Source organism: Musca autumnalis, unplaced genomic scaffold (genome assembly GCF_047663935.1).
Source record: "Musca autumnalis isolate F117 unplaced genomic scaffold, ASM4766393v1 scaffold_3, whole genome shotgun sequence".
Lineage (NCBI taxonomy): Eukaryota > Metazoa > Arthropoda > Insecta > Diptera > Muscidae > Musca > Musca autumnalis.
The window spans coordinates 92,554,653-92,626,741 of record NW_027411866.1 but is presented as its reverse complement, the minus strand read 5'-3'; the positions used below and the strand labels follow the sequence as shown (position 1 = coordinate 92,626,741).

The window sequence follows — 72,089 nt, the reverse complement described above, 5'->3', positions numbered from 1 at the left end:
TGAATGCCTAAGCACGGAAGATATAGACAGAAATGTCAACATTTAACGGAGATCTTAGTAAAGTCATTCGAAGAAAGTTGTCCCCTTCGAGAGAGGAAATCTGCCTACGAAAAACCATGGATGACAGGAGAAATTCGTAACAAAGGCAAAGAGGTCCGAAGGCTTTACAACAGATTTCGACGTAAAAAATTAGCTGTATTCTGGGAGAACTATCACCCAAAACTTAAAGAATACAACAAAATGACTAAAACAGCAATGAACAATTCCTGGAAACTCTTCTGTGAACAGGTAGACAGTGTAAATAATGTATCAAAAAAAAAATTTCTATCGAAAGCCCATACACAAACCGAGATTATGGTGAATGATATGGGAATGAGATGGAAACAATCGAGGACACGCTGGGGCTTTTGATGAATACACATTTCCCCCCGAGCACTGCGGTGCACGCTGGGATGCCTGTAGTTAGGGAATATGTTACAGATGAAGCACCAACAATTGATGAAGCGTTGGTAAAGGATGCCATCAAGAGTTTCAAGCCTTTCAAAGCAGCAGGACCAGATGAGATATTTCCGGCCTTACTCCAGAAAGAGATGGACTACATTGCGCCCAAACTATCTGGAATTTTTGTGGAACAATTATTATTAAAATTTGAATTACAACAAAATATGGACTCAAGCTGAAATAAACACAAAGAATTAAAATTTCCTAAAGCCTGGCAGGAGGCGAGGGTAGTATTTATCCCCAAACCTGGGAAGGCAAGTTACGCAATTCCTTAGTCTTATCGTCCGATAAGCCTAACGTCCTTCCTGCTTAAACCCATGGAACGAATAGTCGATACCATGATTAAGAGCAAGATTCCAAACGATATGCTTAAATACAAACAACAAGCATACGTTAAAGGTAGATCAGTGGAAACCGCATTACATGAGGTTGTACACCACATCGAGAGCACCTTCAACAGGAAGATGTATACACTAGCGGTATGTATTGATATCGAGGGTGCTTTCAATAACGTCAGCACCGAAACCCTTATCCAATCCATAGATAAATTTCAGGTGAACCGGGCGCTAAGGAATATGAAAAATAAAAAATATATGACAAAGTTGGTCAGGGTACGCCCACTTCTATGGGTCACTACCATAAACAGCCTATTAAGGATTTTAACCGATGAGGGATTTGACCCGGTCTGCTATCCAAACTTGCTATGCAGACTAGCGTACAACTGGGCTAGACCAAGAGGTCTTAACGTAAACCCGAAAAAAACGGAAATATGTCTGTTCACAAGGAAAACAAAACTGGGACACTTTGAAGAACCAGTTTTTCTTAACAAGGCAATCAATATTTCCAACAAAGTTCAATATCTGAGAGTAATTCTGGATTTTGGAATGGAAAGACCATATTCAAGAGAGAGCAAACAAAGCTTATAGATGTTGGTCAACCTGTAGAAGGGCTATAGTGTCCAAGTGGGGTCTTAATCATAAGATGACACACTGGCTATACAAAAGCATAGTTAGACCTATTCTAACATACGCTTCAGTAGTCTGGTGGACAGCTATGGATAAAAAGTGTAATATTAAAATACTACAGAAAGTCCAACGAATGTGCTGTTTCAGAGTAAGCGGCGCAATGAGGACAACACCAACGAGGGCATTAGAAACTATTCTATATATACACCCAATAGAAATCCAGATAAGACGAGTAGATCAGTAAGGACCACGTAACATACCATCAAAACATTCTACGGGTAACAACGGGAGAGTCAATGGATAACATTGTATCGAACCGTATACCTGAAACAATTATAGCTGCCTCATGCGAGGCATTAATTCCAGACAGAGATTCGTGGATCTACGGAACTCTAGCGCAAATGCCGACTGGAACCTGTTCTTATACAGACGGCTCCATGCTAGGTGGGAGAACGGGACTGGGTATTTTTATTGAAGAACCAGAGACCGAAATATCTCTTCGCTTGCCCGATCACAAAGCGGTCCATCAAGCGATTACAGAGTGTTTGAACTGGCTTAATGCCAACACGAGACCAACTACTGTAAACGTCCTTACGGCAATCAAAGCAATAACAAGACAGTTAAATCACAAACAGTGTTGGATTGTTAAAATTCGATCAACAGCTATTCTCAACAAGGCTCGGTGAGTATAATATGGGTACCGGGACATGCGGGGAATAGAGGTAATGAGATAACAAATTCTCTGGCAAAAATGGCAACAGTAAACTTAGAGAACGCAAAGCCACCAAACGCGTCTCGTCTAGAGTTTAAAAAAACCATATGGATTAGGGAGGAATTAGGGAAAAACCGCAAAAATCCTATGGGGAGACCCAATTGAGGAAAAAACTAAAAACCTATTACTGCTACGTAAGGCAGAGTTGAGTAGACTTACAGGTCAACTGGGTTTACAACCTCATATGCACAAGATTGATTGTGCAGACAACAGCATAAGCAGGGCATGCATAACCTAACCTAGTTTTTATATAGATCTCATAAGTCAACTTTTTTTATTTCACGGATTATCCATGTTTTTAAATGATTTGGCTACAATTTGATATTTTTAATATCACCAAGTGTAAAAACTCAATGTAATATTCTAATTAATATATATGTATACACACTGCACTATACTACATTAAATGATACAAAGTTGTACTTCATTAGTCTATGCATTCTGGATTTCACTTAAGTCTGGTATGTCATAGAACGGTGAACGGGTAATGTTGCTAAAATGATATTTTTCTTGCTTTCACGTTAATATATTTGCTTCCAATAATCCAAATTAAATTAAACCGTCATAAATTGAAATTATGCCAATTAATCCCAATTAAATGTCAGCCGCTTTTTAGTTTTACTCAATTAATTGTTCAACGGAAGTAAGTCAACAACGACCCGGCAATTTAAAAATATAAACGAAAACATTACTGAGGTGTGATTATATGCATAAAACAACAATTGGTAGACTAACAAAATTACATCAGATACATTTATTGATGTTCTGTAACTCATTTAGTTGACAACAGAAATCGGTAGAAATTAAAAGTTTTTATTTAAAGTTTAAATAGGCATAAGTAACAACAAACTTGCTTTTTCATGAGGTAGTGATATGTGTTCACATATTCCAGTAACGCAAGTCAGAAGATTCGAAATTAAGTCAAACAAAGGTATATATGATAAGGATGAAAAGGTATGAAAAATAAAAAAATAAATATCCGGGGCGTAGTATGCGACAGCTCAATCATCGGGACTGCTCGATCAAATGATTATATAATGGACATGGATTGAGAATTCCACAGACAGCAAATCATGAAACACTTCATAGGATAAGGCAAATAGCCCCTGTCATTACCGGCAATTTTTTAAAACAAAATGTTGTCCTTCAGATCACTTTAGTCTATCATCAGTTTCAGTTAATTTATTTTTTAATTTTTTATGAATTAAGAATAATTTGCAGTATTTACCATATACTTAGCAGAACGAATATATATTTCTTTATACATAAACAAATTGATCCAAATCACTAAATATTGTTCAATCATATCTCAAGACTAAAGACTTTAACGCTACCCCATTCACAAATACAAATACAAAACAATCCCACGGCGGCCAGTTCTATGCACCGGATTGACTCGGAGGAATTTTCGACCAAGGGCCTTCACCTCAACAATTATATGTTTGTGCTCGTGTATTATTTTCACCATGTGAGCGGCAATTTATCCAGAAATGCCTGCTCCGAGCTCTTTTGGTCAGTACCGGGATAGACATGACAGTATGGATCTGATCCGTTTGCCAGATCCGCATCCACCACCTGTCAATATCGGTGAGATGTAACGGATGTAGGGTAATGGGTGAATTTCCGAGGGTGATCTGGCCTTAGTCGCACCCGGGATCACAGCGAACATCGCCCAGTGTGTCTTCAACCTTGTCGTCCGGCCCGGAAATGCATCATTCCTTCAATTCAATTGCAACGGTCGCCGCAATAAGGCAGCGAAACTGTGGACTTTATGAGTCGCAAAAACATCATGGTCACCGCGATCCAGGAAACAAAGCTCACCGCCATCAGTAGCTTGCAACGTTGTGATGATTACAATGTTTTGCGGAATGATCGCACAAGAAGCGGAGGAGGAGGAGGACTTGCCTTCCTAGTCCAGTACAGACCTATCTAGCTTGAGCTTGACTCTAGTGACCCATACATGGAATGTATGGGGTAGGAGAAAAGTGTGGTTCTGCCGAGATATAGCTGCTTAATGTGTACATACCGCCGATGAATATGCTCAATATTAGCTCGTTTTTAGAGGGTACGAGGGGACTTCAATGCTCATCACGAGCTTTGGCATTCCGTCCTATGTAATGACCAGAGGGGTGAAGACGCTCCTACGAGGATTAGAGGAAATTGCCACAGCTCGCCAGATATCACCATTGTGGCACCAGTCTGTATAAATGACGTATCCTTGTAACGCGTCATTTCCCTTTGCTAGGACCACCTCTCTATCATTGTCTCCGTAAATAGACCACCCGATTTCATAACCTCTGAACGCCGTAATTTCCTGAACCATGGGAAAGCTGATTGGAAGGGTTCAGAGAGAGAGAACTTTCCGGGGCATCATCACTGAAGCAGCCGCTCGCTACATATATTCTGGTCGAATACCCGAAATAAAACCAAATTTCCCAGCAGAGGCGGTGGGATTAGCAAATGAGCGTGATGAGCTTCGTCGTACGAACCCTGAAGACCCGAGAGTGAGAGAGCTTACTCATGAAGTCAACATGTTAATAGGCGAACATAAGCGGAAAAAGTGGCAACATTGGTACAGGATGAAGTAAATTGTGGGCAGCGATGAAATCACTCTCGAATCCGGGAAAGAAGGACGACAGAACGGCTGTTACTTTCAACGACGTGACATAGCTGACCCAAAGAGGAGCGCGTGTTATTTTTCATAGAGCACCCCGAGAATAATAGGGCTATGCCGTATAGGAAGAGCCCAACCGAGGAGGTATCACCTCAATTTACGATGGACGATGTTGCAGATGCCCACACCAAATATCGATGGTAATGCTTAAGCAACTGGATGAACCCGAAGTTGAGTATTTAACAAGTGTCCTCAACCTATCGTTTGCCACCCATATTGTACCAAAAGCCTGGAAAGTTGACAGGATGGTCCCGCTACTGAAACCTGGCAAGGATGCCAGCAGAGGTGAATCGTACAGGCCAATTTTACTCTTGTCGCCAGTAGCAACGATTCTAGAGGCACTACTCCTTCCCACGATGAGCATCTGTTTTCCAGCTTCCCAACATCAACATTGATTTCGGAAAATCCATAGTAATACAACAGCATTAGACGCCATATCCACACATTTCAGTAGAGAACTCAACCAGAACAGGTCTTGCGAGCTAACAGTCATGCTGGCTCTTGACCTATCGAAGGCCTTCCATATTGTGAACCATTCCAATCTGTTCGGGGATATGGAGAAGACTACTGTCCAGTCGTGTTTGAAACGTTGGGTGATTGATCAACTACATATGCGGACAACAGTCGTTTGTGGAAATGAGAGACAAGAAGTTCAAACCAAGTATGGTGGAACATGGAATTCCCAAGGAGGGGTAATATCTACGGAACTGTTTAACCACTACCTTACTGAATTTCCACACCCTTCAGATGGCATAGATCGTAATGTATTCGACGGCTGAAATGAAGCTCCCACTGAACATATTGGTCGATGGTGTACTTATTCTGACCACTAACTATTCGATAATATTCGTTGTAACGTTCGATAGCATGCAGAAGAACGATAGCAAGCAGAAGAACGCCAGCTGCCAAGACAAAAAAGAGTGGTGTTAGCCCAGTTAGGATCCTGACGATGCAGACGCTTCAACTCGTATTGGTCACAAATTGATGTCACGATACACAACCCCACTCTCCTGTCTCCTGATTCTTTATGGACGCAAGCAGTCCAGATTGGAGAGTTCTTGAGTCTGGATACAGAGGAACCAGAGCCTGATAACTGAAATAATAAACGAACGAACATAGCTATGTTGCTACAACAACAACAAATACAAAATAAATTCATTTTAAAAAAATATAACGACTGTTTTGCAGTTTTTTCAGTTCTGTTTTAAAGTAAAAAATTACCATCCGTTCATGAACAACATTTAATTTTCTGCTACTAAAATTCATACACATTAGAATGACAGTCACTTTCTGCTGTATATTTTTAAACTTGTGCTCTCTCAGCGGAAAACGAATCTACGAATTTTCCGTTACTTATTGGTACGCGCACAATAGAATTGTTTACATGTATGTGCATATGTATGTATGGATGTGTTCTACTGTGCTCGTTCAAGACAATTGTTGCTTAGGTTTAAATATAGACATTTAAATGCATTGCCACCTCCGTTCGACATAAAACACTTAAATAAATGTCGTGCTATATTACGTGCTGCGTGTCTATTAGAATAAAGTTTTTATAGCGTTCATAGCACCGATACTTTTCACGAACAGTAGCAAATTTGTATATGAATAGGTATCAATGGCAGCTTCCAAAGACGAATAAATTATCCATTCTCATTCTTGTAGAGGTTTTAGTGTGTTCTCACATTTTTTTGTATTGGTGTGAAGTTTTAACAAGCTTTTCATGATTATGTGATATCTTTCAGAATATGAAAGATGATAATTGATATAAATATGTATTATTTGGTATTTCTACATATTAACTGTAGCTACACTTGATTCGAATGATTTTGAATTTGCTCCGGAGCAGAGTGTTAAGTTTTTTCTACAATATGTTAAAATAGGTCTTTTGAAATATATTTTATACTAGCAGACCCCGGTCCGCGTTGCTGGCCGTCGTAATGAGTTTTAATGACAACTTTTTATCGACTTTATGCTTGACAATTCAAAAATAGGTACTTTCTACCTCACTTCTTCGCTCCATTGTCAAACCGAGAAGGATTTTTTGTCTGTAGCCTTTCTTTTCTCTTACGGACTTTGTCGGATTTTTTCGCCAATTTATGCTTTTTAGGATTTATTATCGTCCATGTCCCTGTCTTTATCCTAAAGCGATCTAATTATAAAAGTTAAAAATATGGTTAAATCGAATTCTCCCTCTTATTGAGATTTATATGTTTTAGCTTTTCATGGCTGATGGACCATTGATCCTCACCATTTAAGTAAATTTGTAAATATAGAGTTTTTCTTGATCGGGGGCGCAACCACCGTTGTCTCGAAAACTAATTTGCAACCCGGTGCACTCATAAGTTTAGCAAATATAGCGATTATAAAATAATAGGCCCCGAAATTCGTCTACAAATATATAGCATTTTGGACCACGGAACATTCCTGAATATTTTCTGAATATTAGGTTCAGTAGTTTTGGAAAAATAATGTTTTTAAAAGAGTGGGCGTGGTCATCAGTTTTCAAGATATAACATATTAAAAAAAAGTAGGCCTGGTCCGGTATTTTGGCTCCAAATATGTACCTAGGGTGCACACAACTTCATTGCCTACCAAAATGTATACTGAAACCGATATAATCATACGTTTGGCTTATATATATAGCGTTTAACAGAAAAGCATGGGGAAGGTATCCCACTTCTTCCGAAATTCATAAAATATACATAACAACGGCAAACATTGAGCTTTTGTCGCAAATTTTATGGAAATCCTTGGAGTTATGACATATTAAAAAAAACAGGCGTGGTCGGGCCTATAGGCCCTAAAGAAGTACCTAGATTGTAGATTAATCCGTAAATTTTTAATCCGATACATGCATAATTTTTGCAAATATAACGTTTTTTAAAAATATCGCATAGGGGAGGTACCCCGCTCCCTCTGGAATTCAATAAAATATGTAACCTGTTTTCGGGGGGCGCACAGTGGAAAAAAATACCGGTCTAGCGCGCCAAAAGTCAAAAAAATCACATACGCCAATTTAAAAATTATTATTGCAGTATTAATCTAAGGTGTTCACAGAATGCAACGGCATTTCAAATAATTTATTTTGTGTCAGTCTAAGCGGAATAACGGTCCATTTTTGGTTGACGTTTTTTGAACTAGTTTTCATAATATAGTTAAGTAGTAAATTTATGATCGTCGCATGCACTCTTTCTACAAACCAATTTTAAAGCTGTACTGAATTTAACATTTCGTGAAGCAGGTGATTTAAAAAATGTTGAATATAGGATGTTATTTATTGCAACTCGGATTTTAGACTTAAAACATGTGACATCTGATTTTTTTCCAAGTTGTGCACTTTGTTAAAGCTATTACTAAGGAGTGTCGAGGGATGGCGCGTAGATTTTTTATTTTATTTTTAGTACACATAGTTCTTAACCAATTTGTAAAATTTTAGCTGCAACAAACTGCAACATTTTATTTTATTACTATTTTTATTAATAGTATATTTTATGTAAAAATGCTGAAATTAGGGCGGTACCTTTCTATGGGGGCCATATCAATGCGTGTACCTGTGCCGAAAATTCTCCGTCGGAATATTTTATACCACCAACGAAGACTAAATGTCAACTTTCAGCTATTTCGGTTGGATAATGTGGCTAAAACCTCAAAAATTACCGAAATCGATGGTACCGGTCTATGGGGGCTATATGAAAACGTGGACCTATACCGAAAATGTTTATAGGAGTGTATGCATAACCCCCACGGAGACTAAATACCAAATCCTAGCCGTTTCGGTTGGATAATGTGGTAGAAATCTTTAAAATATCGAAAATCGATAGGTACCATTCTACGGTAAAAATACATATGTACCAAATATATTAATAAATGAAGTAAAATTGTCAATTCATATCGAATTTATGGGCAAACATGCAATAAAACATATATTTGTATTTTTGGCGTGCTAAATCGGTACTTTTTTCCACTGTGGGGCGTGGTAAACTTTTCTTTCCAAAAAACCTAAGTTGGGTTAAGGCGTTTTTTTTAATATGCCCCCTTCAAAATTCAAGAAAATATGCCAGTACATTCCCTGACATTTTCAGGAAAATCGGTTCAGTAGTTTTGTAGATGTAACATATTTTAAAAAGTGGATGTGGTCAAGTCTTTGGATCCTAAAAAAGTAGGTAAGGTCTTTCGAAATAGATACATTCGTAATTATTGTAAACATAACATTTTTAAATAAGTAGGGTATAGGGGAAGTACCCCGCCCCTTCCGAAATTCAACTGAATTTGTAGCCTATTTTAAGCGGGGGCCATCCTTGTACATTCCCTGGCAACTTCAGGAAAATCGGTTCAGTAGTTTTTGTAGAAATTATAAAAATTGAAAAAAGTGGGCGTACATTTTCTTTGCATAAAAAAATATCGAAATCGGTCCAGCCGTTCTCAACTGATGCCATGACCAACGAACGACATTTGATTTTTATTTTTAAAGATTTATAAGTTTAGACAAATCGCGATTTCCTTGAAAATCCCTTCAGTAGTTTTGTAGATATAACCTAATTAGAAAGTGAGCGTGGTCGGATCTTGAGTCCCAAAATAAGTACGTAAGGTTGGAGACACAATCGCCATTGAATCGCAAATAAATTCCGAAACCGATACATTCGTATTTGTTGCAAATATTGCATTTTTACAAAAATAGGACATAGGGGAGGTACACGCCCGATCCGAAAGTCCAAAAATGTGTAGTCTATTTTTATCGGGGACCAACCCTGTACATTCGCTGAAAGTTTCAGGAAAATCGATTCAGTAGTTTCGTAGATATAACATATTTAAAAAAGTGGGCGTTGTCCAGTCTTAATGCCCCAAATAAGCACGTAAGGTCGGAGACGCAATCGCCATTGACTCGGAAATGAATTTTCAAAGCGATACATTTGTAATTGTTGCAAATATTGCATTTTTACAAAAATAGGGCATAGGGGAGGTACCCCGCCCGATCCGAAATTTAACCAAATATGTAGCCTATTTCAACCGGGGACCATCACTCTACGTTCCCTGAAAATTTCAGGAAAATCTGTTGAGTAGTTTCGTAGATATAACATATTAATAAAAGTGGGCGGAAAAGTGGGCGTGACCAATTTTTCTTTGCATAAAAACCTAAACTGGACTATGACTAACATTTCCACAAAAAATTATCCAAATCGCTCCAGCCGTTTTCAACTGATTCAATTACCAACAAACGACAATTGAGTTTTATGTATAAAGATTTTTGTTATGTATTGGTTTCATTCAATAGATCTTATTTCTAAAAAAGAATTTTTGCCACCAATAGTGTGTATTTTATTATACTATTATGAACTTTTAAACGTTTTGATGGCTGTCAGTTGTATTCATATAACACTGTTATCATTTTATCGTTGTCTGTTTTTTTCATAATTTATAGACTGTTATATGAATGTGGTTAATCTGTATTGGCAAAATGACCCATCTGCTGTTTGCGTGTTTTGTTGTTGTTGATTTTCCTATGTGCGTATTTCTATTGGACGAAATCTGCTTTTCATTTAAATTTTGGCGCTCTTTTATTTTGAATTTATGTTCGGACATTGAGTGTCCTTAATGAAGGTAATTTATTTAAAAAGCCGCAGACACAAGAGAAGATTCAAAAAATAAATCAACACACGACAATAATTCAAATAAAATAAATTTATCGCCAACACTCACATTCATTCACTCTGTCGGACATGACCTGGCCACTGCAACAGTTTAGTGACAACAACGGTAACAATGCGGATGACTTCAACTCTTCCACATACATCCTGAATATTCATACGAAGAGGCATGCAAAACAGAACTTTTTTCAAACATGGTTAGTGAGGTACTGCAGCTAGCCCGTCCAAACGACACTCAAACATAAATTTATTTAAATACCAACAAAAGCCATCAGCGAAGTAGAGGTACACAAATCGTGCTGTGTCAGCAACACCAATGCTCGGCTGCCTACATAATTCACCATTTAAAGTATACAAATCTCCATATATTCACAAACACACTGCTCTATAGGTAGAACTCACATAGAAATACACCTATGCGGTTTTACGCGTACAGTGATTCTGATTTGAAAAAAGAGAAATGAGTCGATGAGTTTTAAATGCTTATAAACTATGAAAGATGTTTGAATAAACATACTATTAGAAAACCTCAAATATTTATTAAATGCTGTCTACGGCAACTTATAAGAATAGTTCGATAAAACAAATGTACAAATGGAGAATATCAGGGGAAAGGAAACCCAAATGGTATAGAAATTCGTAAAAAAAACTAACCTCCACCATAATATGGAGGGTATAATTAAATTTGTAATTCCGTTTGTAACATATCGAAATTTTCGTCGGAGATACTATAAATTATATGTATGTATTCTTGATCAGCATACAATTCTAAGTCGATTTATAAATGTCCGTCTGTTGGAATCAAGATACAGCAATTTTTAAGATAGATCTCTATAATTTGGTGCAGAAGTTTCCATTACATCAAGTATGTTTGGCATTGAAAAAGGGCTATAACGCCCACGTATTGATATAACATCCATAGAACGTACCTCACGATTTTCGGTATTTTGAAGGTTGTGGCCTTAATATCCAACCCAAATGGGTTTCCACCTGAAATGTGTCGTATAGGTCCACGCCTTTATTTAGCCCTCATAAAACGGTACCTCATATTTTTCGGTATTTTCAAGGTTGTGGCTTCAATATCCCAACGAAATTGCTGAAATTTGGTATTTATTCTTCCTTGGGGGTATAAAACTTTCCACCTAGTCTTAGATGGGAGTATAAAACACTCCAATGAAATTGGTCGGTATATGTCACACCTTTATATAGCACCTATATAAAGGTACCCTCCCGGTACCTCCCGATTTTCGGTATTTTTGAAGTTGTGGCCTCATTATCCACCGAAAAGGCAAGAATGTGGTATTTAGTCCTTGTTGGATGTAAAAACCTTTCTGACTGAAATTCGACGGTATAGGTTGATATAGCCCCCATAGAAATGTACCTCCCGATTTTCGCAATTCTGAAGGTTGTGACGTCAATATCCCACCGAAAAACTGAAATTTGTTATTAAGTCTTCCCTGGGATTATAAATCTGCGGGTTCCTATGTCCCTCATAGAAGCGTACCTCTTGATTTTCGGTATTTTGAAGGGTTTACCGAAATATCGGTAATCTGGTATTTAGTCTTCTTTGAGTCTAAAAACTTTCCGTCAGAATTTTGTAAGTAAAGATCGACGTTTTGATATAGCCCCCATGGAACGGTACCTCCCGAATTTCGGAATTTTGAAGGTTAACCACATTGTTTTACAAAAATTGGCAAACTTAAAATGCTTATAATATCGGTAGTTAACGATTCATAAGTCGTAAAGTTCTGGCGATAGCAACAAGGTTGTCAAATTTTATTTGAACTTGTGATTTAATATTTTGCGTTTTAATGTTACCGATTTTTGTCGATAAAATTAGTTAGAGAATAGCACTACTGAACTGTTCTAGAAAATAATTAAAATCAGACAAGCAGTTTGAATAGAAGCATATGGTGGAAGCTTGTCGATAAGACTTTTTAACTTTGAAAATTGTATAATCGGTTTTACCCATGGTACAGTCATTACAAGGTAGGTCATAGTGGTTTGCTTATTCTTTCAAATCATTATACACAATTTGTATATGTATGTGTATTGTTACGAAAAATATGACAAAATATTTTAAACATATTAAAATTCAGTCGGAATGAAAAATTATTAATAGCCTGTTTCACTAAGACGATTCGAATACAAATTCGTTCGAACTACTACCAAACTTCTGTTTCTTTAAAAATATTTGAAGTGTTTTCATTTTCAATCAAACAAACATTTCCTAAAACAACTTGAGTTTGGTAGTAATTCGAACGAATTTGAATTCGAATCGTCTCACAGAGGGGAAATTTGTGTTAAAAGTTGATCAAAAGCCCTAGAAAGCTCATTTATAGTCGGATTGCTATAAAATTTTAGAAAATAATGAAAATCGGTCCAGATTTGGATGCAGCTTCCATATATATTCGCATCTGATATGAGATAAAAATGCACCAAAATCACTGAAATTTGACACATGCAACCTGAACTGGCCTAAAAAAACATTGAGCCAATTTTCAAACAAATCGTCCCATATACATATATTTCATTCCAAATTTTATTTTTTGAAACTTACTTAAATAAAATTTTTCTCATTTCACCTGAGAAAAGCCGTGAATGTTTCTGAATATTGCAAACATATTTGATAGGTGTTGGTTTAGTCTGATAAATAAGAGTCCCGGTTATAAGGCGGAACAAAATTTAGTGTGAGTAAACCTTGCAATTTCATATAAAAATATTTCATATTTTAGTTGAGAATAATTGGATTTTTTAGTAATGGCGCAAATATGCGCAATTTTTTATGATTGAATCCGATATTTGAGACTCAAGCGCATAAAACATTAGAAGAAACTATGGTCGGGAAACGATGGGGAAATAGACTTTTTCACTATTGAACTTGTAGTAATCTTAAAAATTAGCATAAACAAATTTTCAAAAAGAGGATATGTATCACAGCATGACAAAGACATTTTTGTAGCAGGAAAGAAAAATTTAGTTCACACAAACTAAAATGTAATGAAACCCACTTATGTAGTATACTACTTCCGTTGTTTAACCGCTACGTTATTGAAATTTTTACCAATTTTACACAAAAGTTTCAGTCCATTTAACCCGCTAAGTATTATCTGATCTTCACGTTGGTTTGTATGCTTCTTCTTCATCATAAACTCAAACTTTGTTTAAAATTTTGAGGGTTATTATTTTGACCTACAGAGCCGCTACAAAATTGGTTAAAACTTTGTTTTTGGTCCATTTCATCCCCTGAACATTTCACGATCATCACCAAAAACTAGTCATTTCTACTCTGGCCCGAACCCAACCTCCTTAAAAAATTCGTTACAATCGGTCCATAATTGTGGCCTTAAGCTTGTTTACAATTTTTAATGGACGGACACACATCACTAAATCGCTTTATCTCGTCGAGATATGAATTTTGGATACCAAATGAGGGGTCTAGGACGAATATTTCGTGGTGTTACATAAACTTTTGGAGAGACAATATGTTATGTCACCCATTCTGCCATGCGTCATACTATAAGCATCACCCATGCTTGAACAGCTGTTGTGCTTGATGACGTGTCGACGTCGTATTGGACGAAGACAAAATTCGGAGTGGCGATCCCTAATCGTCTCTTTTGACATTCCCGTCATTTGTAAAAGGAGCAGTCACAGCGATCGGATCGAGTAAGAAAAAAACAAAACAATTTGGCTGGCAAAATTGTTCTGCGTTAGTACTAGTATACACGTTTAAAGAAATAAGAAGTACATACAATTGGATGCACTTTAAATTAAAGTAAATGTGTTTTTTCATTCTTTTTAAACAATTGTGAATATCATGTGGTGCAGTAACAATAAAGGTGAGTTCGTGCAACAAAAATAATTACAAACAAAAGCAAGTGTTTGCAATTTTTAAGAATTTCGTAATTTCCTTTATAGAATCGCCACCGTGGTGCAATAACGGTACGGGCGCATCACCACGTTCTGGAGCACGCGGTTGTATAACAGTACAATATCACAAAACAATATCATCGCCATCTTGTAGCATATGACACCTGAGTCCGATTCAAATGTTCAATGAAGATTTTTGAGCCGATTTTTTTTGTTAAAGGAGACATCTTACAGCACCATCCCTAATCACTCATCATCATAGACCGGATTACCTTCTTGATCACCCCAATCATACAGCACATCAATCATCTATAGCCCAGACATTCATCTTGCTTCAACAGTCATAATTTTCATATCACCAGTACACCACCAAAATTATACCACCTACAACCACATCTATTGGAAGCTTATGTACTGTAAGTAAACCTGTATGAGACCTGAAGGACAACCAAATTTGTGACCATTTGCCTCAAGAATGGATCATATCAAGGCGTCCTAAAATTGCAAGCTGTACTGCTGGATCGTGAATTGTGATTATATATGCATTGTTGTTTTTGCTTTTGGTTATAAAATTATGTATGTGAGTTGGGTTATAATAGAATAATCGATTATAATCAAGCCCACATACATCAAACCAGATTATTGAAATTGATTATACATCTTAAATTTTTTTTATGCTGTACTAATCTAATTATATGTCCGACTATTATTATGGATTATTAATTATAGTTACATATGAATTTGATTATACATGCATGCCGTTAATTATAATTGAAAATCATTAATTATAATTACAACCAACTTTTACATTCTTTAATTATAATTGTATTAATTGTAATTAACTAAATTTATACCTTTTTTTTTATTGATTATAACCATATTTATACTTTTGTAATTTTCTCTGAGTACACATCCGATACGCATATTAATTTCAAGTTACAAAAGAATAATTGTTTTCATGTGTTTGATTATAATTAAAACAAATAATTGTAATCTTGTGCAAATTTAATTTCGGTAAAAAGCACTGGCAATACAGCCGTGTTCATATGCGGATATACACCCAAAGAAATACCAAATCCAAATATTGACCAGTTATTTCTATTATATTTCGTTATATGTATAGTTTAATAACGTAAAGCTTAGCGTTAAGTATCCTAATTAATTCTCATCGATCTTTCACACACTTATACATAATCAAACATAACTTTTTTTTTGATTTTTGTACTACACGCCTCCGCGATCTCCCCATTTCAAAATTTAAATATATTCAGGGTTTCTGAACAGTACCGTCGTAAGGACAAAATCCTACATCAAATCGAGCTCGATAGGTTTAGGAAATTTATCGCGTTTTAAACCATTTTTTTTATCTTTTCGGCCCAAGTTTATGGGGAAATCACTTGAGAGTGTACTCTAAATTCAGTCCATATTTTATTTTGATCTCTTAAAAATCATAATTGTCATTTATCATCCATCCTTAAAAGGATTATAACCTGATCTGAAGTATTTATTGTTGAATCTTTTTGTTAGTAGACATAAACAATTATAAGTCTAAGCTTATATTGTTTAAAGCTTAACTCGATAATAAAATGTTATTGAATTGTGAATTTTAAAGAAAGCTTTATGCTATGGATTAAATGAGAAATAAAGAAAGGTAATGTAGAGGTAATCGGGCAGCCATAATATACGTTTTGGGGGTCCTCTTAGTTCAGAGGCCCATTAGGGGGTTCATGTTAGGAACCCATAGGGAGGGCACAGGGTACCCAAATTCCACCTAGGGTACCAGCAACAACAACAACAACCAAATTCAATACAACAACAAGGCTTTTCCTGGTTTTCTTATAAATTGATATATTTTTTTTGTATGTGCCCAAGTGCACCTCCTCGCCGCTAGAGCTTAAGCCGGAGCCAAAATAGTCAAAATGCCATTGTCACCTTGGTAACCAATAGAGGTCATACTTGCCAGGCATATTACAAAATGGCGCCCAACGTACAAGCCGATGTCTTAGGTTCAACTCCCCTTAATGGGAATTGTTCTTAAGCATTAGGTGTATGAATTTTTGTTTGATTGGTTTTAGTATGTCTTGAGTTGTTGTTATATTACAACTTCTCAATTGCGACTTGAGGTCGATTAAATTTTAGTATAATTTCTTGAATTCCATCTTAAAGGAAAAGAATTTTAGTCGTCTTGCAAGCCTGAGTTTATGTCAAGCTGCAATTTTGTGACAAAACTTCCACGTTATTAAATTCATACTTCGACTTTATTTAAAGCTTTATAATATATTGTCATCTGCAGTTGATTATTTATGATCTTTTGTATGATTTGCTATATTATAGCTGCTTTAATATATTGATTTATTAGAATTGAAATTTTTGGGGAAAATTTTTGACTGCGCTTTTGAAAGATGTTAAAGATTGTTTGTTGTTGTTTTTTTTTTCTATTATTGGCTGATACCGTAACCTTTTACTAATTACCTTTAACTTTATGAAAATTCTGATCTACAATTATTTGAACTCTTTCTAAAAACTATTGACACTAAAATTATCGATATTGATTCGATTGTTGGCACGTTTAAGACATAGTGAGTTACCCAGTTTTTTTGGCACCTGCACTAACGAATTCTTTTGACACAACTTTTTTATTTCTGTCTCCGGTTTGAGAATTGTATATAGCACTTCGTCGTGGAACCTGGTGAAATTTTCGAGATTTTAGTCGAGTGTGAGATTTACTTTTGAATTTCTCGGAACCTTTTGATAGTAAAGGGCCTTCGCTATTTTACTATACACTTTGCTTGAAGTTTTCTACAGTGTGAATTACCATTCCAATTCAGATAGCTAGAAGCATAGGGTCGTCGCCCACAAGACTTTTGTTTTTTTTCTTTGTTTTTAAAAGACTGCAGGAGGGGTTTGATAGGCTCAAACTACCGATTGCTAGTTCTTACTTTAAAATATATAAGCTTTAAGTAGTAATATATTTTTGTTTGTTTTCACGTACACACAGGGTGTACACAGAACTGGACTAACTGTACCCGAAGACTGGTCTTCAGTTCGGCTCGAGGTCAGCTGAAGTACCTTAAGGTTGTAGGGGCGGGTAGTCTGGAGAGCCTTCGGACGGCAGCGCTCAACCTTGAGTTGGAGCATTTTCCGTAGGACGGATTGTTGTCTGGTTGTCGATTTCCCAGTGTATCTTTAGAAAGCCGTTCTATGCTTAACTAAGGATACACTGAAGAGACCTCGAGAAACTTTTTGAGGAAATTCTAACCGGCAACAATCACTACTACGTTTGAACAGTCTACTCCATAGAACAATAGGGGTAGGCGAAGAGAACTGAAGAGCCTATCGAAGTTCTATTTTTTTTTTCTTTTACCAGCCAAGACTTTATTCGAATATTATTCGAACTAATTTTACCCGGACTTACAAACATTTATACTGATCTACCACAGCCTAGAGAAAATAATTTATTACCTCGATTTATTCTGTTCTACAGAATTTCTGAGCATTTGTTCTGGTTTTGAGAAACTTCGCAAGACTTATTGATTTTTGATTCTATTCATTTCGAAATACCTGACCTGTTGGAACCATTCAATTTTCATATTGAGTTTTGTTGCGTATGAGATTTTCAATATTGGATTTTACTATCTCGGCTATATATATTTTTGGAATTTTGTTGAATTTATGGTATCATACCTACCTTTTGGATAACCTATTGATCATTGGAGAAGACATACTATTGAATTTTGATTTCTTGAACTTTTATTGAGATTAGTATTCGGACTGGTCAGTACAATAACATTTTTGGAAAGTTTATTGTTTTCTTTGGGAGTTTTCTTTTCGATTTGAACATCATGCAGCCTGCTACAGGGGCCAAGCCAAAAACTTACAGCATTATTACCAGGTCGACAAGTCAAGCAGTGGGAGAAGCTGCTGGAACAGAACCAGGTACCGGATCAGGTATCCCAGCTAGCGCTGATGGCAATGATCCGCCTGCACCAAACGAATTTGCAAGTCCACCTACTCTTTCGCAAGTAAATGAGCAACCAAGCACAAGTACTAGACCTTCTTTTAGCCCTTTGACTATTCGTGGCAATGATGAAGATCAGGTTGATAGGCTTAGTAGCACAGGAGTTCTTGAGGTAGTTCAGTCCGCCTTAGAGGCCACCCAAGCATCAATGGTTGAAACCATGAAAAAGGAAATGCAGAAAGCGGTTGCTGCTGCAGTTCAAGCTGCTTTTTCTCAATCTTCCGTTCCTCCAGCTAATCCTATTAACAGACAAGAACCACATTCTCAAAGCATTGATTGGCCTCATGATTTGCCACCACTACAAACCGATACCAGACATGCAGGATCGGGTAGTAGAAACCAGGAAGTTCCAAATCGAAATAGGGAAGATTTTAGCAGGCCCAGGTATCCATATCTCAGTAAGTGGGGCATTAAGTTTGATGCCACCCCAAAGACACCAAATGTCGAAGATTTCATCTTTCGAGTAGAAAGGCTTCGAAATAGTTATGGCTGCCCAGAACAAGAATTGGTTGATGAATTTCATCATTTACTGGAAGGCCGTCCTTGTCAGTGGTACTGGGGTCTGATCCGTCAATATCCAAATTTGAACTGGGAAATGTTAAAACTGTGTATAGTTAGGGAATTCCAGCGTTTTCAATCAAATCTTGATGTAATGAGGCAGATTATGGACAGGAAGCAGGGGAGAGATGAGTCTGCTACACAATATATAGACGCTATAAATAATCTGCGTACTCAATTAAGGGAACCTTTGAAAGATTTTGAAGTTATAGACATCCTCAAAGCTGGATTGAAACCCAAACTTGCCCATTTAACATTTAGTGGCACTTTTTATTCGGTGGAACAATTCCGAAATGAAGTTAGGAAAGCTGAGGAATTTCTGGAAAGGGAATCATCACTGAGATTTAGGACCAATCAACCCCCTCGAATGATAAATGAAATTAACGATTCTGATTTTGATGATTTAGTCCATGATGTTGAGGAGTTGCGTTTACGGCAGAAGCCAACTGGTGTTTCCAAAAATGAGCCTTCACGGTGTTGGAATTGCGGCAGCAATGGCCACATTTTTAAGAATTGCTCCAGTTCTCATCGTTCAGTATTTTGTTTCCGCTGCGGATCACCAGGGGTTACCACCCCACAATGCAATAACTGCAAACAAATTAGTCGTTCTAATGTTTCTAAGTCCGAATCCATAGCTACTCAGACAGTGGATTGACTAGCCTCTACTGATGTTTCCACGTCTACAGATCCAATTCTTTCTGATCCATGTAGAGTATTAACCAGACCTTCCAATAACTTAGCCAGAACCAAACCTGATTTGACCTTGCCATTTCATATTCGTATGGCCAATTATATGAAGACTCGCGATAGAATTTTCAATTCCGAAATAACTGCCGATACCACTGTTTTTGTTTCCAAACGTATTATGAAGACTCGTGAGCGATATAAACGTAGGCGACTTAAAAGGTTATCAATATCGTCTGCTCAATTTTCTGATTTTAAATCAAATGATCCTCGACCATTCCGCGAAGTCTTAGTTAACGGTACTCCAGTGTTAGCCCTTTTTGACAGTGGAGCAACTGTTACCTGTTTGGGTAAAAATTGTTTGTCGCTGATTGAGAAATTGAATTTGAAGGTTATTCCCATTTATAAGTGTAGCGTCGGTACAGCAAATGGACAGCGAGTTTCGTGTTCAGGCAAAGTTCAAGTTGAGCTCTCGTACGATGGCCAGACGGAGACCATGGATATCTATTTGATTCCTGGTCTAGAGAATCCAATGTACTGCGGTGTAGATTTTTGGAGAAAATTTAGTGTTGCGCCTAAACTTATACACAGTATAGAGATCAAGTCCGATATTCAAGATTCCGATATGCATGTTTTGTCGCCAGATCAGGCAGCTATGCTCGAGAAAGCCAAAGAAAGTTTGAAAGACTTTGAACAATTTGGTCTTGGGAAAACTGCTTTGGAAGAGCACATTATAGATACAGGGGACGCCGCCCCCATCAAACAGCGTCACTACCCAGTGTCTCCAGCTGTTGAGTCCTTGATATATTCGGAACTTGATCGCATGTTGAAGTTAGGCGTAATAGAACCCAGTACCAGTCCTTGGAATTCGCCAGTCACGCTCGTACGCAGAGGGGAAAAGAATAGGCTCTGCTTGGACGCGCGAAAGCTGAACGACGTCACAGTTAAAGATGCGTATCCTCTTCCTTTTATAGATGCGTTGTTAGGGCGGTTACAGGATACGTATTATATCTCAAGTATCGATTTGAAAGACGCGTTTTGGCAGGTTCCTCTGGCAGCTGACAGCCGTCCGAAGACAGCGTTCACAGTGCCGGGGAGACCACATTATCAGTTCACCGTCATGCCGTTCGGGTTGTGTAACGCAGCCCAACGGTTATGTCGGTTAATGGATAAAGTGATCTCACCGGAACTGAAGAACAAAGTCTTCGTGTACCTCGACGACCTTTTGGTTGTATCTCCAGATTTTGAGACTCATGTCGATCTGTTGAGGAGGGTAGGCGAGATGTTGTCTAGGGCGAATCTGACCATAAACATTAAAAAGTCAAAGTTCTGTCGACGTCAATTGAGGTACTTGGGATATATCGTCGGTGAGGGGAAATTGAAACCCGACCCTTCAAAGATCAATTCAATCACAGACATACCTGTACCGAAGAATACTCGCGAGGTCAGACGTTTTCTAGGAATGGCATCGTGGTTCAGGCGATTCATTCGGAATTACGCAGAAATTACAACGCCAATAACTCGTACCTTGAAGAAGGGTAAAGAATTTTCTTTTGATGAAGAAGCTGTTGATGCCTTCAACAAATTGAAGCTAGCTCTCACTACAAGTCCTGTATTAAGCCATCCCATCTTTGATAAGAGATTTTACGTGCAGTGTGACGCGTCAAACCTAGGTATCGGTGCGGTCTTGTACCAATTAGACGCTGAAGGTCTGGAACGCCCCATCGCATTCCACTCCGCTCAGTTATCCAAGGCTGAACGGAATTATAGCGTAACTGAGCGTGAGTGGTTAGCCGTTATTAGCGCCATCAAGAAGTTCAGACCCTTTATTGAACTTATGCCGTTCACAGTGGTAACGGATCATAGCGCGCTAAAGTGGTTGATGGGCCAGAAAGACCTCAGTGGTCGGTTGGCAAGATGGAGCCTCAAACTCCAGGGGTTTAATTTTGATATACAGCACAGGAAAGGTACTCAGAATGTTGTCGCCGACACATTATCACGGTTGCACATGGATGAGCTGAACATGTTTGTAGATGAGGGGCCCATAATCGATTTAAATTCTCCTGAATTCAAGAGCGACGAGTATTTGAAATTGGTGGCGATGGTTAAGGATAATCAAGACAGTCTTCCTGACTTGAAGATCTGTGATTCATTCGTCTATAAGAAAACTCTTCCGTCTGATGGCACTCCAATCCATGAAAATTTCATATGGAAATTATGGGTTCCCCCAGGTTTGACTAGGGAAATTATTGAAAATGCACACACTTCTTCTGTGAAAAGCCATTGTGGTATTGGTAGAACTATCGCTGCGATCCGGCAATATTTTTATTGGCCAAAAATGGCACAGCAAATTCATGACTTTATCAATGCTTGTGTTTTGTGTAAGGAGACCAAATCTCCAAACAAAGTTTTGAGGCCCAAAATGGGTGATGAAACCGTAACGTGTAGACCGTGGCAGAAGATCTTTATAGATTTCATAGGACCTTTCCCGAGATCGAAATCTGGTAACAGTTTTGTTTTCATTGTTTTAGATCACTTAACAAAATTCGTTTTGTTAAAGCCTTTACCGAAAGCCAATTCGAGAAGCGTAATAAAGTTCTTAGAATGTGAAGTTTTTCATAAGTTTGGGGTCCCTCAAACAGTCCATTCCGACAATGGAAAGCAATTCACTTCTACCGATTTCACAGATTTCTTAAACAAATACGGATGTAAACCGATGAGGAATGCCGTGTATTCGCCACAGGCGAATGCATCGGAACGCGTGAACAGAACTATTATCGCGGCAATAAGGGCTTATGTATCGGAAGATCAAAAGGATTGGGACCGATTTTTATCTGCCATAGAATGTTCACTTCGGTCCACAATACACACTTCCACCGGATATTCACCATATTTTTCATTATTTGGGTCGCATATGGTCACACACGCCAGCGCTTACGATCTCGCGGATAAACTTGGCGCTTTAGAAGACGGATCGATTGAAGTCGTACCGAAACACAACGTCTTGGAGTTAGTCCGAAGCGCGGTAAAGAAAAAACTACACGAATCTTACGAAAAATCAGCGGCACGATATAATAAAAGATCTCGAGATGTCACATTTAAACCGGGACAAGAAATTTTAAGAAGAAACTTCGTACAAAGTGATGCTTCCCGCCATTTCAATGCAAAACTTTGTCGAAAGTTCGTTAAGTGCAGGGTTGTTCAAAAACTAGGTAACTCACTTTACGAAATTGAGGATTTACAGGGTAGGAAAATAGGGATCTATCACGCGAAAGATCTCCAGCATATGGTGCCCAATAAGTAGATGTCCGGCGTTTAGTAGGTTTGAGACCAAGCTCAGGGTCGTGGTTCTTCCCCACGCCAAGGTCATTATAGGTTGACTTCCCGAATCAGTTGTCTTCGGCAGGCCTCCGACAACATGTTCGGGTTTGTTATGTCACCCATTCTGCCATGCGTCATACTATAAGCATCAACCATGCTTGAACAGCTGTTGTGCTTGATGACGTGTCGACGTCGTATTGGACGAAGACAAAATTCGGAGTGGCGATCCCTAATCGTCTCTTTTGACATTCCCGTCATTTGTAAAAGGAGCAGTCGCAGCGATCGGATCGAGGAAGAAAAAAACAAAACAATTTGGCTGGCAAAATTGTTCTGCGTTAGTACTAGTATACACGTTTAAAGAAATAAGAAGTACATACAATTGGATGCACTTTAAATTAAAGTAAATGTGTTTTTTTTTCATTCTTTTTAAACAATTGTGAATATCATGTGGTGCAGTAACAATAAAGGTGAGTTCGTGCAACAAAAATAATTACAAACAAAAGCAAGTGTTTGCAATTTTTAAGAATTTCGTAATTTCCTTTATAGAATCGCCACCGTGGTGCAATAACGGTACGGGCGCATCACCACGTTCTGGAGCACGCGGTTGTATAACAGTACTTTAGTACTTGACCACCTTATGGAATATCAGGCTGAGCATAAACATTCCACAACCCGTGTCACCAGGAACGCAAGAAACCACCACTTTATTTGTTGAACAAATTTCTGCATTTATGCAAGTACCACCCAGCAAACATTTACCAGCCATTTTTAAGAAAATTCCTACTATCGAATTGGATCAATTTTACCCGGCAGTTTCAGGTACAGTTACCATCTACAACTGAAACAGAACCTTTCAACGGGCCGTGCCTTGCAGACACCATCAGCATTTTATTCCAATTCGTGATTTTTTTTTGAAAAAAAAAAGCATTCAAAGTTGATTCCTTCTGCTGACTGTTAAGATTTTTGGGTGTCATGCCACCAACCCAACATCTTGAAACCCAAATACAACATATCTGTTTGCTGACCAGCAATGCAACCACAAAACAATATCATCGCCATCTTGTAGCATATGACACCTGAGTCCGATTCAAATGTTCAATGAAGATTTTTGAGCCGATTTTTTTTTGTTAAAGGAGACATCTTACAGCACCATCCCTAATCACTCATCATCATAGACCGGATTACCTTCTTGATCACCCCGATCATACAGCACATCAATCATCTATAGCCCAGACATTCATCTTGCTTCAACAGTCATAATTTTCATATCACCAGTACACCACCAAAATTATACCACCTACAACCACATCTATTGGAAGCTTATGTACTGTAAGTAAACCTGTATGAGACCTGAAGGACAACCAAATTTGTGACCATTTGCCTCAAGAATGGATCATATCAAGGCGTCCTAAAATTGCAAGCTGTACTGCTGGATCGTGAATTGTGATTATATATGCATTGTTGTTTTTGCTTTTGGTTATAAAATTATGTATGTGAGTTGGGTTATAATAGAATAATCGATTATAATCAAGCCCACATACATCAAACCAGATTATTGAAATTGATTATACATCTTAAATTTTTTTTTATGCTGTACTAATCTAATTATATGTCCGACTATTATTATGGATTATTAATTATAGTTACATATGAATTTGATTATACATGCATGCCGTTAATTATAATTGAAAATCATTAATTATAATTACAACCAACTTTTACATTCTTTAATTATAATTGTATTAATTGTAATTAACTAAATTTATACCTTTTCTTTTATTGATTATAACCATATTTATACTTTTGTAATTTTCTCTGAGTACACATCCGATACGCATATTAATTTCAAGTTACAAAAGAATAATTGTTTTCATGTGTTTGATTATAATTAAAACAAATAATTGTAATCTTGTGCAAATTTAATTTCGGTAAAAAGCACTGGCAATACAGCCGTGTTCATATGCGGATATACACTCAAAGAAATACCAAATCCAAATATTGACCAGTTATTTCTATTATATTTCGTTATATGTATAGTTTAATAACGTAAAGCTTAGCGTTAAGTATCCTAATTAATTCTCATCGATCTTTCACACACTTATACATAATCAAACATAACTTTTTTTTTCTGATTTTTGTACTACACGCCTCCGCGATCTCCCCATTTCAAAATTTAAATATATTCAGGGTTTCTGAACAGTACCGTCGTAAGGACAAAATCCTACATCAAATCGAGCTCGATAGGTTTAGGAAATTTATCGCGTTTTAAACCTTTTTTTTATCTTTTCGGCCCAAGTTTATGGGGAAATCACTTGAGAGTGTACTCTAAATTCAGTCCATATTTTATTTTGATCTCTTAAAAATCATAATTGTCATTTATCATCCATCCTTAAAAGGATTATAACCTGATCTGAAGTATTTATTATTGAATCTTTTTGTTAGTAGACATAAACAATTATAAGTCTAAGCTTCTATTGTTTAAAGCTTATCTCGATAATAAAATGTTATTGAATTGTGAATTTTAAAGAAAGCTTTATGCTATGGATTAAATGAGAAATAAAGAAAGGTAATGTAGAGGTAATCGGGCAGCCATAATATACGTTTTGGGGGTCCTCTTAGTTCAGAGGCCCATTAGGGGGTTCATGTTAGGAACCCATAGGGAGGGCACAGGGTACCCAAATTCCACCTAGGGTACCAGCAACAACAACAACAACCAAATTCAATACAACAACAAGGCTTTTCCTGGTTTTCTTATAAATTGATATATTTTTTTTGTATGTGCCCAAGTGCACCTCCTCGCCGCTAGAGCTTAAGCCGGAGCCAAAATAGTCAAATGCCATTGTCACCTTGGTAACCAATAGAGGTCATACTTGCCTGGTACATTACAAAATGGCGCCCAACGTGCAAGCCGATGTCTTAGGTTCAAATCCCCTTAATGGGAATTGTTCTTAAGCATTAGGTGTATGAATTTTTGTTTGATTGGTTTTAGTATGTCTTGAGTTGTTGTTATATTACAACTTCTCAATTGCGACTTGAGGTCGATTAAATTTTAGTATAATTTCTTGAATTCCATCTTAAAGGAAAAGAATTTTAGTCGTCTTGCAAGCCTGAGTTTATGTCAAGCTGCAATTTTGTGACAAAACTTCTACATTATTGAATTCATACTTCGACTTTCTTTAAAGCTTTATAATATGTTGTCATCTGCAGTTGATTATTTATGATCTTTTGTATGATTTGCTATATTATAGCTGCTTTAATATATTGATTTATTAGAATTGAAATTTTTGGGGAAAATTTTGACCGCGCTTTTGAAAGATGATAAAGATTGTTTGTTGTTGTTTTTTTTTTTCTATTATTGGCTGATACCGTAACCTTCTACTAATTACCTTTAACTTTATGAAAATTCTGATCTATAATTATTTGAACTCTTTCTAAAAACTATTGACACTAAAGTTATTGATATTGATTCGATTGTTGCCACGTTTAAGACATAGTGAGTTACCCAGTTTTTTGGCACCTGCACTAACGAATTCTTTTGACACAACTTTTTTATTTCTGTCTCCGGTTTGAGAATTGTATATCGTCGTGGAACCTGGTGAAATTTTCGAGATTTTAGTCGAGTGTGAGATTTACTTTTGAATTTCTCGGAACCTTTTGATAGTAAAGGGCCTTCGCTATTTTACTATACACTTTGCTTGAAGTTTTCTACAGTGTGAATTACCATTCCAATTCAGATAGCTAGAAGCATAGGGTCGTCGCCCACAAGACTTTTGTTTTTTTCTCTTTGTTTTTAAAAGACTGCAGGAGGGGTTTGATAGGCTCAAACTACCGATTGCTAGTTCTTACTTTAAAATATATAAGCTTTAAGTAGTAATATATTTTTGTTTGTTTTCACGTACACACAGGGTGTACACAGAACTGGACTAACTGTACCCGAAGACTGGTCTTCAGTTCGGCTCGAGGTCAGCTGAAGTACCTTAAGGTTGTAGGGGCGGGTAGTCTGGAGAGCCTTCGGACGGCAGCGCTCAACCTTGAGTTGGAGCATTTTCCGTAGGACGGATTGTTGTCTGGTTGTCGATTTCCCAGTGTATCTTTAGAAAGCCGTTCTATGCTTAACTAAGGATACACTGAAGAGACCTCGAGAAACTTTTTGAGGAAATTCTAACCGGCAACAATCACTACTACGTTTTGAACAGTCTACTCCATAGAACAATAGGGGTAGGCGAAGAGAACTGAAGAGCCTATCGAAGTTCTATATTTTTTTTATTTTTTTTTTTTTTTTTTTTTTTCTTTTACCAGCCAAGACTTTATTCGAATATTATTCGAACTAATTTTACCCGGACTTACAAACATTTATACTGATCTACCACAGCCTAGAGAAAATAATTTATTACCTTGATTTATTCTGTTCTACAGAGTTTCTGAGCATTTGTTCTGGTTTCGAGATACTTTGCAAGACTTATTGATTTTTGATTCTATTCATTTCGAAATACCTGACCTGTTGGAACCATTCAATTTTCATATTGAGTTTTGTTGCGTATGAGATTTTCAATATTGGATTTTACTATCTCGGCTATATATATATATTTTTGGAATTTTGTTGAATTTATGGTATCATACCTACCTTTTGGATAACCTATTGATCATTGGAGAAGACATACTATTGAATTTTGATTTCTTGAACTTTTATTGAGATTTTTATTCGGACTGGTCAGTACAATAACATTTTTGGAAAGTTTATTGTTTTCTTTGGGAGTTTTCTTTTCGATTTGAACATCATGCAGCCTGCTACAGGTGCTAAGCCAAAAACTTACAGCATTATTACCAGGTCGACAAGCCAAGCAGTAGGAGAAGCTGCTGGAACAGAACCAGGTACCGGATCAGGTATCCCAGCTAGCGCTGATGGCAATGATCCGCCTACACCAAACGAATTTGCAAGTCCACCTACTCTTTCGCAAGTAAATGAGCAACCAAGCACAATTACTAGACCTTCTTTTAGCCCTTTGACTATTCGTGGCAATGATGAAGATCAGGTTGATAGGCTTAGTAGCACAGGAGTTCTTGAGGTAGTTCAGTCCGCCTTAGAGGCCACCCAAGCATCAATGGTTGAAACCATGAAAAAGGAAATGCAGAAAGCGGTTGCTGCTGCAGTTCAAGCTGCTTTTTCTCAATCTTCCGTTCCTCCAGCTAATCCTATTAACAGACAAGAACCACATTCTCAAAGCATTGATTGGCCTCATGATTTGCCACCACTACAAACCGATACCAGACATGCAGGTTCGGGTAGTAGAAACCAGGAAGTTCCAAATCGAAATAGGGAAGATTTTAGCAGGCCCAGTTATCCATATATCAGTAAGTGGGGCATTAAGTTTGATGCCACCCCAAAGACACCAAATGTCGAAGATTTCATCTTTCGAGTAGAAAGGCTTCGAAATAGTTATGGCTGCCCAGAACAAGAATTGGTTGATGAATTTCATCATTTACTGGAAGGCCGTCCTTGTCAGTGGTACTGGGGTCTGATCCGTCAATATCCAAATTTGAACTGGGAAATGTTAAAACTGTGTATAGTTAGGGAATTCCAGCGTTTTCAATCAAATCTTGATGTAATGAGGCAGATTATGGACAGGAAGCAGGGGAGAGATGAGTCTGCTACACAATATATAGACGCTATAAATAATCTGCGTACTCAATTAAGGGAACCTTTGAAAGATTTTGAAGTTATAGACATCCTCAAAGCTGGATTGAAACCCAAACTTGCCCATTTAACATTTAGTGGCACTTTTTATTCGGTGGAACAATTCCGAAATGAAGTTAGGAAAGCTGAGGAATTTCTGGAAAGGGAATCATCACTGAGATTTAGGACCAATCAACCCCCTCGAATGATAAATGAAATTAACGATTCTGATTTTGATGATTTAGTCCATGATGTTGAGGAGTTGCGTTTACGGCAGAAGCCAACTGGTGTTTCCAAAAATGAGCCTTCACGGTGTTGGAATTGCGGCAGCAATGGCCACATTTTTAAGAATTGCTCCAGTTCTCATCGTTCAGTATTTTGTTTCCGCTGCGGATCACCAGGGGTTACCACCCCACAATGCAATAACTGCAAACAAATTAGTCGTTCTAATGTTTCTAAGTCCGAATCCATAGCTACTCAGACAGTGGATTGACTAGCCTCTACTGATGTTTCCACGTCTACAGATCCAATTCTTTCTGATCCATGTAGAGTATTAACCAGACCTTCCAATAACTTAGCCAGAACCAAACCTGATTTGACCTTGCCATTTCATATTCGTATGGCCAATTATATGAAGACTCGCGATAGAATTTTCAATTCCGAAATAACTGCCGATACCACTGTTTTTGTTTCCAAACGTATTATGAAGACTCGTGAGCGATATAAACGTAGGCGACTTAAAAGGTTATCAATATCGTCTGCTCAATTTTCTGATTTTAAATCAAATGATCCTCGACCATTCCGCGAAGTCTTAGTTAACGGTACTCCAGTGTTAGCCCTTTTTGACAGTGGAGCAACTGTTACCTGTTTGGGTAAAAATTGTTTGTCGCTGATTGAGAAATTGAATTTGAAGGTTATTCCCATTTATAAGTGTAGCGTCGGTACAGCAAATGGACAGCGAGTTTCGTGTTCAGGCAAAGTTCAAGTTGAGCTCTCGTACGATGGCCAGACGGAGACCATGGATATCTATTTGATTCCTGGTCTAGAGAATCCAATGTACTGCGGTGTAGATTTTTGGAGAAAATTTAGTGTTGCGCCTAAACTTATACACAGTATAGAGATCAAGTCCGATATTCAAGATTCCGATATGCATGTTTTGTCGCCAGATCAGGCAGCTATGCTCGAGAAAGCCAAAGAAAGTTTCAAAGACTTTGAACAATTTGGTCTTGGGAAAACTGATTTGGAAGAGCACATTATAGATACAGGGGACGCCGCCCCCATCAAACAGCGTCACTACCCAGTGTCTCCAGCTGTTGAGTCCTTGATATATTCGGAACTTGATCGCATGCTGAAGTTAGGCGTAATAGAACCCAGTACCAGTCCTTGGAATTCGCCAGTCACGCTCGTACGCAGAGGGGAAAAGAATAGGCTCTGCTTGGACGCGCGAAAGCTGAACGACGTCACAGTTAAAGATGCGTATCCTCTTCCTTTTATAGATGCGTTGTTAGGGCGGTTACAGGATACGTATTATATCTCAAGTATCGATTTGAAAGACGCGTTTTGGCAGGTTCCTCTGGCAGCTGACAGCCGTCCGAAGACAGCGTTCACAGTGCCGGGGAGACCACATTATCAGTTCACCGTCATGCCGTTCGGGTTGTGTAACGCAGCCCAACGGTTATGTCGGTTAATGGATAAAGTGATCTCACCGGAACTGAAGAACAAAGTCTTCGTGTACCTCGACGACCTTTTGGTTGTATCTCCAGATTTTGAGACTCATGTCGATCTGTTGAGGAGGGTAGGCGAGATGTTGTCTAGGGCGAATCTGACCATAAACATTAAAAAGTCAAAGTTCTGTCGACGTCAATTGAGGTACTTGGGATATATCGTCGGTGAGGGGAAATTGAAACCCGACCCTTCAAAGATCAATTCAATCACAGACATACCTGTACCGAAGAATACTCGCGAGGTCAGACGTTTTCTAGGAATGGCATCGTGGTTCAGGCGATTCATTCGGAATTACGCAGAAATTACAACGCCAATAACTCGTACCTTGAAGAAGGGTAAACAATTTTCTTTTGATGAAGAAGCTGTTGATGCCTTCAACAAATTGAAGCTAGCTCTCACTACAAGTCCTGTATTAAGCCATCCCATCTTTGATAAGAGATTTTACGTGCAGTGTGACGCGTCAAACCTAGGTATCGGTGCGGTCTTGTACCAATTAGACGCTGAAGGTCTGGAACGCCCCATCGCATTCCACTCCGCTCAGTTATCCAAGGCTGAACGGAATTATAGCGTAACTGAGCGTGAGTGCTTAGCCGTTATTAGCGCCATCAAGAAGTTCAGACCCTTTATTGAACTTATGCCGTTCACAGTGGTAACGGATCATAGCGCGCTAAAGTGGTTGATGGGCCAGAAAGACCTCAGTGGTCGGTTGGCAAGATGGAGCCTCAAACTCCAGGGGTTTAATTTTGATATACAGCACAGGAAAGGTACTCAGAATGTTGTCGCCGACACATTATCACGGTTGCACATGGATGAGCTGAACATGTTTGTAGATGAGGGGCCCATAATCGATTTAAATTCTCCTGAATTCAAGAGCGACGAGTATTTGAAATTGGTGGCGATGGTTAAGGATAATCAAGACAGTCTTCCTGACTTGAAGATCTGTGATTCATTCGTCTATAAGAAAACTCTTCCGTCTGATGGCACTCCAATCCATGAAAATTTCATATGGAAATTATGGGTTCCCCCAGGTTTGACTAGGGAAATTATTGAAAATGCACACACTTCTTCTGTGAAAAGCCATTGTGGTATTGGTAGAACTATCGCTGCGATCCGGCAATATTTTTATTGGCCAAAAATGGCACAGCAAATTCATGACTTTATCAATGCTTGTGTTTTGTGTAAGGAGACCAAATCTCCAAACAAAGTTTTGAGGCCCAAAATGGGTGATGAAACCGTAACGTGTAGACCGTGGCAGAAGATCTTTATAGATTTCATAGGACCTTTCCCGAGATCGAAATCTGGTAACAGTTTTGTTTTCATTGTTTTAGATCACTTAACAAAATTCGTTTTGTTAAAGCCTTTACCGAAAGCCAATTCGAGAAGCGTAATAAAGTTCTTAGAATGTGAAGTTTTTCATAAGTTTGGGGTCCCTCAAACAGTCCATTCCGACAATGGAAAGCAATTCACTTCTACCGATTTCACAGATTTCTTAAACAAATACGGATGTAAACCGATGAGGAATGCCGTGTATTCGCCACAGGCGAATGCATCGGAACGCGTGAACAGAACTATTATCGCGGCAATAAGGGCTTATGTATCGGAAGATCAAAAGGATTGGGACCGATTTTTATCTGCCATAGAATGTTCACTTCGGTCCACAATACACACTTCCACCGGATATTCACCATATTTTTCATTATTTGGGTCGCATATGGTCACACACGCCAGCGCTTACGATCTCGCGGATAAACTTGGCGCTTTAGAAGACGGATCGATTGAAGTCGTACCGAAACACAACGTCTTGGAGTTAGTCCGAAGCGCGGTAAAGAAAAAACTACACGAATCTTACGAAAAATCAGCGGCACGATATAATAAAAGATCTCGAGATGTCACATTTAAACCGGGACAAGAAATTTTAAGAAGAAACTTCGTACAAAGTGATGCTTCCCGCCATTTCAATGCAAAACTTTGTCGAAAGTTCGTTAAGTGCAGGGTTGTTCAAAAACTAGGTAACTCACTTTACGAAATTGAGGATTTACAGGGTAGGAAAATAGGGATCTATCACGCGAAAGATCTCCAGCATATGGTGCCCAATAAGTAGATGTCCGGCGTTTAGTAGGTTTGAGACCAAGCTCAGGGTCGTGGTTCTTCCCCACGCCAAGGTCATTATAGGTTGACTTCCCGAATCAGTTGTCTTCGGCAGACCTCCGACAACATGTTCGGGTTTGTTATGTCACCCATTCTGCCATTTCGTCATACTATAAGCATCACCCATGCTTGAACAGCTGTTGTGCTTGATGACGTGTCGACGTCGTATTGGACGAAGACAAAATTCGGAGTGGCGATCCCTAATCGTCTCTTTTGACATTCCCGTCATTTGTAAAAGGAGCAGTCGCAGCGATCGGATCGAGGAAGAAAAAAACAAAACAATTTGGCTGGCAAAATTGTTCTGCGTTAGTACTAGTATACACGTTTAAAGAAATAAGAAGTACATACAATTGGATGCACTTTAAATTAAAGTAAATGTGTTTTTTCATTCTTTTTAAACAATTGTGAATATCATGTGGTGCAGTAACAATAAAGGTGAGTTCGTGCAACAAAAATAATTACAAACAAAAGCAAGTGTTTGCAATTTTTAAGAATTTCGTAATTTCCTTTATAGAATCGCCACCGTGGTGCTATAACGGTACGGGCGCATCACCACGTTCTGGAGCACGCGGTTGTATAACAGTACTTTAGTACTTGACCACCTTATGGAATACCAGGCTGAGCATAAACATTCCACAACCCGTGTCACCAGGAACGCAAGAAACCACCACTTTATTTGTTGAACAAATTTCTGCATTTATGCAAGTACCACCCAGCAAACATTTACCAGCCATTTTTAAGAAAATTCCTACTATCGAATTGGATCAATTTTACCCGGCAGTTTCAGGTACAGTTACCATCTACAACTGAAACAGAACCTTTCAACGGGCCGTGCCTTGCAGACACCATCAGCATTTTATTCCGATTCGTGATTTTTTTTTGAAAAAAAAAGCATTCAAAGTTGATTCCTTCTGCTGACTGTTAAGATTTTTGGGTGTCATGCCACCAACCCAACATCTTGAAACCCAAATACAACATATCTGTTTGCTGACCAGCAATGCAACCACAAAACAATATCATCGCCATCTTGTAGCATATGACACCTGAGTCCGATTCAAATGTTCAATGAAGATTTTTGAGCCGATTTTTTTTGTTAAAGGAGACATCTTACAGCACCATCCCTAATCACTCATCATCATAGACCGGATTACCTTCTTGATCACCCCAATCATACAGCACATCAATCATCTATAGCCCAGACATTCATCTTGCTTCAACAGTCATAATTTTCATATCACCAGTACACCACCAAAATTATACCACCTACAACCACATCTATTGGAAGCTTATGTACTGTAAGTAAACCTGTATGAGACCTGAAGGACAACCAAATTTGTGACCATTTGCCTCAAGAATGGATCATATCAAGGCGTCCTAAAATTGCAAGCTGTACTGCTGGATCGTGAATTGTGATTATATATGCATTGTTGTTTTTGCTTTTGGTTATAAAATTATGTATGTGAGTTGGGTTATAATAGAATAATCGATTATAATCAAGCCCACATACATCAAACCAGATTATTGAAATTGATTATACATCTTAAATTTTTTTTTATGCTGTACTAATCTAATTATATGTCCGACTATTATTATGGATTATTAATTATAGTTACATATGAATTTGATTATACATGCATGCCGTTAATTATAATTGAAAATCATTAATTATAATTACAACCAACTTTTACATTCTTTAATTATAATTGTATTAATTGTAATTAACTAAATTTATACCTTTTTTTTTATTGATTATAACCATATTTATACTTTTGTAATTTTCTCTGAGTACACATCCGATACGCATATTAATTTCAAGTTACAAAAGAATAATTGTTTTCATGTGTTTGATTATAATTAAAACAAATAATTGTAATCTTGTGCAAATTTAATTTCGGTAAAAAGCACTGGCAATACAGCCGTGTTCATATGCGGATATACACCCAAAGAAATACCAAATCCAAATATTGACCAGTTATTTCTATTATATTTCGTTATATGTATAGTTTAATAACGTAAAGCTTAGCGTTAAGTATCCTAATTAATTCTCATCGATCTTTCACACACTTATACATAATCAAACATAACTTTTTTTTTGATTTTTGTACTACACGCCTCCGCGATCTCCCCATTTCAAAATTTAAATATATTCAGGGTTTCTGAACAGTACCGTCGTAAGGACAAAATCCTACATCAAATCGAGCTCGATAGGTTTAGGAAATTTATCGCGTTTTAAACCTTTTTTTTTATCTTTTCGGCCCAAGTTTATGGGGAAATCACTTGAGAGTGTACTCTAAATTCAGTCCATATTTTATTTTGATCTCTTAAAAATCATAATTGTCATTTATCATCCATCCTTAAAAGGATTATAACCTGATCTGAAGTATTTATTATTGAATCTTTTTGTTAGTAGACATAAACAATTATAAGTCTAAGCTTATATTGTTTAAAGCTTAACTCGATAATAAAATGTTATTGAATTGTGAATTTTAAAGAAAGCTTTATGCTATGGATTAAATGAGAAATAAAGAAAGGTAATGTAGAGGTAATCGGGCAGCCATAATATACGTTTTGGGGGTCCTCTTAGTTCAGAGGCCCATTAGGGGGTTCATGTTAGGAACCCATAGGGAGGGCACAGGGTACCCAAATTCCACCTAGGGTACCAGCAACAACAACAACAACCAAATTCAATACAACAACAAGGCTTTTCCTGGTTTTCTTATAAATTGATATATTTTTTTTGTATGTGCCCAAGTGCACCTCCTCGCCGCTAGAGCTTAAGCCGGAGCCAAAATAGTCAAAATGCCATTGTCACCTTGGTAACCAATAGAGGTCATACTTGCCAGGCATATTACAAAATGGCGCCCAACGTACAAGCCGATGTCTTAGGTTCAACTCCCCTTAATGGGAATTGTTCTTAAGCATTAGGTGTATGAATTTTTGTTTGATTGGTTTTAGTATGTCTTGAGTTGTTGTTATATTACAACTTCTCAATTGCGACTTGAGGTCGATTAAATTTTAGTATAATTTCTTGAATTCCATCTTAAAGGAAAAGAATTTTAGTCGTCTTGCAAGCCTGAGTTTATGTCAAGCTGCAATTTTGTGACAAAACTTCTACATTATTGAATTCATACTTCGACTTTCTTTAAAGCTTTATAATATGTTGTCATCTGCAGTTGATTATTTATGATCTTTTGTATGATTTGCTATATTATAGCTGCTTTAATATATTGATTTATTAGAATTGAAATTTTTGGGGAAAATTTTGACCGCGCTTTTGAAAGATGATAAAGATTGTTTGTTGTTGTTTTTTTTTTTCTATTATTGGCTGATACCGTAACCTTCTACTAATTACCTTTAACTTTATGAAAATTCTGATCTATAATTATTTGAACTCTTTCTAAAAACTATTGACACTAAAGTTATTGATATTGATTCGATTGTTGCCACGTTTAAGACATAGTGAGTTACCCAGTTTTTTGGCACCTGCACTAACGAATTCTTTTGACACAACTTTTTTATTTCTGTCTCCGGTTTGAGAATTGTATATCGTCGTGGAACCTGGTGAAATTTTCGAGATTTTAGTCGAGTGTGAGATTTACTTTTGAATTTCTCGGAACCTTTTGATAGTAAAGGGCCTTCGCTATTTTACTATACACTTTGCTTGAAGTTTTCTACAGTGTGAATTACCATTCCAATTCAGATAGCTAGAAGCATAGGGTCGTCGCCCACAAGACTTTTGTTTTTTTCTCTTTGTTTTTAAAAGACTGCAGGAGGGGTTTGATAGGCTCAAACTACCGATTGCTAGTTCTTACTTTAAAATATATAAGCTTTAAGTAGTAATATATTTTTGTTTGTTTTCACGTACACACAGGGTGTACACAGAACTGGACTAACTGTACCCGAAGACTGGTCTTCAGTTCGGCTCGAGGTCAGCTGAAGTACCTTAAGGTTGTAGGGGCGGGTAGTCTGGAGAGCCTTCGGACGGCAGCGCTCAACCTTGAGTTGGAGCATTTTCCGTAGGACGGATTGTTGTCTGGTTGTCGATTTCCCAGTGTATCTTTAGAAAGCCGTTCTATGCTTAACTAAGGATACACTGAAGAGACCTCGAGAAACTTTTTGAGGAAATTCTAACCGGCAACAATCACTACTACGTTTTGAACAGTCTACTCCATAGAACAATAGGGGTAGGCGAAGAGAACTGAAGAGCCTATCGAAGTTCTATATTTTTTTTATTTTTTTTTTTTTTTTTTTTTTTTCTTTTACCAGCCAAGACTTTATTCGAATATTATTCGAACTAATTTTACCCGGACTTACAAACATTTATACTGATCTACCACAGCCTAGAGAAAATAATTTATTACCTTGATTTATTCTGTTCTACAGAGTTTCTGAGCATTTGTTCTGGTTTCGAGATACTTTGCAAGACTTATTGATTTTTGATTCTATTCATTTCGAAATACCTGACCTGTTGGAACCATTCAATTTTCATATTGAGTTTTGTTGCGTATGAGATTTTCAATATTGGATTTTACTATCTCGGCTATATATATATATTTTTGGAATTTTGTTGAATTTATGGTATCATACCTACCTTTTGGATAACCTATTGATCATTGGAGAAGACATACTATTGAATTTTGATTTCTTGAACTTTTATTGAGATTTTTATTCGGACTGGTCAGTACAATAACATTTTTGGAAAGTTTATTGTTTTCTTTGGGAGTTTTCTTTTCGATTTGAACATCATGCAGCCTGCTACAGGTGCTAAGCCAAAAACTTACAGCATTATTACCAGGTCGACAAGCCAAGCAGTAGGAGAAGCTGCTGGAACAGAACCAGGTACCGGATCAGGTATCCCAGCTAGCGCTGATGGCAATGATCCGCCTACACCAAACGAATTTGCAAGTCCACCTACTCTTTCGCAAGTAAATGAGCAACCAAGCACAATTACTAGACCTTCTTTTAGCCCTTTGACTATTCGTGGCAATGATGAAGATCAGGTTGATAGGCTTAGTAGCACAGGAGTTCTTGAGGTAGTTCAGTCCGCCTTAGAGGCCACCCAAGCATCAATGGTTGAAACCATGAAAAAGGAAATGCAGAAAGCGGTTGCTGCTGCAGTTCAAGCTGCTTTTTCTCAATCTTCCGTTCCTCCAGCTAATCCTATTAACAGACAAGAACCACATTCTCAAAGCATTGATTGGCCTCATGATTTGCCACCACTACAAACCGATACCAGACATGCAGGTTCGGGTAGTAGAAACCAGGAAGTTCCAAATCGAAATAGGGAAGATTTTAGCAGGCCCAGTTATCCATATATCAGTAAGTGGGGCATTAAGTTTGATGCCACCCCAAAGACACCAAATGTCGAAGATTTCATCTTTCGAGTAGAAAGGCTTCGAAATAGTTATGGCTGCCCAGAACAAGAATTGGTTGATGAATTTCATCATTTACTGGAAGGCCGTCCTTGTCAGTGGTACTGGGGTCTGATCCGTCAATATCCAAATTTGAACTGGGAAATGTTAAAACTGTGTATAGTTAGGGAATTCCAGCGTTTTCAATCAAATCTTGATGTAATGAGGCAGATTATGGACAGGAAGCAGGGGAGAGATGAGTCTGCTACACAATATATAGACGCTATAAATAATCTGCGTACTCAATTAAGGGAACCTTTGAAAGATTTTGAAGTTATAGACATCCTCAAAGCTGGATTGAAACCCAAACTTGCCCATTTAACATTTAGTGGCACTTTTTATTCGGTGGAACAATTCCGAAATGAAGTTAGGAAAGCTGAGGAATTTCTGGAAAGGGAATCATCACTGAGATTTAGGACCAATCAACCCCCTCGAATGATAAATGAAATTAACGATTCTGATTTTGATGATTTAGTCCATGATGTTGAGGAGTTGCGTTTACGGCAGAAGCCAACTGGTGTTTCCAAAAATGAGCCTTCACGGTGTTGGAATTGCGGCAGCAATGGCCACATTTTTAAGAATTGCTCCAGTTCTCATCGTTCAGTATTTTGTTTCCGCTGCGGATCACCAGGGGTTACCACCCCACAATGCAATAACTGCAAACAAATTAGTCGTTCTAATGTTTCTAAGTCCGAATCCATAGCTACTCAGACAGTGGATTGACTAGCCTCTACTGATGTTTCCACGTCTACAGATCCAATTCTTTCTGATCCATGTAGAGTATTAACCAGACCTTCCAATAACTTAGCCAGAACCAAACCTGATTTGACCTTGCCATTTCATATTCGTATGGCCAATTATATGAAGACTCGCGATAGAATTTTCAATTCCGAAATAACTGCCGATACCACTGTTTTTGTTTCCAAACGTATTATGAAGACTCGTGAGCGATATAAACGTAGGCGACTTAAAAGGTTATCAATATCGTCTGCTCAATTTTCTGATTTTAAATCAAATGATCCTCGACCATTCCGCGAAGTCTTAGTTAACGGTACTCCAGTGTTAGCCCTTTTTGACAGTGGAGCAACTGTTACCTGTTTGGGTAAAAATTGTTTGTCGCTGATTGAGAAATTGAATTTGAAGGTTATTCCCATTTATAAGTGTAGCGTCGGTACAGCAAATGGACAGCGAGTTTCGTGTTCAGGCAAAGTTCAAGTTGAGCTCTCGTACGATGGCCAGACGGAGACCATGGATATCTATTTGATTCCTGGTCTAGAGAATCCAATGTACTGCGGTGTAGATTTTTGGAGAAAATTTAGTGTTGCGCCTAAACTTATACACAGTATAGAGATCAAGTCCGATATTCAAGATTCCGATATGCATGTTTTGTCGCCAGATCAGGCAGCTATGCTCGAGAAAGCCAAAGAAAGTTTCAAAGACTTTGAACAATTTGGTCTTGGGAAAACTGATTTGGAAGAGCACATTATAGATACAGGGGACGCCGCCCCCATCAAACAGCGTCACTACCCAGTGTCTCCAGCTGTTGAGTCCTTGATATATTCGGAACTTGATCGCATGCTGAAGTTAGGCGTAATAGAACCCAGTACCAGTCCTTGGAATTCGCCAGTCACGCTCGTACGCAGAGGGGAAAAGAATAGGCTCTGCTTGGACGCGCGAAAGCTGAACGACGTCACAGTTAAAGATGCGTATCCTCTTCCTTTTATAGATGCGTTGTTAGGGCGGTTACAGGATACGTATTATATCTCAAGTATCGATTTGAAAGACGCGTTTTGGCAGGTTCCTCTGGCAGCTGACAGCCGTCCGAAGACAGCGTTCACAGTGCCGGGGAGACCACATTATCAGTTCACCGTCATGCCGTTCGGGTTGTGTAACGCAGCCCAACGGTTATGTCGGTTAATGGATAAAGTGATCTCACCGGAACTGAAGAACAAAGTCTTCGTGTACCTCGACGACCTTTTGGTTGTATCTCCAGATTTTGAGACTCATGTCGATCTGTTGAGGAGGGTAGGCGAGATGTTGTCTAGGGCGAATCTGACCATAAACATTAAAAAGTCAAAGTTCTGTCGACGTCAATTGAGGTACTTGGGATATATCGTCGGTGAGGGGAAATTGAAACCCGACCCTTCAAAGATCAATTCAATCACAGACATACCTGTACCGAAGAATACTCGCGAGGTCAGACGTTTTCTAGGAATGGCATCGTGGTTCAGGCGATTCATTCGGAATTACGCAGAAATTACAACGCCAATAACTCGTACCTTGAAGAAGGGTAAACAATTTTCTTTTGATGAAGAAGCTGTTGATGCCTTCAACAAATTGAAGCTAGCTCTCACTACAAGTCCTGTATTAAGCCATCCCATCTTTGATAAGAGATTTTACGTGCAGTGTGACGCGTCAAACCTAGGTATCGGTGCGGTCTTGTACCAATTAGACGCTGAAGGTCTGGAACGCCCCATCGCATTCCACTCCGCTCAGTTATCCAAGGCTGAACGGAATTATAGCGTAACTGAGCGTGAGTGCTTAGCCGTTATTAGCGCCATCAAGAAGTTCAGACCCTTTATTGAACTTATGCCGTTCACAGTGGTAACGGATCATAGCGCGCTAAAGTGGTTGATGGGCCAGAAAGACCTCAGTGGTCGGTTGGCAAGATGGAGCCTCAAACTCCAGGGGTTTAATTTTGATATACAGCACAGGAAAGGTACTCAGAATGTTGTCGCCGACACATTATCACGGTTGCACATGGATGAGCTGAACATGTTTGTAGATGAGGGGCCCATAATCGATTTAAATTCTCCTGAATTCAAGAGCGACGAGTATTTGAAATTGGTGGCGATGGTTAAGGATAATCAAGACAGTCTTCCTGACTTGAAGATCTGTGATTCATTCGTCTATAAGAAAACTCTTCCGTCTGATGGCACTCCAATCCATGAAAATTTCATATGGAAATTATGGGTTCCCCCAGGTTTGACTAGGGAAATTATTGAAAATGCACACACTTCTTCTGTGAAAAGCCATTGTGGTATTGGTAGAACTATCGCTGCGATCCGGCAATATTTTTATTGGCCAAAAATGGCACAGCAAATTCATGACTTTATCAATGCTTGTGTTTTGTGTAAGGAGACCAAATCTCCAAACAAAGTTTTGAGGCCCAAAATGGGTGATGAAACCGTAACGTGTAGACCGTGGCAGAAGATCTTTATAGATTTCATAGGACCTTTCCCGAGATCGAAATCTGGTAACAGTTTTGTTTCCATTGTTTTAGATCACTTAACAAAATTCGTTTTGTTAAAGCCTTTACCGAAAGCCAATTCGAGAAGCGTAATAAAGTTCTTAGAATGTGAAGTTTTTCATAAGTTTGGGGTCCCTCAAACAGTCCATTCCGACAATGGAAAGCAATTCACTTCTACCGATTTCACAGATTTCTTAAACAAATACGGATGTAAACCGATGAGGAATGCCGTGTATTCGCCACAGGCGAATGCATCGGAACGCGTGAACAGAACTATTATCGCGGCAATAAGGGCTTATGTATCGGAAGATCAAAAGGATTGGGACCGATTTTTATCTGCCATAGAATGTTCACTTCGGTCCACAATACACACTTCCACCGGATATTCACCATATTTTTCATTATTTGGGTCGCATATGGTCACACACGCCAGCGCTTACGATCTCGCGGATAAACTTGGCGCTTTAGAAGACGGATCGATTGAAGTCGTACCGAAACACAACGTCTTGGAGTTAGTCCGAAGCGCGGTAAAGAAAAAACTACACGAATCTTACGAAAAATCAGCGGCACGATATAATAAAAGATCTCGAGATGTCACATTTAAACCGGGACAAGAAATTTTAAGAAGAAACTTCGTACAAAGTGATGCTTCCCGCCATTTCAATGCAAAACTTTGTCGAAAGTTCGTTAAGTGCAGGGTTGTTCAAAAACTAGGTAACTCACTTTACGAAATTGAGGATTTACAGGGTAGGAAAATAGGGATCTATCACGCGAAAGATCTCCAGCATATGGTGCCCAATAAGTAGATGTCCGGCGTTTAGTAGGTTTGAGACCAAGCTCAGGGTCGTGGTTCTTCCCCACGCCAAGGTCATTATAGGTTGACTTCCCGAATCAGTTGTCTTCGGCAGACCTCCGACAACATGTTCGGGTTTGTTATGTCACCCATTCTGCCATTTCGTCATACTATAAGCATCACCCATGCTTGAACAGCTGTTGTGCTTGATGACGTGTCGACGTCGTATTGGACGAAGACAAAATTCGGAGTGGCGATCCCTAATCGTCTCTTTTGACATTCCCGTCATTTGTAAAAGGAGCAGTCGCAGCGATCGGATCGAGGAAGAAAAAAACAAAACAATTTGGCTGGCAAAATTGTTCTGCGTTAGTACTAGTATACACGTTTAAAGAAATAAGAAGTACATACAATTGGATGCACTTTAAATTAAAGTAAATGTGTTTTTTCATTCTTTTTAAACAATTGTGAATATCATGTGGTGCAGTAACAATAAAGGTGAGTTCGTGCAACAAAAATAATTACAAACAAAAGCAAGTGTTTGCAATTTTTAAGAATTTCGTAATTTCCTTTATAGAATCGCCACCGTGGTGCAATAACGGTACGGGCGCATCACCACGTTCTGGAGCACGCGGTTGTATAACAGTACTTTAGTACTTGACCACCTTATGGAATATCAGGCTGAGCATAAACATTCCACAACCCGTGTCACCAGGAACGCAAGAAACCACCACTTTATTTGTTGAACAAATTTCTGCATTTATGCAAGTACCACCCAGCAAACATTTACCAGCCATTTTTAAGAAAATTCCTACTATCGAATTGGATCAATTTTACCCGGCAGTTTCAGGTACAGTTACCATCTACAACTGAAACAGAACCTTTCAACGGGCCGTGCCTTGCAGACACCATCAGCATTTTATTCCAATTCGTGATTTTTTTTTGAAAAAAAAAAGCATTCAAAGTTGATTCCTTCTGCTGACTGTTAAGATTTTTGGGTGTCATGCCACCAACCCAACATCTTGAAACCCAAATACAACATATCTGTTTGCTGACCAGCAATGCAACCACAAAACAATATCATCGCCATCTTGTAGCATATGACACCTGAGTCCGATTCAAATGTTCAATGAAGATTTTTGAGCCGATTTTTTTTTGTTAAAGGAGACATCTTACAGCACCATCCCTAATCACTCATCATCATAGACCGGATTACCTTCTTGATCACCCCGATCATACAGCACATCAATCATCTATAGCCCAGACATTCATCTTGCTTCAACAGTCATAATTTTCATATCACCAGTACACCACCAAAATTATACCACCTACAACCACATCTATTGGAAGCTTATGTACTGTAAGTAAACCTGTATGAGACCTGAAGGACAACCAAATTTGTGACCATTTGCCTCAAGAATGGATCATATCAAGGCGTCCTAAAATTGCAAGCTGTACTGCTGGATCGTGAATTGTGATTATATATGCATTGTTGTTTTTGCTTTTGGTTATAAAATTATGTATGTGAGTTGGGTTATAATAGAATAATCGATTATAATCAAGCCCACATACATCAAACCAGATTATTGAAATTGATTATACATCTTAAATTTTTTTTTATGCTGTACTAATCTAATTATATGTCCGACTATTATTATGGATTATTAATTATAGTTACATATGAATTTGATTATACATGCATGCCGTTAATTATAATTGAAAATCATTAATTATAATTACAACCAACTTTTACATTCTTTAATTATAATTGTATTAATTGTAATTAACTAAATTTATACCTTTTCTTTTATTGATTATAACCATATTTATACTTTTGTAATTTTCTCTGAGTACACATCCGATACGCATATTAATTTCAAGTTACAAAAGAATAATTGTTTTCATGTGTTTGATTATAATTAAAACAAATAATTGTAATCTTGTGCAAATTTAATTTCGGTAAAAAGCACTGGCAATACAGCCGTGTTCATATGCGGATATACACTCAAAGAAATACCAAATCCAAATATTGACCAGTTATTTCTATTATATTTCGTTATATGTATAGTTTAATAACGTAAAGCTTAGCGTTAAGTATCCTAATTAATTCTCATCGATCTTTCACACACTTATACATAATCAAACATAACTTTTTTTTTCTGATTTTTGTACTACACGCCTCCGCGATCTCCCCATTTCAAAATTTAAATATATTCAGGGTTTCTGAACAGTACCGTCGTAAGGACAAAATCCTACATCAAATCGAGCTCGATAGGTTTAGGAAATTTATCGCGTTTTAAACCTTTTTTTTATCTTTTCGGCCCAAGTTTATGGGGAAATCACTTGAGAGTGTACTCTAAATTCAGTCCATATTTTATTTTGATCTCTTAAAAATCATAATTGTCATTTATCATCCATCCTTAAAAGGATTATAACCTGATCTGAAGTATTTATTATTGAATCTTTTTGTTAGTAGACATAAACAATTATAAGTCTAAGCTTCTATTGTTTAAAGCTTATCTCGATAATAAAATGTTATTGAATTGTGAATTTTAAAGAAAGCTTTATGCTATGGATTAAATGAGAAATAAAGAAAGGTAATGTAGAGGTAATCGGGCAGCCATAATATACGTTTTGGGGGTCCTCTTAGTTCAGAGGCCCATTAGGGGGTTCATGTTAGGAACCCATAGGGAGGGCACAGGGTACCCAAATTCCACCTAGGGTACCAGCAACAACAACAACAACCAAATTCAATACAACAACAAGGCTTTTCCTGGTTTTCTTATAAATTGATATATTTTTTTTGTATGTGCCCAAGTGCACCTCCTCGCCGCTAGAGCTTAAGCCGGAGCCAAAATAGTCAAATGCCATTGTCACCTTGGTAACCAATAGAGGTCATACTTGCCTGGTACATTACAAAATGGCGCCCAACGTGCAAGCCGATGTCTTAGGTTCAAATCCCCTTAATGGGAATTGTTCTTAAGCATTAGGTGTATGAATTTTTGTTTGATTGGTTTTAGTATGTCTTGAGTTGTTGTTATATTACAACTTCTCAATTGCGACTTGAGGTCGATTAAATTTTAGTATAATTTCTTGAATTCCATCTTAAAGGAAAAGAATTTTAGTCGTCTTGCAAGCCTGAGTTTATGTCAAGCTGCAATTTTGTGACAAAACTTCTACATTATTGAATTCATACTTCGACTTTCTTTAAAGCTTTATAATATGTTGTCATCTGCAGTTGATTATTTATGATCTTTTGTATGATTTGCTATATTATAGCTGCTTTAATATATTGATTTATTAGAATTGAAATTTTTGGGGAAAATTTTGACCGCGCTTTTGAAAGATGATAAAGATTGTTTGTTGTTGTTTTTTTTTTTCTATTATTGGCTGATACCGTAACCTTCTACTAATTACCTTTAACTTTATGAAAATTCTGATCTATAATTATTTGAACTCTTTCTAAAAACTATTGACACTAAAGTTATTGATATTGATTCGATTGTTGCCACGTTTAAGACATAGTGAGTTACCCAGTTTTTTGGCACCTGCACTAACGAATTCTTTTGACACAACTTTTTTATTTCTGTCTCCGGTTTGAGAATTGTATATCGTCGTGGAACCTGGTGAAATTTTCGAGATTTTAGTCGAGTGTGAGATTTACTTTTGAATTTCTCGGAACCTTTTGATAGTAAAGGGCCTTCGCTATTTTACTATACACTTTGCTTGAAGTTTTCTACAGTGTGAATTACCATTCCAATTCAGATAGCTAGAAGCATAGGGTCGTCGCCCACAAGACTTTTGTTTTTTTCTCTTTGTTTTTAAAAGACTGCAGGAGGGGTTTGATAGGCTCAAACTACCGATTGCTAGTTCTTACTTTAAAATATATAAGCTTTAAGTAGTAATATATTTTTGTTTGTTTTCACGTACACACAGGGTGTACACAGAACTGGACTAACTGTACCCGAAGACTGGTCTTCAGTTCGGCTCGAGGTCAGCTGAAGTACCTTAAGGTTGTAGGGGCGGGTAGTCTGGAGAGCCTTCGGACGGCAGCGCTCAACCTTGAGTTGGAGCATTTTCCGTAGGACGGATTGTTGTCTGGTTGTCGATTTCCCAGTGTATCTTTAGAAAGCCGTTCTATGCTTAACTAAGGATACACTGAAGAGACCTCGAGAAACTTTTTGAGGAAATTCTAACCGGCAACAATCACTACTACGTTTTGAACAGTCTACTCCATAGAACAATAGGGGTAGGCGAAGAGAACTGAAGAGCCTATCGAAGTTCTATATTTTTTTTATTTTTTTTTTTTTTTTTTTTTTTTCTTTTACCAGCCAAGACTTTATTCGAATATTATTCGAACTAATTTTACCCGGACTTACAAACATTTATACTGATCTACCACAGCCTAGAGAAAATAATTTATTACCTTGATTTATTCTGTTCTACAGAGTTTCTGAGCATTTGTTCTGGTTTCGAGATACTTTGCAAGACTTATTGATTTTTGATTCTATTCATTTCGAAATACCTGACCTGTTGGAACCATTCAATTTTCATATTGAGTTTTGTTGCGTATGAGATTTTCAATATTGGATTTTACTATCTCGGCTATATATATATATTTTTGGAATTTTGTTGAATTTATGGTATCATACCTACCTTTTGGATAACCTATTGATCATTGGAGAAGACATACTATTGAATTTTGATTTCTTGAACTTTTATTGAGATTTTTATTCGGACTGGTCAGTACAATAACATTTTTGGAAAGTTTATTGTTTTCTTTGGGAGTTTTCTTTTCGATTTGAACATCATGCAGCCTGCTACAGGTGCTAAGCCAAAAACTTACAGCATTATTACCAGGTCGACAAGCCAAGCAGTAGGAGAAGCTGCTGGAACAGAACCAGGTACCGGATCAGGTATCCCAGCTAGCGCTGATGGCAATGATCCGCCTACACCAAACGAATTTGCAAGTCCACCTACTCTTTCGCAAGTAAATGAGCAACCAAGCACAATTACTAGACCTTCTTTTAGCCCTTTGACTATTCGTGGCAATGATGAAGATCAGGTTGATAGGCTTAGTAGCACAGGAGTTCTTGAGGTAGTTCAGTCCGCCTTAGAGGCCACCCAAGCATCAATGGTTGAAACCATGAAAAAGGAAATGCAGAAAGCGGTTGCTGCTGCAGTTCAAGCTGCTTTTTCTCAATCTTCCGTTCCTCCAGCTAATCCTATTAACAGACAAGAACCACATTCTCAAAGCATTGATTGGCCTCATGATTTGCCACCACTACAAACCGATACCAGACATGCAGGTTCGGGTAGTAGAAACCAGGAAGTTCCAAATCGAAATAGGGAAGATTTTAGCAGGCCCAGTTATCCATATATCAGTAAGTGGGGCATTAAGTTTGATGCCACCCCAAAGACACCAAATGTCGAAGATTTCATCTTTCGAGTAGAAAGGCTTCGAAATAGTTATGGCTGCCCAGAACAAGAATTGGTTGATGAATTTCATCATTTACTGGAAGGCCGTCCTTGTCAGTGGTACTGGGGTCTGATCCGTCAATATCCAAATTTGAACTGGGAAATGTTAAAACTGTGTATAGTTAGGGAATTCCAGCGTTTTCAATCAAATCTTGATGTAATGAGGCAGATTATGGACAGGAAGCAGGGGAGAGATGAGTCTGCTACACAATATATAGACGCTATAAATAATCTGCGTACTCAATTAAGGGAACCTTTGAAAGATTTTGAAGTTATAGACATCCTCAAAGCTGGATTGAAACCCAAACTTGCCCATTTAACATTTAGTGGCACTTTTTATTCGGTGGAACAATTCCGAAATGAAGTTAGGAAAGCTGAGGAATTTCTGGAAAGGGAATCATCACTGAGATTTAGGACCAATCAACCCCCTCGAATGATAAATGAAATTAACGATTCTGATTTTGATGATTTAGTCCATGATGTTGAGGAGTTGCGTTTACGGCAGAAGCCAACTGGTGTTTCCAAAAATGAGCCTTCACGGTGTTGGAATTGCGGCAGCAATGGCCACATTTTTAAGAATTGCTCCAGTTCTCATCGTTCAGTATTTTGTTTCCGCTGCGGATCACCAGGGGTTACCACCCCACAATGCAATAACTGCAAACAAATTAGTCGTTCTAATGTTTCTAAGTCCGAATCCATAGCTACTCAGACAGTGGATTGACTAGCCTCTACTGATGTTTCCACGTCTACAGATCCAATTCTTTCTGATCCATGTAGAGTATTAACCAGACCTTCCAATAACTTAGCCAGAACCAAACCTGATTTGACCTTGCCATTTCATATTCGTATGGCCAATTATATGAAGACTCGCGATAGAATTTTCAATTCCGAAATAACTGCCGATACCACTGTTTTTGTTTCCAAACGTATTATGAAGACTCGTGAGCGATATAAACGTAGGCGACTTAAAAGGTTATCAATATCGTCTGCTCAATTTTCTGATTTTAAATCAAATGATCCTCGACCATTCCGCGAAGTCTTAGTTAACGGTACTCCAGTGTTAGCCCTTTTTGACAGTGGAGCAACTGTTACCTGTTTGGGTAAAAATTGTTTGTCGCTGATTGAGAAATTGAATTTGAAGGTTATTCCCATTTATAAGTGTAGCGTCGGTACAGCAAATGGACAGCGAGTTTCGTGTTCAGGCAAAGTTCAAGTTGAGCTCTCGTACGATGGCCAGACGGAGACCATGGATATCTATTTGATTCCTGGTCTAGAGAATCCAATGTACTGCGGTGTAGATTTTTGGAGAAAATTTAGTGTTGCGCCTAAACTTATACACAGTATAGAGATCAAGTCCGATATTCAAGATTCCGATATGCATGTTTTGTCGCCAGATCAGGCAGCTATGCTCGAGAAAGCCAAAGAAAGTTTCAAAGACTTTGAACAATTTGGTCTTGGGAAAACTGCTTTGGAAGAGCACATTATAGATACAGGGGACGCCGCCCCCATCAAACAGCGTCACTACCCAGTGTCTCCAGCTGTTGAGTCCTTGATATATTCGGAACTTGATCGCATGTTGAAGTTAGGCGTAATAGAACCCAGTACCAGTCCTTGGAATTCGCCAGTCACGCTCGTACGCAGAGGGGAAAAGAATAGGCTCTGCTTGGACGCGCGAAAGCTGAACGACGTCACAGTTAAAGATGCGTATCCTCTTCCTTTTATAGATGCGTTGTTAGGGCGGTTACAGGATACGTATTATATCTCAAGTATCGATTTGAAAGACGCGTTTTGGCAGGTTCCTCTGGCAGCTGACAGCCGTCCGAAGACAGCGTTCACAGTGCCGGGGAGACCACATTATCAGTTCACCGTCATGCCGTTCGGGTTGTGTAACGCAGCCCAACGGTTATGTCGGTTAATGGATAAAGTGATCTCACCGGAACTGAAGAACAAAGTCTTCGTGTACCTCGACGACCTTTTGGTTGTATCTCCAGATTTTGAGACTCATGTCGATCTGTTGAGGAGGGTAGGCGAGATGTTGTCTAGGGCGAATCTGACCATAAACATTAAAAAGTCAAAGTTCTGTCGACGTCAATTGAGGTACTTGGGATATATCGTCGGTGAGGGGAAATTGAAACCCGACCCTTCAAAGATCAATTCAATCACAGACATACCTGTACCGAAGAATACTCGCGAGGTCAGACGTTTTCTAGGAATGGCATCGTGGTTCAGGCGATTCATTCGGAATTACGCAGAAATTACAACGCCAATAACTCGTACCTTGAAGAAGGGTAAAGAATTTTCTTTTGATGAAGAAGCTGTTGATGCCTTCAACAAATTGAAGCTAGCTCTCACTACAAGTCCTGTATTAAGCCATCCCATCTTTGATAAGAGATTTTACGTGCAGTGTGACGCGTCAAACCTAGGTATCGGTGCGGTCTTGTACCAATTAGACGCTGAAGGTCTGGAACGCCCCATCGCATTCCACTCCGCTCAGTTATCCAAGGCTGAACGGAATTATAGCGTAACTGAGCGTGAGTGGTTAGCCGTTATTAGCGCCATCAAGAAGTTCAGACCCTTTATTGAACTTATGCCGTTCACAGTGGTAACGGATCATAGCGCGCTAAAGTGGTTGATGGGCCAGAAAGACCTCAGTGGTCGGTTGGCAAGATGGAGCCTCAAACTCCAGGGGTTTAATTTTGATATACAGCACAGGAAAGGTACTCAGAATGTTGTCGCCGACACATTATCACGGTTGCACATGGATGAGCTGAACATGTTTGTAGATGAGGGGCCCATAATCGATTTAAATTCTCCTGAATTCAAGAGCGACGAGTATTTGAAATTGGTGGCGATGGTTAAGGATAATCAAGACAGTCTTCCTGACTTGAAGATCTGTGATTCATTCGTCTATAAGAAAACTCTTCCGTCTGATGGCACTCCAATCCATGAAAATTTCATATGGAAATTATGGGTTCCCCCAGGTTTGACTAGGGAAATTATTGAAAATGCACACACTTCTTCTGTGAAAAGCCATTGTGGTATTGGTAGAACTATCGCTGCGATCCGGCAATATTTTTATTGGCCAAAAATGGCACAGCAAATTCATGACTTTATCAATGCTTGTGTTTTGTGTAAGGAGACCAAATCTCCAAACAAAGTTTTGAGGCCCAAAATGGGTGATGAAACCGTAACGTGTAGACCGTGGCAGAAGATCTTTATAGATTTCATAGGACCTTTCCCGAGATCGAAATCTGGTAACAGTTTTGTTTTCATTGTTTTAGATCACTTAACAAAATTCGTTTTGTTAAAGCCTTTACCGAAAGCCAATTCGAGAAGCGTAATAAAGTTCTTAGAATGTGAAGTTTTTCATAAGTTTGGGGTCCCTCAAACAGTCCATTCCGACAATGGAAAGCAATTCACTTCTACCGATTTCACAGATTTCTTAAACAAATACGGATGTAAACCGATGAGGAATGCCGTGTATTCGCCACAGGCGAATGCATCGGAACGCGTGAACAGAACTATTATCGCGGCAATAAGGGCTTATGTATCGGAAGATCAAAAGGATTGGGACCGATTTTTATCTGCCATAGAATGTTCACTTCGGTCCACAATACACACTTCCACCGGATATTCACCATATTTTTCATTATTTGGGTCGCATATGGTCACACACGCCAGCGCTTACGATCTCGCGGATAAACTTGGCGCTTTAGAAGACGGATCGATTGAAGTCGTACCGAAACACAACGTCTTGGAGTTAGTCCGAAGCGCGGTAAAGAAAAAACTACACGAATCTTACGAAAAATCAGCGGCACGATATAATAAAAGATCTCGAGATGTCACATTTAAACCGGGACAAGAAATTTTAAGAAGAAACTTCGTACAAAGTGATGCTTCCCGCCATTTCAATGCAAAACTTTGTCGAAAGTTCGTTAAGTGCAGGGTTGTTCAAAAACTAGGTAACTCACTTTACGAAATTGAGGATTTACAGGGTAGGAAAATAGGGATCTATCACGCGAAAGATCTCCAGCATATGGTGCCCAATAAGTAGATGTCCGGCGTTTAGTAGGTTTGAGACCAAGCTCAGGGTCGTGGTTCTTCCCCACGCCAAGGTCATTATAGGTTGACTTCCCGAATCAGTTGTCTTCGGCAGGCCTCCGACAACATGTTCGGGTTTGTTATGTCACCCATTCTGCCATGCGTCATACTATAAGCATCAACCATGCTTGAACAGCTGTTGTGCTTGATGACGTGTCGACGTCGTATTGGACGAAGACAAAATTCGGAGTGGCGATCCCTAATCGTCTCTTTTGACATTCCCGTCATTTGTAAAAGGAGCAGTCGCAGCGATCGGATCGAGGAAGAAAAAAACAAAACAATTTGGCTGGCAAAATTGTTCTGCGTTAGTACTAGTATACACGTTTAAAGAAATAAGAAGTACATACAATTGGATGCACTTTAAATTAAAGTAAATGTGTTTTTTTTCATTCTTTTTAAACAATTGTGAATATCATGTGGTGCAGTAACAATAAAGGTGAGTTCGTGCAACAAAAATAATTACAAACAAAAGCAAGTGTTTGCAATTTTTAAGAATTTCGTAATTTCCTTTATAGAATCGCCACCGTGGTGCAATAACGGTACGGGCGCATCACCACGTTCTGGAGCACGCGGTTGTATAACAGTACTTTAGTACTTGACCACCTTATGGAATATCAGGCTGAGCATAAACATTCCACAACCCGTGTCACCAGGAACGCAAGAAACCACCACTTTATTTGTTGAACAAATTTCTGCATTTATGCAAGTACCACCCAGCAAACATTTACCAGCCATTTTTAAGAAAATTCCTACTATCGAATTGGATCAATTTTACCCGGCAGTTTCAGGTACAGTTACCATCTACAACTGAAACAGAACCTTTCAACGGGCCGTGCCTTGCAGACACCATCAGCATTTTATTCCAATTCGTGATTTTTTTTTGAAAAAAAAAAGCATTCAAAGTTGATTCCTTCTGCTGACTGTTAAGATTTTTGGGTGTCATGCCACCAACCCAACATCTTGAAACCCAAATACAACATATCTGTTTGCTGACCAGCAATGCAACCACAAAACAATATCATCGCCATCTTGTAGCATATGACACCTGAGTCCGATTCAAATGTTCAATGAAGATTTTTGAGCCGATTTTTTTTTGTTAAAGGAGACATCTTACAGCACCATCCCTAATCACTCATCATCATAGACCGGATTACCTTCTTGATCACCCCGATCATACAGCACATCAATCATCTATAGCCCAGACATTCATCTTGCTTCAACAGTCATAATTTTCATATCACCAGTACACCACCAAAATTATACCACCTACAACCACATCTATTGGAAGCTTATGTACTGTAAGTAAACCTGTATGAGACCTGAAGGACAACCAAATTTGTGACCATTTGCCTCAAGAATGGATCATATCAAGGCGTCCTAAAATTGCAAGCTGTACTGCTGGATCGTGAATTGTGATTATATATGCATTGTTGTTTTTGCTTTTGGTTATAAAATTATGTATGTGAGTTGGGTTATAATAGAATAATCGATTATAATCAAGCCCACATACATCAAACCAGATTATTGAAATTGATTATACATCTTAAATTTTTTTTTATGCTGTACTAATCTAATTATATGTCCGACTATTATTATGGATTATTAATTATAGTTACATATGAATTTGATTATACATGCATGCCGTTAATTATAATTGAAAATCATTAATTATAATTACAACCAACTTTTACATTCTTTAATTATAATTGTATTAATTGTAATTAACTAAATTTATACCTTTTCTTTTATTGATTATAACCATATTTATACTTTTGTAATTTTCTCTGAGTACACATCCGATACGCATATTAATTTCAAGTTACAAAAGAATAATTGTTTTCATGTGTTTGATTATAATTAAAACAAATAATTGTAATCTTGTGCAAATTTAATTTCGGTAAAAAGCACTGGCAATACAGCCGTGTTCATATGCGGATATACACTCAAAGAAATACCAAATCCAAATATTGACCAGTTATTTCTATTATATTTCGTTATATGTATAGTTTAATAACGTAAAGCTTAGCGTTAAGTATCCTAATTAATTCTCATCGATCTTTCACACACTTATACATAATCAAACATAACTTTTTTTTTCTGATTTTTGTACTACACGCCTCCGCGATCTCCCCATTTCAAAATTTAAATATATTCAGGGTTTCTGAACAGTACCGTCGTAAGGACAAAATCCTACATCAAATCGAGCTCGATAGGTTTAGGAAATTTATCGCGTTTTAAACCTTTTTTTTATCTTTTCGGCCCAAGTTTATGGGGAAATCACTTGAGAGTGTACTCTAAATTCAGTCCATATTTTATTTTGATCTCTTAAAAATCATAATTGTCATTTATCATCCATCCTTAAAAGGATTATAACCTGATCTGAAGTATTTATTATTGAATCTTTTTGTTAGTAGACATAAACAATTATAAGTCTAAGCTTCTATTGTTTAAAGCTTATCTCGATAATAAAATGTTATTGAATTGTGAATTTTAAAGAAAGCTTTATGCTATGGATTAAATGAGAAATAAAGAAAGGTAATGTAGAGGTAATCGGGCAGCCATAATATACGTTTTGGGGGTCCTCTTAGTTCAGAGGCCCATTAGGGGGTTCATGTTAGGAACCCATAGGGAGGGCACAGGGTACCCAAATTCCACCTAGGGTACCAGCAACAACAACAACAACCAAATTCAATACAACAACAAGGCTTTTCCTGGTTTTCTTATAAATTGATATATTTTTTTTGTATGTGCCCAAGTGCACCTCCTCGCCGCTAGAGCTTAAGCCGGAGCCAAAATAGTCAAATGCCATTGTCACCTTGGTAACCAATAGAGGTCATACTTGCCTGGTACATTACAAAATGGCGCCCAACGTGCAAGCCGATGTCTTAGGTTCAAATCCCCTTAATGGGAATTGTTCTTAAGCATTAGGTGTATGAATTTTTGTTTGATTGGTTTTAGTATGTCTTGAGTTGTTGTTATATTACAACTTCTCAATTGCGACTTGAGGTCGATTAAATTTTAGTATAATTTCTTGAATTCCATCTTAAAGGAAAAGAATTTTAGTCGTCTTGCAAGCCTGAGTTTATGTCAAGCTGCAATTTTGTGACAAAACTTCTACATTATTGAATTCATACTTCGACTTTCTTTAAAGCTTTATAATATATTGTCATCTGCAGTTGATTATTTATGATCTTTTGTATGATTTGCTATATTATAGCTGCTTTAATATATTGATTTATTATTGTTTTGTAAAATTAAAAAAACTAATAAAGCTTATAAGTTTGCAGTCATTAACATTGTTAAAATCTTCTTGGGAACAACACCACCAAATGACAAAATTTGCATCATTGGTCGTATAAGAATATTATGTGTATGTATAAGAATATTATGTGTATGTATAAGAATATTATGTGTATTTTTTCTATTTTTATTAAATGTTGATTTACAAAATGTTCAATAGTTTTTGCACAGATTGTGGTATGTCAAAAAACCTTTTATGCCTTTTATGATTGTTGAGAAAATATCCTTCGAAAAAACATATTAGCAAAAAAAAATATTTGAAAATCGATTTTCATTGCCTTATATGATTGTTGAAAAAATATTCTTCGAAAAAAAACATACTTTCAAAGAAAAAATATTTAAAATCTATTATATACTAGCAGACCCCGGTCCGCGTTGCTGGCCGTCGTAATGAGTTTTAATGACAACTTTTTATCGACTTTATGCTTGACAATTTAAAAATAGGTACTTTCTACCTCACTTCTTCGCTCCATTGTCAAACCGAGAAGGATTTTTTGTCTGTAGCCTTTCTTTTCTCTTACGGACTTTGTCGGATTTTTTCGCCAATTTATGCTTTTTAGGATTTATTATCGTCCATGTCCCTGTCTTTATCCTAAAGCGATCTAATTATAAAAGTTAAAAATATGGTTAAATCGAATTCTCCCTCTTATTGAGATTTATATGTTTTAGCTTTTCATGGCTGATGGACCATTGATCCTCACCATTTAAGTAAATTTGTAAATATAGAGTTTTTCTTGATCGGGGGCGCAACCACCGTTGTCTCGAAAACTAATTTGCAACCCGGTGCACTCATAAGTTTAGCAAATATAGCGATTATAAAATAATAGGCCCCGAAATTCGTCTACAAATATATAGCATTTTGGACCACGGAACATTCCTGAATATTTTCTGAATATTAGGTTCAGTAGTTTTGGAAAAATAATGTTTTTAAAAGAGTGGGCGTGGTCATCAGTTTTCAAGATATAACATATTAAAAAAAAGTAGGCCTGGTCCGGTATTTTGGCTCCAAATATGTACCTAGGTGCACACAACTTCATTGCCTACCAAAATGTATACTGAAACCGATATAATCATACGTTTGGCTTATATATATAGCGTTTAACAGAAAAGCATGGGGAAGGTATCCCACCTCTTCCGAAATTCATAAAATATACATAATAACGGCAAACATTGAGCTTTTGTCGCAAATTTTATGGAAATCCTTGGAGTTATGACATATTAAAAAAAAAACAGGCGTGGTCGGGCCTATAGGCCCTAAAGAAGTACCTAGATTGTAGATTAATCCGTAAATTTTTAATCCGATACATGCATAATTTTTGCAAATATAACGTTTTTTAAAAATATCGCATAGGGGAGGTACCCCGCTCCCTCTGGAATTCAATAAAATATGTAACCTGTTTTCGGGGGGCGTGGTAAACTTTTCTTTCCAAAAAACCTAAGTTGGGTTAAGGCGTTTTTTTTAATATGCCCCCTTCAAAATTCAAGAAAATATGCCAGTACATTCCCTGACATTTTCAGGAAAATCGGTTCAGTAGTTTTGTAGATGTAACATATTTTAAAAAGTGGATGTGGTCAAGTCTTTGGATCCTAAAAAAGTAGGTAAGGTCTTTCGAAATAGATACATTCGTAATTATTGTAAACATAACATTTTTAAATAAGTAGGGTATAGGGGAAGTACCCCGCCCCTTCCGAAATTCAACTGAATTTGTAGCCTATTTTAAGCGGGGGCCATCCTTGTACATTCCCTGGCAATTTCAGGAAAATCGGTTCAGTAGTTTTTGTAGAAATTATAAAAATTGAAAAAAGTGGGCGTACATTTTCTTTGCATAAAAAAATATCGAAATCGGTCCAGCCGTTCTCAACTGATGCCATGACCAACGAACGACATTTGATTTTTATTTTTAAAGATTTAAAAGTTTAGACAAATCGCGATTTCCTTGAAAATCCCTTCAGTAGTTTTATAACCTAATTAGAAAGATATAACCTAATTAGAAAGTGAGCGTGGTCGGATCTTGAGTCCCAAAATAAGTACGTAAGGTTGGAGACACAATCGTTATTGAATCGCAAATAAATTCCGAAACCGATACATTCGTATTTGTTGCAAATATTGCATTTTTACAAAAATAGGACATAGGGGAGGTACACGCCCGATCCGAAAGTCCAAAAATGTGTAGTCTATTTTTATCGGGGACCAACCCTGTACATTCGCTGAAAGTTTCAGGAAAATCGATTCAGTAGTTTCGTAGATATAACATATTTAAAAAAGTGGGCGTTGTCCAGTCTTAATGCCCCAAATAAGCACGTAAGGTCGGAGACGCAATCGCCATTGACTCGGAAATGAATTTTCAAAGCGATACATTTGTAATTGTTGCAAATATTGCATTTTTACAAAAATAGGGCACCTCCCCCGCCCGATCCGAAATTTAACCAAATATGTAGCCTATTTCAGACGGGGACCATCACTCTACGTTCCCTGAAAATTTCAGGAAAATCTGTTGAGTAGTTTCGTAGATATAACATATTAATAAAAGTGGGCGGAAAAGTGGGCGTGACCAATTTTTCTTTGCATAAAAATCTAAACTGGACTATGACTAACATTTCCACAAAAAATTATCCAAATCGCTCCAGCCGTTTTCAACTGATTCAATTACCAACAAACGACAATTGAGTTTTATATATAAAGATAACAAATTCTTTATGACTTGTTTTCTATTTCCAAAGCTCAATTGACACAAAAAGCATTAACAGAGTTCTTTGGAAATTGTGTAAGTAATGGAGCTATGGAAGAGGAAGAGGATGATTATTTAGAGGATTTTGATGATTGTGATGTTGGAATTTCCAAGGATTTGTCTTTCTATCAAGAACTTATTAAAAAAAGAGAAAATTCGCAACTTTGCAAAAATCATTCCCAGCAAAAAAGGTTCTACTGCTTGTTGGGATTATTTTGGGACATTAATGGTAGCAAATAAATTGGTACTATCAGGGTATAACTTCTGCAAATTTTTGTTGATTAAATGATTAAATATTACTTTGTTATAATAGATTTGGAAAAACTTCTGCCACTACAAATCTAACGAATCACTTACAAAACATTCACAATTTGTCCATTAAAAATAAATCTACAAACAATTCAAGACAAATTACCACAAATGTATTGCAGACATCATCCCGAAATAACACTACAAAATTTACCAACGACAGACGATTGGCGGAAATGTGTTGTATTGACTTGAAGCCATTTCACATTGTCGAAAGAAAGGGGTTTAGTATATATGTTTCATTTTTGGATGCGTCAGTCAATTTCCCGACATAAAGCACTTCAGCGACAAAGGCTCTGGATGACGTTTACAACGTATATTTCGAACGTGTGAAAACCTCGTTAAAAATGCTAAATATCTTAAAAGCTGTATTACATAAATATAAAACTGCATTTTTGTTATGATTTTGAAATGAAACAATTTTCGCTAACGACTTCATATTTTCCTAAACCCAATGACAACAAAGCCATTATCCAACAAGTACAGAAGTGTTGTATCGACGAAATTAGCTACGCTCGTTTTCGTCTACACCCTTTGTCTATGTTATGTTTATGTCCAAACTGATTTAACCATCCCTCATATTTGTTTACTAAAGTAGGTCCATTGTTAACCGTTAAGTTCACTGACCAATCGACTCAAGGCCACGATCGGTCTCGCAATAGGTGATACCTATCATCACTGGTAATAGGTGACACCTATCATCACGGTTACCCCTACCAAGAAATGCCTGAATTATATTTGTTTAATGGGTAATATGTACCGACTGTTTTCCTATAAATGGACCAAAGGAAATTTAAAGGGGATCAATCTGTGTTCACAGGAAGTCAAAGTAACAAGTGCGCGAATTCAACCGAGTGAAGTTAAACAGGTGCAGAGAACCAGGTGAGTCAGAGTGGTGATACTTAATTCCTTTTAGATTCCTTGAAGTGTTCGGTACTCTTGGAACTCCCTCGCATATTCTCGCCCAGATTCCGTGAAGTGTTCGCAACTCTTGGAACTCCCTCGCGGGTTCTTGCCTAGATTCCGTGAAGTGTTCGCAACTCTTGGAACTCCTTCGCGTACTCTTGCCCAGATTCTTTGAAGTGTTCGCAACTCTTTGAACCCCTTCTTGTATCCTTGTCCAGACTCCTTGAAGTGTTGCCTTCGCGAATCTGTTCCCGAATTCCTTGAGGTATGTGCAATATTTTCTATAGTTTCACGGTAACTTGTTTGGAGGAGGACCCGGACGGTTGGCGAACTTATCCAGGTCACCCAACAGGCCGGTATAGACGGAGAACTTATCCAGCCCATATCCGGAATCTACTCGGGTCTCCCGTCGAGACTGAACCGCCAACGACGAACGGAAAGGTGAACTTAGCCTTTGTATATCCTTAATAATTTATACTTGTGTACTCCTTAAAAGAAAACGAAATAATAAAACACAGTGTTGATTAAAAACCAACAACAAACCCGCGTTATTACTCTCTCTGGACTCCAGCGAGCTATCCCAGCAACCGGAGGGAACTTGTCGTTACAGTGTCTGGAATTATTTAATATCCAAAAAATCAACAATGCAGTTTCTGACGGAGGCTCAAACATTGTGTGTAGCCTGAGGAAGCAAAACATCGTAAGGTATAAATGCTTGGCACACACTATGCATTTATTTGTAATGTATGACATCTTACAAAATTAATATTTTTCTGTTCTCAACAACATAATCATTAAATTGAAGCAAAATGTGTGTGGCTTTGCGGTACAAAGGCGAAGAATTATCATATCTTCAACAGTGGAAAGATACTGGAAAAGTATACGATATCATGAATCAGATATGTAATGTGGATGAGAATTTGGACGCAGATAATAATTTTGAGCTTTTACTGGAGCTTGAGGAGGCCACTACTAGTAAAGCAGGCAAAGGGCTAAACAATTCTGTATCAACACGGTGGAATTCAGTTGTGAGGATGATTGGAAGTTTAAAAAAAATCGTAGATTTGGTAAACATTATTCTTCTGAAGATTGGGTCTGGGAGTTTGGTTATACCAAGAATGGAAAGATTATTGTTACTCGAGTTTGAGAAGTGCCTATCCATTTTTGAAGAATCCAACACCGACAATGCTCAGCTGCATTTACTTTTCGGAAACAATATTTGCAAAATTTACTGAATGCAAATCTGAATCATCATTTGAAGTAATAATTAAATTATACAGTTTTGCAAATGAAATCTTCTTCAAAAGATTTCAGATTACCAAAAAAATGGAACGGGTTAGATTCTTATTTAAAAAAGATACCAAAAAACATCGCATTCGATGATTATTACACTCTAAATAACGAATGTGATCCGTATATTTAAAAGGAGGATGGTATTTATGCTGAAATAACGAAATTTGTGCTTCCTACAAAATCATTCTTAGAAGTAGAGGAGCCTCCATCCAAAAAAGACGTATGGAACAAATAGAAATATTATGATTATTTTATTACTAATTATTTCATAATAGTCGATATATTTTATACAGAAAATTTCAAATACCCACAGGAAAATGCTTGACTTTGTGAACAAAACATCAAATGCTACATTTAATGATAGCTTAAGTCTTGAAATGGAAAAATATTTGGAAATTCCAGTGCAAAATGCTGAGAGCTTAGATTGATGCACACATTTAAGTAATAGCTATTTATTTGACTCTTAACAATATATTTTAGTTGTTTCCCAGGATAGGCGAGCTTGCCGAGCTTACTTTGGAATTCCGGCTACATCTGGTAGCATTTTCCTATGCTGGCTCGTGTATAAGCCAAAAAAGGTCTCGACTACATCCAACAATAGTAAAAAAACAATTATTTATTCATGACAATTACAAATCACTTCAATGTTAAAGAAAAAATACTATTGAAATAGTACATAAGTAATTTGCTGGCAAATTACTAAATAAATTTTTAACCGTCGACAATTTATAACATATATCAAAAATTACGAGTATATACAGTTGCGAAAACAATAATAGCACCACCATGAAGAAATTGGAACAATGTTTATGTAGATGTGGGGCTAACTATTTATGTTTGGAGGAAAATATTTTCATTTCTCAGTTAGATGTCATCAAAAGCTCGGAATAGAATCAAAAATATATATTAAAGCCCATCAACAGAGGATTGTTTAACCGTAATAATATGGACCTGACTCTGTCGTTAGAGACTAAACCCTATACATGGCAACAAAACTGTGAAGAATTAACTTATTTTCATTGAAATCCTGAAAAATATGACTCTGTTTCATTTAGAAGATAAGTTGGCACTAGTTTTGTCCTTCCAAAAGCATATGCACAGTAATAATATGGGTTATAATCTGGAGGAATGTCAAAAAACTCGTGGTATAGAAGTTCTGTTGTACGTTGTTCCTAGACTATAACAAATCAAACAAATTGTGAACTAAGGTCAATAAGACAACAATAACATCGAAACCAACGACCATAAAATCATATTTGGAGGTCCCTGAAGAAGAATCATGCAACAAATACCAGAATCCGCTTGGTTCGATACCAAGCCTACCCCAGGCGGTACTAACGCCATCAACTGAAGAATAAATCAGTAGACACTAGCTTCTATTGATGTACTTCTATTCTTGAGTGATAAAGTGTAGATATGTGTCCAATTTCTATAATTTTAAAAGAATTTTTATTAATGGTGCTATTATTTTTTTCGTCAAATTTTCGGAGTTTTTGTGAAAATTGGTTTAAATTTAAAAGAAGTTTCGAATTAAACTATTATTTTTGTTATTTTTAAATTCTTTAGAATCGTTTAGTTATAAATACGCATAAAACGGTCAGCAAATTTTGCACATGTAAAAAAGAATGCCTGCAAAATATTTTTGTGGGAGGTGGTGCTATTATTTTTTTCGCAGCTGTATATACGTTATAATATGTATACATCACTTCATTTTCAAAATGTACATATAAGATCTTAAACAAAATACTACAAGTAAACTAAATATATGTATAATAATAGATAATGTACATATATCTCCCCAATATTACAACAAAAATATTTTCATCACATACCTGAATGATGTTTATTGATCGCTTTTAGCTTTAAAATAATCAAGAGGCTTTATATCCGACCAAAAAATCCAACCATCAACAAAAGAAAAGTCATAATAGTGGATGGATGTACAAAAAATAAATTTTATTTAAATAGAAATATATATTGTTCCACTGTGTTTCAAATATTTTCCAAAAAACACGTCAAAAAACTGATATTTAATATCAGCTAGATAATGTATATATATACACACTCTGTGAAGAATCCTTCAGGCCGAGAGCTTCAACAATACGACATCGAATATAGAAAAGGAAGTTTGAATGCCGTTGCTAATGCAACGGCTTCTTAGTCGAACATAGACGATGGATTCGTACTAACCACGGTCTCCAACGATTGGTGCGAGAGAATCCTGAAAAAGGTTGCCCTCAAACACCAAGACTATCCTTATCTGCAGATTATTGAGAGCCGACCTTACAGACATTCCCCTCAGGAGAATGCGGTCGATCCACGATCTGAATGGAAACAATGAGTGGAAATGCGCTCGGAAATTATACATGATTACCGTTGCGCATCTTGGCATGTTTAAAACGCTAAAGGGAATTCAAGAGAATTACTACTGGCCTGGTATGTCAAGAGAGGTATGAAGGTACCCCCAATCGTGTGACAACTAACTGTACTCGGTACAAGGTGGAGCAAAAAGCTTAGTGCGGTTGCACGCAATGCAATGCAGTGCACCCTGGAAGATCGATTATGTAGATTTTTCGGGCCGCTGCCGAGATCGAAACAGGGGAACACTTTGTTATTGATGACAATCGACAAATTTACCCGATGGGTTGAAGATGTCGTCAAGAGAGAATCATTTATGGGTTTGGTTGTCCGAAGGTATTCTTAACCGACAACGGCGTCCAGAACAATGCAATGAAAAAAGAGCTTTGGAAAGATGTAAAAGAGATCAACAAAAGGGTGAGTCACAAACAACAACATTATTATAATCTACGACGCAGAAATTCGAAGCCAAAGTCAAAAACTCGCTCTCAAATTCTCTGGTTTATATGAAGTCTCATCGGTCATACACAACAACATGGTGGAAGTGATAGACGAGAGAGGGAGAGTAAAGCGAATAAATTTACAGGACCTGAAACCGAATAACTTCAATAACCAAATTAGAAACAAAAACAAACAACTCAAACCCAACTCAGCAGACACTCACACTCACTTGTCCATCACATATAAAAAGAGTATGCGTGACTCACTTTACATTCGCAATTATCTCAAAAATAATCACTCGACTAGCCAGACGGGAAATCATCATTCATTTTGTGACAGCCAGATAATAAGGATGGAACGCAAGGCTACAAAACCGCGAGTCATAACACCATCTCAGGTGATGCTGCCGCCGCGTCATGTGCCTCCATTGGCACATTAACTCGTCGTCTACTGTCAGGCCTCCAGCCAAGAGATACGCCGATCATAGACGCGACAGTCCATAACTAGAACGAACCCGTACATACCGTAGTCAACCGACGTCGTCAGCAATAGCACAATGACAATAGTCAATCAGTTCCGACCTCGACGTCTCCGACAGCACAGCAACAACCTACGGAAACATCGTCTATTGCAGCACGTACGAGCCAAAACCAACATATGCCGATCATACACGCGACAGTCCATAACTAGAACGAACCCGTACATGCCGTAGTCAACCGACGTCGTCAGCAATAGCACAATGACAATAGTCAATCAGTTCCGACCTCGACGTCTCCGACAGCACAGCAACAACCTACGGAAACATAGTCTATTGCAGCACGTACGAGCCAAAACCAACATATACAGCTTGTCTACGCCATGAACGAACAGGTACATCATTTCGTAAGTTTCAACTAGTCTGGACCTTCGGCAACACCGCCCAATAACTTCGCCATTGTACTTCGGCCTATCCAAGCCATCCACAGGCGACACAGCAACATCCTTCTGCGGCATCATATGTCGACCATAATCAACCAGAGCAGCTGGCTTACATTTAGCACTTGCAGGCACACCGCGAACTACTACGGTGGATGCAGTCATTGCACATTCAAACTCTACGAGGACGTAGACACCAAACGGTACTATACTATGCTAATAGGCCAGCGGTAAAGGTCACTTTCTTGAATGCCGGGGCGCTCGTCTGGTGTGCCTAAAAATGGTTTGCACCGCTAACTTAAGTTATAATAATGTAGCATAAAACATTGAATTATCATAACTAGGGCTTCGGAGTCGAGCCATTTTCCAATTTTTTTCACGACTCCGAGAGTAATTTCCTATAGCACTGAAAATGAATAAAACATGCACCATTTTTAACTTCTTCCTATATTTGGACCATATGTGCTAATATGTTGTTTTCCCTAAGGTATTTTGTAAAGCATGTTCCATATTAATATTGCTGTATCTTACATCGAAAAGTAGCAACAAAGACAATTGATTTATGCCTTGTTCATACTGACGGTAATTCGCTCTCTATTCGTTGTTCGAGCCCAAATTATGTATTAAATACTTCATTTTCCATACAAAATTCTGAGAGCGAAGAACGATTTTTGTACATTGTTCAATTTAAACTACTCCCCGAACGACGATAAAATATGTCCCATCTCTAACAAGTGCGAGTATTTATCGAAATAAATTAATAATGACAGGCAAAATACAAAATTTAAAAATTTGTGAAAAACAACAATATTTTTAGAAAAACTGCAAAACATGGATAAAACGTAACAATTAGTATACATTCATAGCATATTAGATTTTGTCTTCTCTTTCATTGCAGTTACATTTCTTGTCGATTGTTTCAAATTCGCGTACAAATCTAAAAACTAAAATCAAATACCTGCTTGAAAGTCTGTATACCAAAAAGTTATTATGGCAGGTCTCTCTCTCGTTAATTTTGAAAATAGAAAATTTGAAAAATGTGTTAAAAAACATCACAATTTTAAGAAAATATAGAAAACATGAATTTAAAGAATAGAATATAACACAAAATAGATGTTTGAAAGAAAGAAAATTATTTTTCTTGTTCGTATCAACTAATTTTGCACGTCTTTTGTTTGAAACTTCCTTTAAAATCATCAAACGAAAAGTATAAAAATATGAACTATGTTAGTATAAAGTATGTACCATGTCGTATGAACGGGTTAATTCGTATACGTAGTTGTGAGAGCGAACAACGTAATTAAAGTACTGGTATGAACATGACATTAACAGACAGAGTGTGCCTCTGAAATTGAAATTAATATATCATCCTTGTCAAGGTGGACGGCGAATGCAGGCAATGCCGATAATTTAATATGCAAGGATCACCATGATGTCCTAGCATTTCTCTCCACATATATTTCATCAACATGTTAACGCTTGTATCAGAGGTTCTGAAAACCTTCTTTGGCTTGTTTAATGAAAATACCAAAACTTGTAAATTAATGTAAATATAATCCGGATCATACGTATTACATTAGGTAAGCAGTTCAAGACGGGTCTTAAACTGGATCCAATCCAAAATTTGTAGTACTTAATATAAGTCCACATACTTTGAACTCTTTTGTAATTGTACCCGAAAAAGTGGAATAGAAAGTTTTATCAAAATATTCCAGATTTATCGTGAACACCAACCAGCACGTAGGCAGAGCAGTAGGTCTTTTCATAGAAATTGTTCTGATCTCTTCATTGAAGTCCAGTATGTTTCCTCATAGAAGATCTTAGGACTTGTATAGAACACGTGTTGGTCTTCATATTGATGTTGAGTAAGATTTCTCATAGAAGACCACAAGGTCGTTCTTAGTAGTCCAATAGGCCTTCTGATAAAAGATAGTATGAAAAGACCAGTGGGACTTCTAGCTGAAGATTATAGGACTTCTATAAAAAAAACAAATGAGTCAAAAGAGCAATAATAGAAACGGGCCGATTATACGATATCCTACACTACACTGGATACTAGCTTTCCACGAAATGTTTTAAATTTAAATTATATGAAAAAGTATATTTTAAAGTTAGGACTGCACTTTGATCCAAATATATTGCCCACATAATGTCATACATAGCGAAATCTAATAAAGGACACACAGTCAAAATATCTAATAAAATATCTAACCGAACTCTTTAAGTGTCTAGTATTCTCATATGAATGAGAATCACACTCACTTTTCGGCTTTTCCAAAGAAACACCAAAATCAAAATATTTTGCAACATGTCAGCACGTATCAACTAAGAATTGCACACTTAACTCTATTAATATACCGGTCAACAAATCTCAACTTTGACAACTTCTCGTCTAACGGTAAATGCAAATTTAGAAAAAACCACTTTTGTTTTTGTTGTTTTGGAGTGTTTACTTCCATATGGCGAAGAAAAAAACAAGAAAGAAGAATGTCAAAAATTTGACTTTTGGCCACAGAATTCGTGTTTGGGACCTATGTGGATTGGGTCGTAATATTTTACATAACGGTGCGATCCATATACTGGCGGCAGAAATATCTGTAATTTTCCTTTCAAGCCCTTGATAACTCTCGAACGAATCAACCGATTTGGTCCAAGTTTTGTCCAAATTATTTTTAAGTCATATCGGTACTTCCGCCATAAAAGTTTAAAAGTGTTCGCTAAAATAGAACATGCTATGTCTCTCAAAGGGTGTAATCGATTCGATCTAAACATTGCACTATAGGTAATTTGCCCTGTTTTTGAGACAAAAATTAATAACAACGGAATTAAAGGATTTTTTAACTTTTTAAATTATTTATGTGTAAAAGTGAGATAAAACAAAAATTTTTACAGATAAATTCGGATATAAGGAACAACGGTTATAAGCAACTACGTATATAACGAACAAAGCTATTTTTTCCAATGCCATTTTTATTAGTTTTCTTATACACAACAAACTGATGAAAACGATCACGGTAGTAGGTAACAAAAATTTTGTCCCCGCGAGTAGATTTTCCAACGAATTGTTACTACAGTTTTGTATATTTTTTGAATATACTTTAATAAAGACGAGTTTAGTACTCCTTTAAACCGTATCAATGATTAATATGTAATAGAGAGATAAAATAAAGCTTACTACTGCCGCACCGTTTATAAAAAACCACGGATATACCGAACAATTTGTCGCCATTACTTATTCTACTTGCAATGAAATTGTAAACAAGAATATTTTTTACATTTATTATTTATTCCTCAAACCACACTTCCTCAATTTTAAGACTTTTTATTGAGAAGTAACCTAATAAAATCTCATAAATATCAAAAAACGGGCAAAATCGGGTTTTGAAACTTAGTAATACCAATGCAGAAGACTCTCAGTAATGTGTTCTAGGTGGCAAAAACACGGCCAATTTAGTATAAGTCTATATGAAGTGAGTTTAAGAAAAATTAAATATTTATTTTTTACTTTTTGTGTTTTATGGTCGCTACCCAAAATGTTTAAGCTATATTATGTATTAAATAAATTCCTCTCGCAATTGCCAATCTATTCCATTTTACATATATTTATATTTGGTTTATTTTTCCGCAGTTTTAAATACATTGAAATATGCCTTACAATATATATTTTTTTAGTTCTTCTTCGAAATTCTCACGTCAACTGCAATTTAAACCAAGATAATGACGCCATTTTCAAAAATATCATTCATATTAATAAATTTTGACATGTTCTTTTTGCAATGCCAACTAAAAAATTATTATTATTAAAAGTTGCAAAATCGACTTTTTGCCTCAAAAAGAGAGCAAATTACCTATAGTGGAATATTTTTTCCCTCCCTCACAAAATTCAACATAAGAGCATTTTGAAGACGGATCCTTTGGACTTTTTTGGGCTTTTGTAGTCTTGTTTATTGCGATATCCAATTTTTCGTATGCAGGTCTTAGCTTCTTGATAAAGCTATAAATACTACGGTGACCAACTAAAATGGCTTGTGGGCGAGGTAACTATCGAAAGGAGTGACTTTCAAAATAAAACCCATTTCCAAAATGGTCTATGTCGCTCCATTTCTACAGTTACCGTCTCCGCAAAAGTTTAACAATTCTGCGCTTTAATCTACATTAAATTTATTAGCAAAACGTATGCATTATTCGGAGGGTCCACAATCGTTAAGATAAATTTCCCAAACGTTTCGATGTTTTTATTGGCAATTTTGTTAGTCCATTCTAAAAACTCCCTGAATACATAATTGTAGGGAAAAATAAAAAGGGAAAACTGTGAACTTTTTCCATTGAATTTATAACTTTGTGTCAATACTTCATATAAAATCAACTAGCAAAACCTTTAAAATAGCTTTATGTAACGCTACTCAACATTTCATATTGGATTTGATACCATAAGGCTGGATCTCCGAGTTTTTCAGATTCCTCAAAACGTAATTAAATTTTGGTCAATGTGAGTTAAATTCGCAATGAAAAACCACATACAACAGATATATTTTAGAAGGTTTTTGATTTTTATACCATCTATATCCTCCAAACGCATCCTTAGACCTCATAAAAAAGTGAAATACATATTACGGCAATGACTGGATCATTTGCAGGATTTCCTGCAGGCAGGATATGTATATGTAACAAAATTACTACAAAATCCCTCTTATATACACAGAAAAAACAAAAGTATGAATTTTTTTACTAATTCCGTTCATAATTTTTGTTGTCCATAATTTGAACGTACCTCTTTTAAAGTGAATGGACAAATTTTTTTACTCATGCACACAATACTATTTTTGCAAAAGTATGAATGCTTTTCTAAAATACAAAAATAAATTTCATAGTTTCTCCTACGTTAACCACTATTTTCTGGCAAAACCGGTTTTTGTGCTTTGCCTACAAAGATATGGTGGATTTGCTTCTATTGTTTTTGTCTTTCCTCCCCTCCATCGTATCTATAGGCACTTTGACGGCGTGTCAACAAAGCACAACAGCCTAAACAACCACCACTCACCGCTACCACACTAACTAACCACCATAGATTTCGTTTGTTTTCGGAAGACACTCACCATATCAATAGCATTAATTCGCAAATACAATTTTTGAATTACTTTAATATAAATGCAACATCTATAAATTCAAGCTACTGCTGATGGACTCAGTATGTATGTACGTATGGTTCACATTGTTCTGATTTACAAGATACATAATTAATTAGGAAAATCAATTAGAAGAGAACCCTTTAAAAGAACAGGAATTACAAAATTAAATAAAAAACAACTAATTTGAAAATAAAATAAAAAAATAGTATCAAAATAAAATAAAATAAAATAAAAAAAAAAAACAAAAATTTGTATAGAAAAAATGAATTTTTGAAAAATATAAAAAGAGTTTTGGAATATAAGCAATTTTTTTTCTTTAAAGAAGATTATTTTGAAATAAATGAATTTGTTCATATTTTGCAAAATAGAATACATATATTACATGTTTATGATTCATTCAAAAAAGAAACCGGTATTTATTGCTTTATGAACTAGGTTCATAAAATACAAAAATCTGAACATTGGAAAATTTTTTTGAACACTATTCATATGTTGAATGAATTTTTTTTTTCTGTGTAGTAGACTTTATCCATTCTCATCCATGTGGCTAAAATATTATGTAAAGTTTTCAAGCTCTTAACTTCAGTAAAGATCCAACAATACGGCCGGTAGTGTTTTGTTCCTTCAATAAAAGCCTTTAACAACAATAGCAAGAACATTGGCAAACTATCAATTCTAACTTATCTCTTAAAATCAATGCCATATGAATAATACTCAAGTTTTCTAACCAAAAGTTGTCCTGTGAAATGTTCCATAGTAACAAAATTTAGGTTTCATTAAATTGGTTCACTTTGACTGTGACCTCTGTGTACTGTGTCCTTTAATGACAATTATAATACGAGGGTAATACACAGAAAAAACAAATTCATTCAATTTATGAATAGTGTTCAAAAATTGTTTCCAATGTTCAGATTTTTACATTGTATGAACATAATTCATAAAGCAATAAATACTGGTTTCTTTTTTGAATGAAACATAAACGTGGGATATATGTCTATTTTTTTAATATGAACTAATTCATTCATTTCAAAATAATCTTCTTTAAAGCAAGAAAAAGTTACTTATATTCAAAACTCTGTTTATATTTTTTACAAATTTATATTTTCTATAATTTTGAAATTAGTTTTTTTGTTATTATTATTGTTCTTTAATTTTAGTAAGTTTTTTATTTAATTTTGTAATTATTATTGTTCTTTAAACGTTTCTCTTCTAATTGATTTTTCCTAATGAATTATGTTGTCTTGTAAATCAGAACAATGTGAACCATATGTACATACATACATATTGAGTTATTAGATGTTGCATTTATATTAAAAAAATTCAAAAATTGTATATGCGAAATAATGCTATTGCTATAGTGAGTGTTTTCCGACAACAAACGAAATTTATACGTGGTGGGTTTGATTTGTTAGTGGTGGTTGTTTAGGCTTTGGATCGAATTGTAGTCCTTACCGATTAAAACTTAGAAATGTTAAGCATTTAGAATATTATCATTAATATATTAAGTTTCAACGTGAGTTACTGTATTTGTTTGTATTCTTATCGGAACCTGACGTTCATACAAAATTTCGCGACGGTCGGTCTTTAATACCATTTTTGCAAAAGTAAGAATGATTTTCTAAAATACAAAAATAAATTCTTTAGTTTCCCCTACATTCTCCATTATTTTTTTGCCAAAAACCGGCTTTGTTTGTTTTTGCCTTTTCTCCCCTCCATCGTATCTACACGCACATTGACTCCGTGTCAACAAAATACAACAGCCTAAACAACCACCACTAACAAATCAAACCAACACACTTACAAACCCACCACGTATAAATTTCGTTTGTTGTCGGAAAACACTCACTATAGCAATAGCATTATTTCGCATATACAATTTTTGAATTTCTTTAATATAAATGCAACATCTAATAACTCAATATGTACAGTGTTGGTCACACAATTAGCACACCCCACTACCAATATTTATTTTGCCTAAAAATACCTTCAAAAGTAGTTGTATTTAATAAAGTATTTGTACTAATATATTCTCAGTAGTATGCTTAAAGAATACAACGCAATAGAGAAACTGAATCATAACTGTCAATTTGAATAACCTCCAAAAATGTAAAAAATGTCCTAAATTCACTGGACACGTAATTAGCACACCTTAAAAGAATCACTAATATTGTGAATAGTTTCAATATTTTAGTCCATATTCAGTTTTAAATCCCTTTCGTTTGGGAATAAGTTCCAGTCTGCTAGTTATACTCTCCACCAGTCTCCGAAATTTCAGTGTCAGAAGGGAGTTATTTGGGGTACACCTTGGGTCCCAAGGACTGATGGAAATTTCATTTTTTAGTGTTTTTTACCGATTTTCTTACATGTAAACAAGTTCATTGAGGCAAGTAGCTCATAGAAACATCAAATAAAACATCATATTCTTGTTCATCTTTGTAAATTTTGCGAATAGTGGGATGTACCCACCAGCAGTTTGCATCTGCAAAGTCCGTTTGACACAAAAATTTTCATTAAAAAACTGGAATATGATGCTTTGAGCTATTGATTTTATAAATACTTATCCATCTGGACTGAATTTTACCGATATGTTGTGGTGTATGCCACGATAAACATATGTTCATCTCTATGGTACCTACGCAAATTTCAATAATTTTCTAAACAAAAGGCAAATAGGATATAGTCTAGTGAGACCGCAAGAAAATATGTTTCCCGGAGCTTAAAACGATTAAATTTAAAATCAATAATCCAGAAAACATTTATCTTGAATAGTATATGCCTACTTTCAGGGATTTTAACCAATTTCAGCAAACCTCAAAATCCCTTATGGTCAGAAAGGGGTTATACCATTAAACATACCCATGTGCTAGGTGTTCATCTAGTGCTTGGTTGGCTGTTTTGTAACGATAGGTCCTTGGTGTTATTCAGACGTGTAATTTTGAATTACAAATGGTGTTATAAGTCGATCCTTCTTCACATAAGGGTGCATTTTATTGATCTTTTTTTTATAAACCCCATACAAATCGAAAATTTTCTTGAATGAATCATCGACCTTAAACCCTTTTTAAAAGTTTTTGTACTTTATATTTAAATTTCGGTAATCGGTTAACAATTCCAATAA

General features: G+C 37.0%; 4 long non-coding RNA genes across 4 annotated transcripts; all 4 read left to right on the top strand.

Moving 5' to 3' along the window:
• Positions 1-23,366: 23,366 nt before the first annotated feature.
• On the top strand, positions 23,367-25,544 carry LOC141399672 (uncharacterized). The gene is made up of 3 exons (XR_012411897.1): positions 23,367-23,481; positions 23,561-23,833; positions 23,940-25,544. It is a non-coding gene; the product is annotated as an uncharacterized lncRNA (long non-coding RNA).
• A 7,244-nt stretch (positions 25,545-32,788) lies between these two features.
• Positions 32,789-35,056, top strand: LOC141399671 (uncharacterized). Its single transcript, XR_012411896.1, has 3 exons — positions 32,789-32,996; positions 33,076-33,348; positions 33,454-35,056. It is a non-coding gene; the product is annotated as an uncharacterized lncRNA (long non-coding RNA).
• A 7,246-nt stretch (positions 35,057-42,302) lies between these two features.
• On the top strand, positions 42,303-44,573 carry LOC141399670 (uncharacterized). The gene is made up of 3 exons (XR_012411895.1): positions 42,303-42,510; positions 42,590-42,862; positions 42,969-44,573. It is a non-coding gene; the product is annotated as an uncharacterized lncRNA (long non-coding RNA).
• Positions 44,574-51,805: 7,232 nt separating this feature from the next.
• LOC141396965 (uncharacterized) lies at positions 51,806-54,090 on the top strand. Its single transcript, XR_012411282.1, has 3 exons — positions 51,806-52,027; positions 52,107-52,379; positions 52,486-54,090. It is a non-coding gene; the product is annotated as an uncharacterized lncRNA (long non-coding RNA).
• Positions 54,091-72,089: the final 17,999 nt, after the last annotated feature.